Genomic DNA, 71314 nt, shown 5'->3' with positions numbered 1-71314 from the left:
GATGAGGCTAAAAGGTTTCTTTGTTGGATGACTCCTCAGAGCCTTCATGGCCAATATGTATTGCAAATCTCTGACAGGGGAACAAATTATTCAGCATTTCTCAAATTCACTTGACCCCAAAACTCATGTTTTACAAAGCTCGTCTCTCTATTTATGGAAGTCACAGAAACACCGTGGATGAAAGATGCAATGGATGATACAGATGAAGTACACAATGTAATTCCTGTCTTTCCTTCAAGGGGAAGCAAAGCTTATAAAATAAATGTGCACAAAACAATGATTGGCATGTTACATAGCACAGTAGGATTTTAGGTGACATAAGCAGTCAGGGAAGGGAAGATCAATGTGGTTTGAGATGCCTGGAGCTGAGATGGTAGGAAGGGTATAACTCAGGCTGGGCCTTGAAAAAACAGGGCACAGGAAAGGGGTGGGGGTGGGAAACAAAAGCAGAGGAATGAGCGAGCAAGGAAACGGGTGGGCAGCTTTGCCTAAATCTGACATTTCATTTGTTCAGATAGACCAACCGAAGGGGTTTTACTGGACAACCCATATACGCTAGAAATTATAATCTATGTTTTCATTGTCTTCTTTTTAAGCTCAGATGGTTACTAGTAATTCATTTTGGACTAGCTTTTCTTAGAAGACTATAAAGTCAATAACAAACATTTCAAATGCGTATCAAGAGAGGCTTTGGTGGACCTCAGGGAGCCTGAAGGTGCTCTGTTCTTCCACATTTCTACAACTCCTCACCCGCATCTCCCAAACCCCAGAAGTTCTGAAAGCTTAAAGTCCTTTCTCCGAACTCATTCTGTGGCAATACCTTTCCTAAACTGATAAGGGGGCTACTTATAGTCTTTATCCAGCCCATTTTGTGTGACTATCCATTCATTTTGGGGTGCTACCCTAGACCTATTGGAGTGTTCTACAAATTGCAGTATACATGTCATGTCATCTCTAATAAGAGACTGTGGACCTCTAATTCTTACTTATTCCCTAGATTTATGCTGTGTGTGAAAAAAAAACATTTGCTATGTATCAGAGCCTATGGGTGACTCTGATTTAAAGAAGGAAAAATGGGTGCTCTGTTAAAATTTGCTTATTTTCTCCATTCTCCATTCAATAAATAGTTATCAAGGGCCCTTTATGTATTGGCTCCTTTTCTAGTCTCCAGGGATACAGCAGAGAGGGAAACAGGTAAAGCCTCTGCCTCCCTGCAATTGTTTTTAGTAGGAGTAACAAGAAACAAAGATAAGCTAATGTCAGGAGTTGGCCCATGCTATGGAGGAAAATTCAGAGTTAAGGAGTAAAAGGTGCTGGAGCACTGCTATTTGTAAAAGGAGGGTCTGGGAAGGTGTCTCCGAGAAGGTGACATCTGAGCAAGGAGTTGCAGGAAGAGAGTGAGCTCTGGGGATATCAGGAAGAAGAGTGTCCCAGGCAGAAGGAACGGCATAGGCGATGGCTCTGAGGCAGGGCTGTGCATGACTGAGGCAGTCAGTGCTCTATAGGGAGGATCCCATCTAATCCCTGTAACCCTTACTAAGTCCACTTCACAGACGAGGAAACTGATCTCTGAGAGGGGAACACAAGACCACACAGCTGTGAGTGACAAAGCTGGGACTTGCTTCCGAATCTGGCGCCACAGTTAGCTTCCCCTCCAAAGTCCCTAACAACAGGCCAGGCCTCTGGGAGGCAACAAAAGACTGAAGCCTCCCCAAGCCTAGAGGTCCTGGCTGGGACTCGCCTCCTCAAAGGCCCAGACACGTGGCTTCGGAGTGACCTCGGCTCTCCTGGCGGTTGACGGCTGCTCAGGCCTTCGGAGCGGGCCAGGTCCAGTAAGGTGGCTTGAGGAGCTAGGACGGGGCCACTCCTCTGCGTATCCTTCCAGATGGCTGGCCTCTGCTAACCCTCTCAAAGCCCTAGGAGCCTGCATTTTCAAGGCCTCATCAACGGGAAGCGAACAGTGAGGCTCACAGGGGCAAAAGGACTTACCTGAGGCCGCACTGGTGGCCATCGAGTCTTCCAAGGAACCCATTATCTTCAGACCAGATTTCTCTTTGGACTTGGCCAAGGACCCAAAAAGAGAGTGTTTCTTTAACTCTTGTGCTCTGGGCACTTCACTTGATTCACCTTAACCTGGGCCCTGTAAAGGAAAGAAACAGAATGAAAGCCACCCCTACTCACCATCTGTTCGCCCACACCCACCGCGCTGGGCTCCAGGGGACCAAGAGAGCACCCCACTTGGGCTGCGCTGTCCCACTGAGAAAGAAGAGCAGAGGAAAAGGGCGGCGGGGGCGGGGGGAGCGGTGAATGGGGGGGCGCTTGTCAAAGGCTTTCTTTCAGCCTTCAGGTGGCGCCCTAGAGCCACGGAGCCTCTCGAGTCTGCGAAGACAGTCAGGACCTAAAGACCTGGGACCTACCTGAGGGCCCTGTGTGTTGGGCGAGACGAGAGAGGGTTGGGGCGGGACGGAGACGTCAGAGCTTGGCGCAGTCGGGGGTCTCCAGCGGTGGAGACGAGCAAGCAGCGGGGGAGGGGTCGTCTTCAGCACACACCCCCACACCTCGCCCTCGCGCCCGGGCAACTTGTGCTCGAAGCTTCAGTTCCCTTAGCCTGCACATAAGCCCTAACGGGAGGGGGAGAAGGACGGAGCTGTGTCCCCCCCACCCTTACCCCAGTCTGTTATCCGCCTCCCAGTCCCTCCCCACGCTAACTCTCCGGGCGCCCTCGCCGGCTGCGGGCGGAGCTCGATCCTCTGCGCTCGGCGATCCCCGGCTCCCGCCCCTTCCCTTGTCCCTCCTCCCCGGAGCCCCCGGCGGCCGCGGCCGACGCCGTGCAGCCCCGCGCGGCACGAGCAGGTACGTGCGCCTCGGCGGCGGCTCCGCGCGGAGCCGGGAAGAGGGCGGGAGCTGGGGGGGGGAGAGGCGGTGGCAGCCGGGCCCGCGCCCTCCCGAGCTGCGCCGCAGCGGAGACACCGGCGGGCGGGCGCCGGCTGCGGGGCGGCGGGTGGGAGCCGGCGAGGACGCGCCCTCGCCCCCGCCCGCCGGCCTCCCGGCGAGGAGCTGCCCGCGTGGGGACGCCGGGAGGGAGGCCCGGCACAGGTACACACGAGAGACAACTGCGGGGGTGGCGGGAGGCGGAGGCCCGAGGCGGGGAGGGGCTAGGATGGAGAGCTAGCCTGACCTCGCGGCCCGGCCGAAGGACACGCGGCGAGGGAACCCGGGCGCATGCCGGTCCTCGCGGAGCCTGGCCTCTCAGAGCCGCCTGACCACCCTGCTACCAGCGTCGCCCGGCCCGGTGCAGCCTGGCCCGGCCCGGTCGCGGTTGTGGTCAAGGGCAGAACCAGGGGGTGTGAGCTGCGGGCAGGCTGGCGCGCGGGTGCAGCGGGCAGTCGGGTAGTTGGCGCTTCCTGTGCGGAACTTTGGGTATAACAGCGTGGACCTGCGTGTGCGTGTGTGCGCGTCCCAAGGCTTTGTGTACAACTCGTGCGTGTTATCTGCCGGTGGGGTTTTGTGAAGCTTCACCCACGCCTGCTGTGCGTCTATCTTCCCGCGTGTTAATGCGCGTGGGTGAGTGAGGTGCTGGGACCGGGGGCGGGGCGGGGGGCAGTCGTGGTTAGTCTGGCTTAGATCTTCGCAGTCCTGAGGGTAGTTTACTGTGTGTTGTGTAAACCCAGCTCTATCCCTTCTGGGTGTGGATACCAGTGTAGCCCGCTAATCTGAGGGTCACACCGCGTGGCTTCCTATGTCTGTGAGTGCTGCATGTGGAAAACAGCCCCTGGGTGTGAGAATGTAGAACTAGGGTGTGCCTTTCAGGTCCTGTCGAACTGCAGGTGAAATTGGAGTGTCACAGGTACACGTGTGAGCAGTGGACTCCAGCATCTTTGTCACTGTGTTTCACCTTGTGTTTTGGGTAATTGACTGGGCATGGCTTGTGTAACTGTGGGTATCTCTGAACCTGTGTGTGAGACATGGTAACCCTGGATGAGAGGGACTCTCCTTTTTCTCTGCCCTCTTCCTTACTCTGGCGTCCTAAGGAAAAAGTTTTGGGTTCCTGGTGGTGAAAGAGAGTCCCTCTCTTTCAGAATTTGGGTGCCCTAGTGCCCTTCGGAATACCGAGGTTCAGTGCACGAACTGGGAAGGTGGTTCCTGGGACACTCCAGGAGCCGAGTCCTCCGGACGGTGCTGAAAACCTGGCGGGGGTGGGGGAGTAGGGAGTGGGCGCATCTGGACGCCCACTGGGCAGGAGCTGTCACTGCCAGTCCCTATTCGTGGCTGGGCACTCAGGAGAATGCTTTTGGTGCCAAGAGTAGAAAAGTCAAACAACACACCTCTCTTTTTGGTTTACTGGGAGTGGGAGCAGTCTTGCGCAGGGCCTGGCCTTGAGTCAGCCTCCCCCGCCCGTTGTGTGGGAGTGATTGGCTGCGCAGGCAAGTTGCCAAGCCATTGCTGGGGGCTGCCTGTGTTCTAAGCCCCGGGCACGGGGCTGGGGACCCAGATGGAATTCACACATATCCCTGCCCTCAAGCTGCTCATAGTGGCTGCTAAACAGTGGGATAAAGTAGAGTCTTGGGCGAGGGCTGGGAGAGCCGGGCAGGGAGGGTGGAGTGATGCCACTGGTGCAGGCGTGTGTGGGTTTGCAGGCTTATAGGTAACAACAGTCCTTAGGGAGGCTGCGTGCACCTTCGTGTGCCCATATGGACGCCATGGGATCTTGGCCCCTTCTGTCGAATGGAGATCGGAATTCCTGTTCTCTGGGCTGGCGAGGGCATGAGATACTCCCAAGGAAGTGTCTGCTGTAGGGCGCAACAGGGAGTGTAGGTGCTCAGTAAACATATGTTAAATTGGAACTCGGGAAAGAAGGATGTGGTGATAGAAAAGGGTTGTAAGTGGAAACAGGCTTTGTACTCAGATGAAAGACCCAGTGTGTGCTCAGAGGAGGTGTCCAGTGCAAGTCCACGTTGGGAAAAAGATCAGAAAAATCGAAATACGTGCCTTCCTGCACTGAGGCTCTTTGAATTTCATTCATTCATTCCACTCATTTTTCACTTCATTAATTTACTCATATTCTCTCTCTCTCTCTGTCTCTCACACACACACACACACACACACACACACACACACACACAGTCTGCACGGAACCACAATGCACTAGAAAATAAACTCAGGTATGAGAATGTAAAGAAATATCTAGAATCGTGTGTGTGTGTGTGTGTGTGTAGACACACCAGAGCGTGTGAGCCACTCCGCAGCTGGGGAGTCTCTGTACAGAGTGGTGACTTGAATCTGTGTGCCTGGGGCCCTGGGTGTGTGTATTCCCAGGACATCGGTGTGTATGGGGAACAGAGGAGTTCTGCTGTGGGACTAGGAATTTTGCCTGCCAGGTAGGGAAGGGGGCTGTGGGGGGGCCTGTGGGGGACAGCACTGGATCTGCCCACGGCGGGACTCCATCGTCAAGGCGAGCTGAGTGCTGTTGTGAGGGAGTGGGGGCCTGGGTGGCGAGAGTCCTCCATTTTGTAAGAGAAGCCAGGAATATAAAGCTTAAAATGTAAAACATTTGCCATATATATATGATTACATATACATATATACATATATATGATTTTATATATACACACACATATATATAATCACACACACATATATATCACCAAAAACAAACGAAAAGAGCAGAAACAAACAAAATTCGTGTGAGCTCAGGGTGGCCCATGGGCTATAAATTGGTATCCTCTGGCAGGAGTGCACATGCGCTGCCTGCCTGCCTGCCTGCGCCGATGTGCGCTCAGGTGCTGGGCGGGCTACCTCCTCTTTGAGCGGAGTGCCCCTCTTCCCCCTCCCCTCCCATCTCCCCTTCTGTAGCCCTCATCCAGGTCCACCTTCCCTCCCCGCCCCACCCACCCCGTCTTCTACTTACATGAAGGCATTTGACTTGGACCTCAGTCTGGCTCTCAAATGCACTCCTTCCTCTCAGTCTCCACCCATGTCGCCCCGACCACATCAGATTCCTCCCTGGACGCCTGGCCTGCACAGAGCAGCCAGACAGAGCTTTCTGAGACTAGGCAAATGCCCACACTCCCGGCCCCAATACTCGCCTCCCGGGCCCCTTGGCCTGGCTTTCAAGTCCTTTGAGAGTTGGTCCTAGGTGACCTGAGGTACCCTGTCCCCCTGTCCAGAATGCCCGCATCCGCTCCTACTGCTGGGGTCCCACTCATCCTCTCAGGTCTGGTTCAGATGCCACCAACTTCCAGAATCTTCCCTGACCTTCTCCTCTTTGTTCCCACACCACCTCCATCATCTCGGCCCCTCCCCCGCTCCCAGTCATCCTTACGTCATCCCAACAGTGTGCTTTAATTGAACTGGCTAGGGCCTTACATGCAGTATTTTATGAAATCCTCACATCATCCTGATGAGGAAGGCATTTTGCCTATTCCCAGTGAACAGATAAGAAAATGGAGCGTGGAGAGGTCATGTCACTTGCCCAAGCTCAAGTGGTGAGGCTGGGATTTGAACCTGACAGCTACTGTGTTTAAGTTCCCTCCATCAGAATAGTAAGTCATCGCCAATACTGAACCCTTACTGTTATGAGTGCTTTCTATGGTTTATCTCAATCTCTACATCAGCCCATTATGTAGGGAGGAGTAGTAGTAATGCCATTTAATAGATGGGGAAAGTGAGGCCCAGAGAGGATATGTGAATTGCCCCAAGCCACATGCCAGCCAGTGGTGGGGCAGGATCCTAGCGTGGATTGGATCACTGCAGCCTTTGTCTTATCCCCCACCTGCTGCTCTGCCTGGCAGGGTCCTGCAGGTGGGAACAGTGCCTAACTCATTTGCACATCACCTGGGGCCCAGTGTGCTGTCCAATACCAGCAGGATCTCGGGAGAGGTTCACTGAATTTGACTGACTTTCTGTTTTCTCTTCCAGCTGCCAAGGGGCAAGGGATGAACTGGGGCCCTCCTTCCCAATGGCATCTCCCCCTGGGCTCGAACTGAAGACACTGAGCAACGGGCCGCACACCCCAAGGAGACCAGCTCCTCTGGGCCTTGTGGCCCCATCCAGGGAGGGTGTGGAGAATGCCTGCTTCTCCTCAGAGGAGTATGAGACCCATTTCCAGAACCCTGGGGACATCAGACTGGGCAGCTCCCCCAGCCCCCCTGGGGGTGTCCCCCAAAGGTCCCGATCCCAGCGGGACGATCTGTCCCTGCACTCAGAAGAGGGGCCAGGCCTGGAGCCCGTGAGCCGCCCGGTGGATTATGGCTTTGTTTCTGCCCTGGTTTTCCTGGTGAGTGGGATCCTCCTGGTGGTGACAGCCTACGCCATTCCCCGGGAGGCCCGCATCAACCCCGACTCAGTGACAGCGCGGGAGATGGAACGACTAGAGATGTACTACGCCCGCCTGGGATCCCACCTGGACAAGTGCATCATCGCAGGCCTGGGGCTGCTCACAGTGGGCGGCATGCTCTTGTCGGTGCTGTTGATGATCTCCCTGTGCAAGGGCGAGCTCTACCGCCGGCCCACCTTCGTCCCCGGCAGGGGCTCCAGGAAGACCTATGGCTCCATTAACCTGCGCATGAGACAGCTCAATGGGGACGGGGGCCAGGGCCTGGTGGAGAATGAAGTTGTCCAGGTCTCAGAGACTGGCCATACCCTGCAGGTGTCTTAAGTAAGAGCCCGCCTGATCTGGCTGCTTCAGCTCCAGGGCCGCAAGCCTCCCCCAGGGCCCTGGGTTATAGACTGAGCTCCACAGAGGGCCCTGGGGAAAGAGTCTTGGGTGCTGGAAGGGGCGTCGGGGGCCTGGCTCAGGCTCCACTGTGGAGGGCAGCCCCACCCCCGATCTGTTTTGTAGCTTGAGGTTTTGCATAAGGTTTTGTTTGGGGGCGGGGGGGTGGCTTCTGCTGCTAAAAATACAGAAGTTTGGAACCTGCTGCCCTTGGAGGATGAGGTTTCTTGGCATTTCTGACAACTGAGAACAATTTGAAAGGCCGCCCATCCTCTCCTTCATGCCTTGGGGAATCCGGGATCTCTGTAGTCCTCATCAGCAAAGGGTGTGAGGGGCCTTCAGAGGGACACCTTTCAGCCCTGACCAAGGCGGGAGGTAGCTTCACAATGAGGGGAGAAGCCAGCGCTGGGACAACCCCCCCTCTCCAGGCCAGTCCCCTGACTGTACAAGAGGGTCGGACTGGACGATCCCTCGGGCCTCTCCAGGTCTGCCCTAGGACTGGGTGCCCAGGATCTGCCTCTGGCCAGTCCTTCAAGGGGACAAGGGTGTTGAGCGGGAGCTGAGCATTCTCCGTGCCATCATCTGGCCCGGCCTAGGTGGCCACCGCTGTCAGTCGGCCAGCAGCCCGGGCTCCTGCTGGGGTTCCCTAAGCCTCCTGGTGATTCTGGGTTAAATCCAAAACTCACTATAGTCTGGTTGTGGTCTTGGGGTTAAATTTCCTGCAGCGACTAAACCTTAGCACACATTTCACAAAGTCAAGTGCACAGTTCTCACCAACTCCCTAAACAAGAGGGGCCTTTTATACAAGAAAGGGTGGAGGGCTTTGTTGTGTTTCTATGGACACAATGTGGGCCTGCATCACCTCCCCCTCCTCCATGGTGTGTCTCCTGTGCCTGACTTTATTCTGACAGCAAAAAAAGAATTTTTTTTTTTTTTTTTTTAGTTTTGAATTTGTAATCTCCCCCTCTCCCCTCTTCTGAGCAGCGAAGTGCAGTTCCAAAATATTTGGGGAGAAATCAGCCATATTCGGGTGGCCAGGGAAGTCCAGCCGCACTGATCACGGTTTGCTCTGTTTCTGTTGTGGAGTGTTTCCAGGCTGCATCCAGACTCTTTGTAAACTACTGACAAGGAAAGGAAGTGGGTTCTAGGTGCAGGGAGATACAGGTGTTTGAGGATGGGAGGAGACATTGTCTACTCTGAATGGCTCTAGAAGGCTTTGAGAGTATGTGCCTTCTAGGCCCTAAAGGGGTCATTTCAGTGAACCCCCTGACTCCTTGCAGGTCCCACTTACTCTGTCTCAATTGGCCACATGGGCCATGGACCCGGTCTGTCTCTTGGGGTTGGGAGGGCCGGGGTGGGCACGGGGTCCGTAGGCCAGAACAGCCCTGATTCAGCTGTAACCTGAGCCTTCAGTCTGGTGAGTGGAACATCTGGGCAGTGTAACACCACAGCTTCTATGACAGATCAAATATCTGCTCCTGCTGGCAGGTTTTGCCAGAAGCAGAGGGCTGGGGGAGGGCTGCAGGGGATAAGAGCTGTTGGAGTAGGCCCACCAGGTGTTGTTTTTGGTGTTAAAAGGGATGTGGTTTGAAAAGAGCAAAGCTTCAAGATGGTGAAGAGTGACAAGTGAGGGCTTCCACTGCGGTGTCCGGTGTCCGTTTCTCCCGGCTCCAGGCAAGGAGTGGATGCAGAAAGTGGCAGGAGCTGTTCTAGGTAAACTGCAGTGGAATGGAACATCCCAAATGAGCTGAGGCCCTTCGAATTCATAATGATAATAAAAATACCAATCCAAACCGTCTAGATTACTGTGATGGTGGAGGACTCATTTGGAAACTGAACTTGTTGAGCGGATGCTTCTGGGACCATCGATTCCTATAGTTTGAATGCAATGGATTGTATTTAAGGGCTAAATCAGAAGATCAAGTCCCAGGAATCTCAGGTTTTCTCTAAGTCAGAGAAGCCTACTTTGCATCCTAATGCAGAATCTCCTTTAGAAAATGTGTATAATGGATCGAGGCAGTCATTACCTTGTCAGTGAATTAAGAAAACGAGAGTTGCTGAAAGCATTTTCCCAAGATTGCAGCTGAAATCTCCCAGTCAATGGATGAGAAATGTGGTTAGGAAGGAGTTAGGGAGGAGAGTGGCATAGGGTGCTGAGAACTTTCTTTGCATGTTTTTATGGGGGTAGGTGTGAAGTGGTCCCATAGGACCCTGTGGTCACTGGAATGTGCCTCACCTCCAAGAGCTGGCTTTTCCACCAGACATGCTATTAAGAACCCGCAATTTTCCTTTTCCTGGTATATTAGAACAAATAGCAATTTGGGAGTCGAGAGAACTTGGGTTTGAATCCAGGCCTGCTGTTTACTGGCTGTGTGACATCAGGCAAGTTACTCTGCCTCTCTGGGTATATCATTTTCTTTGTGGAGTGAGAGGAATGGAAGCCCGGGCTCAGATCAGCAGTCAGAGGTAAGATAGAGACCGGCATGGAATGAGGCCCAGTCAGCTGGAAGGAAGGCTCGCCTTCCCCACCTCAGCTGGACATCACTGGGTGAGGCCTAAAGCCTCAGGGTCGACTCTCCGCCTCTCTTCTCTCACACCTGTCATCCTACCCACCTTGGTTCTGCCTTGAAATCTGACCGCTGCCTACCCTCTGCCCCCCAGTTCAGCCTCCACTCTGCAGCCACATGAATCCTGTTAAAAGGTTAATGGGGGCAGGTCACGCCTCTGCTCAGTGCCCTCCAATGGCTCCCTCTCATTCCAGGCAAAAGCCAAAATTCTCGCCCTGGCCGGCGGAGGTTTTCCCATGCAGGGCCCTCGCTTGCGGAGGCCCCTTCCAAGGCCCCGAATCAAGCTTTTATTTGTAATTTTGATTTTTAAAGAATGGATGGCGCCCTACATTGCACGAGTTTCAGGCTCCCCCACACCTGGGTCCACCCCTCACGGCAGTCTATAAAACCCTAAGCAATATGGCCCCCGGGCCTCTCTGACCTTATTTCCCACCCCTGGCCTCTTGACTCATTCCACACTAACCACATTAGCATCCTTGCCTTCCTCCTTGAAGGCCTTGGTGCCACTTTATGTGGGAAAGGTAGAGGGGTCTCCATGTGGCAGAAGAGCCCCATCCAACCTTGTCAAGACATAGCCAGGTTCCAGCTGGTCTTGGGGACCATTTACTGGGTGTTCAGGAGCCTATGAGATGCACAAACCTGATTCTCCCTCACTCGAGGCCCTTAAGTGCCCAGGCCCAGACCTTAGCACCCCAGGACCCAACCTCACATCTGCTCACCTCAGGCAGCCTATGCGTCTCCCAGCTGCCTAAGATTCCCCCACCATTGCTCTCTTCCTTGGGAACAAGCATTACCTTCTCAGAGGTTCCCTTTAAAATGTTCTCTTCCCTGCATGTATGTACCTATACACACGCATGCATGCAGGAGCACTCAACATGCACATACCTTGTGCCTGCACACACACAGCACTCTGACCTAGCTCAGAGGCCAAGGACCCATACCCTTGAGGCAGCTCCAGGTCAGGGCAGCCTCTGTGTTATTGATAATGTTTTCTCTTTCTCTAGAAGCCACAGGTCTTGCAGTTGCCAGGATGCTAACCTCACAACGGCAGTTTCCCCATTCAATGCTGAGCTGTTATCTCTGTATCTGCTCCCTCACTTGGGTGGAGGGGGAGAGATGTCCAGGGAACATTTTCCACCTGGAATTCTGTGTGGTTCTGGGCTGGGAACTAAGTGAACGAGGTCCTGCAGGTCACCCCTTCCCTGTGGGCCTTTGGGCAAATCATTCCGTCTCTCTGCTCCTTCCCACTCTGCCTTCTCTGGGGACGGAGGGGATCGGGAAATGCAAGCAAAGGGCTTTTCAAAGTTAAGAGCATGTAAATCTGTGTCTGGAGAGCTCTGGAGGGGCACGGGGTGGGGGAGGAAGGGAGGCGCTACGAAGCAGCCACAGGAGGTGGGCTACTGTCTATGGGTCTGTCTGGGAGGCAAGTGGGGTGTCTGTGCTACTGACAAAGTCAAGGAGATGACCTCCAGCTGAGCTTGCTGATTTCTCTGGGGTAAAGTGGATGCCTCCTTGGTGTCCCCAAGGAGGTACATTTCAGCTAAGGGGAGAAGCTTGCTGAGACCTTGCCTGGGTTGGAGTGGGAGGGAGCCCCTTGTCAGTAGAAGCATGTCAGCATTTACTGGTCAGGCGCTGGGTATCTTCAGGAATAGAGTGTAGTGGAATTGGGTAGGATTTAGTCAGCAGGCTCCCCAAGCTTCCCTTCCCCTCCTTTAAGAAACCCCAACACCCCAATGGCTAGAGCCTGGCTAGAGACTGTAGTGCCTTAGCACCCCTGGACATGCTGTATCTTTCTGTCTTTGGCCCAAATACCCTTTTCCCCACATCATTCTTCTTCCTGGGTCAGGCTGTCCGCCAGGAGAAGGGAGGGCCCAGGAGAGCTGAATGGGGCAGAGGGTGGAAGGACCATCACCTTCCTTCTCCTAGGAGGCCAGGCACCTCTGAGATTTCCCTCTCCTCAAATCTCGGCTGGGGGCAGGGCCCCTGATGGAAGGGGTCCACTGAGGATCTTCCATCAGGTAAGAGCACAAAGACATCAGCTCCGGAATATGATTTCCTGGATGCTTGGTGGATGCTGAACGCACTCGAGCCTTTGTTTCCTCATCTATAAATTGGGGGTGCTGATAACAGCACCTTCCTCAGAAGGAGTGGTGAGCAGTAAATTAGATGATACCTGTAAAGTACTTGGCACAGTGCCTGGCACTTCATAATCCCTCAGTCATGTTAGCTATTCGTGTTTATCGGTCCATTCATTCACACCTAATCTGCATTCTTCCTTGGGTGAGGCACTACGGGACCCATGGCCCCAGCCCATGAGTTGGTCACAGACCATCTTGGGAAACAGGACAGTGCTTGGTAGGCTGTGTGTGTGTCGGGAGGCACAGAGGAGGTACAGGATTGATTGAGTTGTGGTCAGAAGAGGCTTTCGTGGAAGGAAGGATGTCTAACCGGAATCTTAAGCAGTGAGGCGGTATCCGATGTGGGGAACTGGGGAGAAGGAAAGGTATTCCAAGAAGAGGAACAGCATAAGCAGAGGCTCAGGGGCATAAAACAGCCTGGTGTGTACTGGGGAGGAGCAGGCTGAGAGGGAGGCCTGCAGGTTTCATGCTGGATGTCAAAGTGAGCCATGCTAAAGACAGGGGCATCATCATGGGGGGTTGCGCTTCATCATCTATATAATGGGGACGACTGTCCTCAACTCATAGGGTTGTTATGAGGACTCGAGTTCATGCCAGTACAGCACATAGCACAGGGCCTGGTGCGTGCTGAGGTTCACTCTCAGTCATTCAAGGATGCTTGCGGATGTGTATGGCAGAAGAATCTTTGATGCCAAGTGTATTGTAGGGGTGACACTGGCACTGGGAAGACCAGTCCATGGGACTGTGGTCTCCAGCTGCAGCCAGAGAACTGACCCAAATTCCAGGACTCTGTCTCAGCAGCCTGTCCCTTCTCAGCCTCCGAGCTGCCAAGGTTGAGGTGGCAGCGGCTGCTCTCCTGGGCCTGGGGGAAGGTTAGTGAGTGGAAGGATCTTCTGGCAAGAAAGCTGGCCCCAGGGGAGCAGGGATGGCAGAGGGAGAAGGCAGCTGCCATGCCAGCCGCTTTCCAGGTGGTGGGGCACCTGAGCCAATACTGATGTAGGGTCAAGGGCATCCAGAGAAGGCCATCCTCTCCCTCTCCCAGTTCTCTTCTTCCTCCAATCGCTCCCTATCCTTCTGATTCCTCTATGTCCATATCTCCTCTAACTGAAGCCACTCCTAGGGGTTAGGCACCCACGGGTGAGTTGTTATTGCTGGCTCACCAACAGCCATCTGACTCTCATCCTGAGAGCCTCCTCCCTCCCCCATAAGAAATGAAAGCAGGCGCCCAAGTGCAAACACTTGTAAGTGACATTCACCTGTAGGTGACATTCACGAATGAAGCAGGTGGCTGTGGGCAGCAGTGGCAGAATTAAAGGGGCACCGGCTTCTGCTCGGGCTGGCTGTTGCCCTATGATGGATGGGCTCAGGGTTCCCAGAGCTCCTGATTTTTTTTAAAGCAGCTGGACATCTGGACCTTTGTGTGGGTAAAAGGATCGGGAAAGGTATTATGCCACTGCCTGAGAATTGACAGGCCAAAACTGAGGACAAGGGAGTGTCCAATGGGATGTTACCTGCTAGGCCCAGACATCCAGGACTTGCTCCCCCTGCCCAGGGCTTACTCAGTCACGCAGAGATGGGGGTGCCCCCAAAGAAGTGGACTAGCTGCTGCCTCCCAGCAGGCAGCTTGCTGAACTGGAAGGCTTGCAGACCACTTGGCTATTGTTCATCCAAGATCCTTCATTCATTCTTTGAACAAGGATTTGCGTGCCAGCTCCGTGCTGGTTTTGGAGGGATAGCCCTGAAGAGATGAAAGACATAAGGAATGTATTCTCAAGAGGACTTGAAAGGTGTTTTCTGGAGCTCAGGGGCAATTGTGAAGATGGTTATGAAGTCTGTTTCTGACCTGGAGGATTTCTGATGTGGGAGGTTAAATGACTTGCCCAAGGTCACAAGGTGAGAGCTGGTAAGTAGTGGAGTCATGACTCAATATGCCATCATGCATCTTATCAAGTTTAATAACATGCAGGCCAGTCAGAGCATGTCTGTGGACGGATCTGGACAACAGGCCGCCCCTTTGAGGCCCATGGTTTAATAGGAGTTGGAAAGTTCTGTTGGGGAGGGGAAGAGGGCAGGTGGGGGAGCACTGAACTTGGCCAGGTCCATGGCCCCCTTAGAATCATGGACTCTCAAAATCACAGATTCTGAGATTTCTTGGTGAGTCGAGCCCACCCTTATTCCCATTTTATGGCTGGGGAAAGCTAAAGGGAGGCGACAGGACTTGCCCAAAGTCCCCATGGCTCAGGGCCCCTGCATATCCCTGTCTACTTCACAAGCTTCTCAATTTATGTCCTAGGAACCAAGAAGTCTACAGTCTGAAACTGTGCTCCTGTGGTTCTAATCTGGAGGGGGGAGGACATCGAGGGCCAGGTGCCCTTCTCATAGGGATGCCTGTCTGTCCAGGGAGTGGGATGTCCTGGGTTAGGGAGCAATAGACTGACCTAACCTGGTCTGAAGTCTGGCAGCTGCAAGGAAGGTGGGCGCTGACCAGGGTGCTGAACCTGTATGGTGCCTCCCTCTTAGGGCTCAGACTAGCTGAGGGGAGAGGTGGTGGAACGGAACGTGACTCCTATTTTGGTTACTCGGAAACCATACTGTTTTAGGCAGCTTTTAGTGGGAAAGCTTTGGAGCTAGGAATTCTGTGGTCCGCACAGCCTTAGAAAGGTCACTTCACTGGTTCTGGGCCCACTTTTTCATCTGTTCAATGGGGAGAGTAGCTCCTATCCTACTCTCAGGAGGCAGAGGTGAGCAACATTTGGTGACGGAGCCCTGCACTGAGCCCAAGCCCACAGAGCCCAGTGAAGCCTCTCAGGAGCTCGCCCTCACAGAGGGGCTTTGTGGGCTTGTTTCCTCCTCTTGTGCAATGGGTCCTGGGTTGGATGGCTTCAGATGCCCCGAACTTGGGGGCCCTGGGCATAGGAAAGTGGAAGTGCTCAGATACATGAGGTACACTTCACAAACAGGACTGAGTTAGAGGAGTCTTAGACCATCCCGGGGTTATGTTCCTGTCTCACCCAAGACCTGGCTTGGTTTTCCGGCTTCAGGAATGGCTTTTGCCCAAGGACCCATGATCCTCACCTGCACAGGATACAGTAGTTCTTTAAGAAGAGAATGGCTTTACAGCCAGGCTGACCCAGGTTCCCATTACAGTTCTCCCACCCCTAGAGGGCAAGTCCAGCACCTCAACCAATGCCGCTAAGTGTTATGTCAGGAGTGGCTAAGATACTAAGACTAGGAAAAGCCTAGCACACTTGAGTGCCAGACAAATGCTTGTCTCCATCACTGGAGGGCAAGCCTATGGTTCCCTTCCTCTTGTCCGTGAGCCCCCAGGCATATCTACACGCGGCCTCAGTAACAATAGCTCGTAGCCACTGAGCTCCAACTGCCTGTTTATAAGACACATTACTTGGTCAGACCCAGCAACAATCCTGAAGGTAGAGGAGATGGTCATTTTGCAGACAAGGCCACACACTAGCAAAGGCAGGGCTGGGAGTCACACCCCTGCCTACCTGATCCTGAGATTTCTGCTTGGCTTTGAGCAAATTACTAGACCTTTCCAAAGTCGTTCTCTGGTCTAGAAAATGAGGATAGTATCTCATTATGGTTATTACTTGAAGATACAATGTATGCTACTTTAGAATATATGCATATTTAAAAACATATGAAACACATGTGAGTGACTCAGGGGCAGGGGAATGGAGCGGATACAGGGGATAGAAATAGAAACACTTCAAATGTGGGGGGGTTCTTGCATGCACTGATCATAGTGTGCCGTGAACCAAGACGACTCACTCAATTTTCTGCACCTGATATCCAGATGAAGAAAAAATATGTACCAATAGTTTGTACACTAAAGTGTCTTAAACTTTAATGTGCACACAAGCCACCTGAGGAACTTGTTAAAATGCAGAAATGTGAAGTCTCAGGTCACACATTTCTCCACATTTCTAACAAGTTCCTTGCTCTTGCCAATGGTTTGAGTAGCTAGAATGTAAGAAGTCTTCCCTTCCCTTCTCAGGAGTTCTCAAATTTGCCTGATAATATGAATTGCCTGAGGAACTCATAAAAAATGGATTTAAAGGCCCTTCCCTGAGGTCTGAATTTTGGCCAGAATGTACACTGTATTTTGACCAAGTGTCACAGGAGAGAGACTGGCTCGGCTAGCCGGGGAAGCATGGAAGGTGGTACTCATTTGTTCCTTGGCCTATGGTGCAGACACAGGAGGCTGGCTCACCAGGCCTCTGTCCCAAAGTGCCTTCCCAAAAGCAGAGGTGGGAAAATTTTCCCAGGCTCTCTAGCAGCTATAGTTAGAGGTGATGTAGGTTCTATCAGATGCATTCAATCGAGCCTTGATTTTTTTAAAAAAAGATTTTATTTATTTTTAAGAGAGAAGGGAAGGGAGAGAGGGAGAAACAATGATAGGCTGCCTCTTACACATGCCTCGACTGGGAATAGAACCTGCAACCGAGCATGTGCCCTGACTGGGAATCGAACTGGCAACCCCTCACTTTGTAGGATGATGCCCAGCAGAGTCACACTGGTCAGAGCTGAGCCTTGAACTGGAACTTAGCTGAGTGGGGGTCAAGGTGGCAGTATAAAGGGCATTCACTTTCTGTTGCAGGTCTAAGCAACTACTGTGTGGTGCTGGAGTTTCCTGATCCACAGATCATGACAGTGATGTAATCTTGCATCTTCATACTCAAAGCTTTTTTGTTTAAAAAAGCTAAAATCATTTCTGTGCACTGCAGCTGAGCCCCAGGGCTAACACTGCGGCAGGACCCTCTCCCCACTCTTCCCTCTGAACCCTCATCGCACTGCCAGTCTCACACCTACCTTTTACGTTATGCAGCTCGTACGGAACATGGCTTTCCACGTGGTCACCGATCTCCTTTATGAGACCGCCTCGTTAGCCTCAGCACAGACTGTGCCTTCCCCTCGGTGCCTCCTACCCAGCCCTGCCACTACTGGGATATTCAACCTCATTAGCATTGCTGCTCTGTGCATTCTACAGTCTGTCCTTAGTCACCTGGGTTTTGTCACCCATCATTGCTTACCATCCTCACTGCCTGCCACTCCTGCCTTCTGACCCACCCTCCAGGCCAGATTCAGGGACAAGCACGGCTGGAGTCACTCAGGTGTGCCTTGTGGTATTCCAAGGACACACAAGGGCTGGGGACTTGGCTGCCTGCCTACGAATCTCTCTCATGGTGCAAAAAGTTGGCCATGGCCCATGAGCACGCACATTTTATGACAAAGCTAAGGATATGTATGTGGGGGATCTTTTCTCTCCTTGGTGGTGGGACCTGTCTTATTGGAAATGCACGAAATTGGACAAGATTATAAGGTGACAGAAGACACTAACTGCCCCACAGACTCCAATTTTCCTTCTGTGAAGAGAGGCATGGGTCAGTAATAGAATGTCATGGTGACAGTACAAAGGGAGGCCATCAGGGAAGCTGAGTTCCAACAGGTGAGGTTGTGAGGAGCTTGCCACCCACTTTCTAACTATGCGTCAATAGGCGCTGAGCAGCCAGCACGGGAATGAAAAATCTCCATTCTGAGCACAATACATTTTTGGAGTTGGGGTCTCAAGAAACTCAAGACTTCATAATGGAGGTTGACAGAAGCTCATGACTGAGTCAATAAACATAAAGAGAAACACAGCCAGCTCAAAAATGGGGAAGGAGACAAGGCAAGAAAGAGGAAGTGGGGATGCGGGGTTGCCAGAGATGGTAGTATAAGTGGTCTATGGCACTGAACCAAAGGACAGGATTTGGAACCAGACCTTTATTTTACTTCTAAGCCAATGGATAAACAAAGGAGTTTCAAACCAAGTGAAAGTGATGCCATGAACGTCACTAGACCTGGAAAGGTCACGTGAACTTCTCTGCAGACAGGACCTGTGGATATCACATCCAGCCCAGAACCTTCCCCTGAAGTTCAGAGCAACTCCTCTGTGGTGCACCAGCCACGGGCATCCCAAAGTGGCAACTCCTGAAGCCACGGTCTGCCCGCAGGGGCGGCTGGCTCCGGTCTCTGCCTTGTTTGGCCTAGGCCAGAAATCTTTTTTTAAAAAAATAGAGGACAAAACCTCAATGAGATACCACTTCACACCGACTAGGAGGGCTACACGCAAGAAGGCTAACAAGTATTAGCAAGGATGTGGAGAAACTGGAATCCTCACACCCTGCTGTTGGGAATGTAAAATGGCACAGTCACTTTGGCAAACAGTCTGGCAGTTCCTCAAAAAGTTAGACATCAAGTTAGTTACCATATGATCTAGCAATTCCATCCCTAGGTCTATACCCACAAAAATTAAAAACATATGTCTACACAAAAATCTGTTCACAAACGTTCATAGCAACAGTATTCACAGTAGCCAAAAACTGAAAACTACTCAGCCGTCCACCAACTGATGAATGGATAAAGGAAATCTGGTCGACCCATACAATGGAGTATTATTCAGCCAGAAAAAAGAATGATGTACTGGTAGACACCACAACACGGGTGACCCTTAGAAACATTAAGTGAAATAAGCCAGATGCAAAAGCCCACATATTACATGATTCCACTTATGAGAACTGTCCAGAATAAGCAAATCTTCAGAGACAAAAGTAGACTAGTGGTTGCCTGGGGCTGGGAATGGAGAGTGGCTCTTCATGGATATGCGGTTTCATTTTGGGGTGGTGAAAATGCTCAGGAATTAAGTATAGTAATGGATGTACAACACTGTGGGTATACTAAAAACCACTTAAACACACACTTTTAAAAGGGTGACCTTTATGGGTAAGTGAATTATGTCTCAAAAAAGTTATTTAGAAAAGAGGACTAGGTTATTAAGTGCTGATATTTATTAAGGCTCCAACCCTTTGGGCTCCAAAAAGCACACCCCCAAACCATTCCCACTTGCTGCTTGGTCGTTACTCGTGGCTGAAAGGAGGGCCACAGCCCGACTGCAAGCACAGGCAGCCCGACTGGAAGTGACTAAAAGCCCCCCTGCAGCAACGAAGGTATCACCTGTGCCCCGAAGGTCCTTGATGCAAGGAGACCCCCACCCCAACAAAATGGCTGATTCTGCAGATGAATCACTGAAGTTTCTGTTTTCAGAAAACACAGTTATGTATAGGATTAGCCTTTCAACCTTTGCTACTAGAAAATCTAAGGGGCAAGTTAATTGTTTCAAACGGGACATTTCTTTGAATCAGGGTCCTAACAGTTATCTACCCCTTCCCTGCCTGCCTGACGGTCTCTGGTCTGATGGTCCTTTCAATGATTCCTTTTATAGTAAAAGATGCTTTTATGAGCAAATTGCCCCAAGTCCTTTTGATAGCAGGTATGATCCTATTTCAAAACAAAAACATTCCACCCATTTGCTGGCCCTTGAGCAAGAAAACTATGGTTGACGATTGCATTTGTAGCTCTGCCTGACCTCTGGGTCTTTCTCCAGAGGACATGTTCTGAGAGATACAAAGTGGCCTTTTGCTAGGTCGGTGCTTGAGACGGGGTCCGCCAGAAATGCCGAGCGAGCCCGCTCACGCTGGCCTCCCCACCCAGGCCCAGCCTCCATCTCAGGCTCACCCTGGGCCTATATCCCAGTCTACGTTACCCCGAAACCACTCTCAGGCAAGGCAGACAGGGTATAGCGCATTAGCAGATTACCTCAGGAAGGCTCTGGTAGCTCTTCCAGATAAGTAGTATGTCCTAATTTGGGAAAAGGAAGCCAAGGAGTTAAGAAGTGAAAGGACCCAAACATGGCTGAAATGCTAGCTGTGAAGCCAAGTGGCTAGCGCTTTGATCTCTTGCCTCTGGGCCTGACGCTCTATGGTGCTCTTTCCACTGCAGCACAAGGTTCGTCACTGACCACGTCTGTCAGGGCTCGGGCTGAAAAGGATCCGGAGAACACCAAAGGTCAGGCGGGGCTGGACAGAGGGCACAGGCTTCCAGAGGTGGGGCTCCCTGGGGTGAAATGCCTTCCTAGGTTGTTTAATGCTTGGCTAGCTCTTCCATCCACCCCAGCCACTGGCTTCGAGGCTGGCCTCCAGTTCAAGACCACGCTGTGAGGGAGCCCACGCTCCCGTGCTCGCCTGGGCCCCGTGGAGCGTGAGAGGCAGAGGGAGTGACTCTGTAGGTGAGCGCCACACAAAGGCTTGACCTTTCCTTTTCCTCTTGCCCCAGCTCCCAAGGGCTCGCCATACACAGAAGCAGGTATCACAGTATTTTAGAGTAGGAAGGGCACCTCGGAATTCATAGGTGGGGCACAAAGGCCCTGGGAGGAGAAAGGACTTGGGGTCACTTAGTAAGTTAGTGTAACCATGAGATCAGCCCTCGGGTCTGTCCTGTTTATTCCTCTGTTTATAGGCTGCCATTGCCCCAGCACAGACGGACTCAGAGGACTGGGCCAGACAGACAGAACTGGAGGACTCTGCCCTTCACTGAAGGAGGCAGTCTTTCTGCAATGTGCCTGCCCATGTGAGAGCCATCCTTGTGGCCTGTGGGGTTTCCAGACACTCATTTTCATCCGCGCAGCCATACTGGGCCCCATCTTAGTGATGTCGGGAGCAAAGAGCAGTTTATGAAGGGAAGGTGGCTGAGAATTAAGAATGGACCATGGGTAGGAAAAGAGTCATGTAGCCCCACAAGGATTCAAACTCTAAAGTCTCATAATTGAAAGGATCTGTGCAGTAAAAGAAGTGAGAGACGGCAACATGACTTCTGTATTGACATTTGGTTCTTAATAATAACATCCAAAATGCGTTCTGTTCTTATAGCGCTGCATTGGGCCGAGGATATATGTTGCCGGAGTCTCCCTTGGAAAGCGGGGAGGAGCTGGTGGTGAGAGAGACACTGACTTCTCTTTGGGACCTATATGCAGCCAGGCGGAGAGCTGCAACAGGCGCCCTGGCTCTGACTGGGGGGGAGGGAGGCAATCCCAGCCAGCCTGCAAACACATGGGCAGAATCCCTTGCCCCCAGCGTGCAAGAACACGGCTGCTGATGGGGCCAGAGATGGCAGCTCCAGGAGAGTGGAGAGAAGGCTGGGATGTTACATTCTTGAGGCCTTCACAGGTACATGTCATCGAAGCCCGGCGGGGGGAGATGGTCTGGGTTAGGTCTGGAATGGAAAGAGGGGCAGGTGAGTTGGCGCGGTGGAGGGCCAGGGGCACACAGGCAGACAGGGCACTGGGCAGAGAGAGCCTGCCCTCCAGCATGACATGGTAGTCCGAGGAATTTAGGAGCACGAGCTCTAGAGCCAGACAGGCTGGGACTGAGTCCTGATTTTTCCACTTTGGGTAAGTTTCTTCATCTTTCAGGAACTCGATTTCTGTATCTACAAAAGGTGGACAGTAGTATCCACCCATGAGTGTTGATTAAGGATCCAGTGAGTTCCTGGTACATATTAAGGTTCCAGGAAATGAGTAGCTCCTCCTCCTCTGGGTCTTCCCTGAGAAGGGCTGGGGGGAAGGACGGCTCTCAGGAGTGGGGAGCTCCTGGAAGCTCCAGGGGGGGCGTCCGGCAGGGCCTGGAGGAGCCTCCACTCTTGGCAGTGGGGGATGGAGCTACTGGCAGCTCTGTGCCTGGCGTCAAGCGCCTTCGTTCCTGCAGCACGGAGCTGTCCTGTCCTGTCACCAGGTCCTATTGCTCAGCATACCTGAGTGAATACCTACCCGGGTGGGCTGGTCCCAATGGGTCCAAAGGGGTCAAAGCGCGCTCCTGGGGGCACAGCGCCTGGAGGAAGCCGGTTTGGGAGGCCTGAGGACGGGTCAATCAGTACTCTTGGAAAGCCGGATCTCAGGGGGTCCACAATCATGCCACCTCTCCGACACCTGAGGCCAGAAGGGAACATGGGTGTGCATGTGGCAGGGAGCTGCTCTTAGTCCACGCCTGATAAGCACAGGTGGCACCCTGCCACCCGAGGGAGGGTCGCTGCCCTCCACAGGGCGCAAGGGGCACAGCAAGCGAGAGGCTGCCGCCGGCCCGCTGAGCGCCCCCGCCGGACCGGCACCGCTCCAGGCCAGGCAGAGCAGGGCAAGTGGCGGCGACTCCTCAGCTGCTCGGCAACAACCTGTCTCCTTCACCCCAAAGGCAGACTGACGAAAAACTCTAAAATTAGAAGCTGAGCCGGGGCTGGAAGCCACGGGAGCAAGTTGTGTTGCTGCCACCTCCCCAGCAGTACTCACCCAAAGGGGTCTAGGTCCTCTCCTCCGACAGCAAATGGGCCCAAGGGATCACGCCTGAAACAAACAAGGGACAATTACCACATGTCCCATAGCAGATGGGCACCTGGGCTCCCAGGGGCCTGAACCTGACACCAGAGGGGTCACAAATGCACTCCCAGGCTTGCGGCGAAGGGGAAACCCCTGCATGAGACCAGAACGCAAGGGATATTTCGAAATGGTCTTTGGCACAGACTAACCATGGCTGAACATGAAGTTACAAAACATGGAGGAACCCAATTCCATGGAAAGAAAACATATTAACAGTAGTAACCTCCACATAAATTTCATTTTATTCACACCTTTCTCAAACTCCTAAACTTTGGATGATGAACCAAGATCTTTTAGATCAGAAAATAATTCTAAAACCAAAACCGAAAGCTCACATTTAAAAACTCCAAAGGCTCGTGGGAGATGGGTGCTCTCCCAGCTCGCACAGCGCCCCTCCGCCATCTCTTCATTATGGGCTCTGCATGACATTTTCATACCGCGAGTACTGCATCTCTGTTTCTGCACCGCGGCCCAGTGGGGGGCCGCAAACCATTAGAACCTTCCCCTGCCCCCCAACAATGCATGAGCTAGGAGCATAGATGGAGATTCTACATTATATAATATACACATACAAAATATATCTATCTTTCAAAAGCCTTATGCATCCTTTATAGTCTTTGATCCAACCATTTTACATTTAGGTATCAATTTTAAAGAAAAAACACATTATTCAAATTAAAATATTACCATAAAAACCTGAATCGAGAGAACTGGGTTGGCCTAATCGGGGACCAGTCAGGTACATTATGGCATATCCCTGAATGCAACCAAGGAAACAGTGTTTTTAGAATGTTTTAAAAAGATGTCGAAAAACATTCATGCTCTAGTGTTAACTGTGGGAGAAGGGGGTTATCAATTGTCTAGGAAATCAACTGTGAAAAGTGTGGGTGTGTGTGGGTAAATTAAACTAGAAAGAAGCAGACTGAAAATATAAACAGTGGGGAGTTGCTTCTATTTCCTTTTTTTTTCTATTAAGGATGTGAATATAATAAAAACGATTTAGTATTTGAAAAAGTGGGGCCTGGAACCTGCTTGGAGCCCCCGTGAGCAACCCAAACGTGACAGTTCTGGGGCACAGCAGGTTCTGGCCAGACCTCAGGAGAGCCTCGTAAACACTCCCTAATCTAAGCTTATACCTGAGAAGCCATTAAATAAAGAATCTGGGGAAAAAATCCAAAAGTAGCTGCTTCTCCAATCAGTTCTACCAAATGGGCTGGAAAAGATAATTATGACTTAGGTGGACTAGGTTCCAAGGGAAGGTTATTATGCCCAAGGCATGGCTCACAGAGCTGGCAGTCAGAGATTCCGGTGGCCTCCCAACGTCCTGCCTCGGTGGACAGACCAGGGGGTGCTAAGGGCGGCAAGGCAGGGACCGCAAGCAGCAGCAGCTGTCTCCGCAAACTACCCCCTGAGAGCAGCGCACAGAGGGGCCCCCAGTGGCTACCCAAATGCCTGGGAGACCAGAGCTTTGACGGCTGCTGAAGAAGGCAGCCATCTCTAGTCTTCTCTCCTGGGCCACCATGTGGGGAGGGAAGGAATGAAGAACAATGGGGGCTAGAAAGGCAGCTGCAAGGTCAAACCCAACACTCGAAACTGTCAGAACAGATCCTTTAGGCTCACACTCAACACATTCTCACTGTGACACATGCACATGTGACACATGTACGTGAGCTCATCGTGTACGTGTGCAGAACCCGTTTTAAAATAGCCTCTGTCTTGACTGGCAATCTAGAGATTAAAAAAAGAAGGTAATTTTTGCATACGGTCTCTAAAATAGAGCTCCTACCACTTTATCTGGTAACCAACTGAGGGACAGAGTGTTGTACATGAACCCACAGGCACAACTTCTTGGCTGGCCCACTGGACAGTATGTCCCAGCTCCAAAAGGGGCCCCTCTAAGGGATCTGAGGTGAGCCTGACCCACAGATTCCTTCTTATATACTCCCCCCAACCCCGGGTGAAGACACCACTCCTCTCTGGGACACACAACTCCAGCCGAAGCCATTCTAGTGCTGGATGTGCTCAGGTGAACTGGAATGGCCTCAGGGCTGGGATTAAGAGGTGGGCTCTAGACTCTGGGTGGGGAATTATCTAGCTGGATGGCAGGGGTCTGCAACAAAACCTCTGCATCTCAGTCTTCTGAGACGTAATCTAAGCAGCAACATTCGCAGGGGCTGCTGTAATGGTGGAACATAGCGCTGGCCCTGAACAGGCTCACTGACAGCTCAGGAAGGCCTGGGAGGGCAGAGCAACAGATGCCCCCGCTACTTACCCTGAGCTTGCTTTGTGTCAGGCACTGTGCTAAATTTAGCTTTTTAAAAGATTAAATTTTTAAATTTAATTTTCTGAATAGGTAACGCATTCACCAGTTTCAAAATTCAAGACTGATAAGGGATACACAGATCCATAATCTTAAGCTAGCTGTGTTTTGGAATTCAGCATTGTTCGTATTTTAGAAAGCTCGGGTGAATACATCTAATATGTACTGTGTAACACTCCCAAGCAGCAGGCTATACCCAATACCCTAATATTTCTGCAGAACAAATGAGTAGTCACAAGTGGGACAGATGAAAATATAAGGTGCTTCATGCCATTTTAGGTCAGGTTTTACTACCAAATAAGGTTTGGGACCAACCTTATTTTTCTGGGGGGAAAAAACACCCTGGTTTTCAGATCTCTGTTGATTTCAGAATTATAGTTAGGAGATTGTGGACTCATAAAAGTAAAACATCTTCCGCCACCAGCCTCCCAGGTCTTCAGTGTCTTGCATGTCCTTCCAAAGATACTCTGTCTATATGTATCTCCCCTGCCTTTCAGACTGATAAATGTGCCTGGCTCCTTATGCACATTATCTTATTTCACATTGGCAGCAGCCCTCTGAGTACATGAAGTTGTTAGTTTGGGAAAAACAGGTGATAGTATATGTTGCCAATGATAAGACTCAAGCTTTCAAGTGAAAATTAGCAACAAACCAACCAACCAACCAGCTTGATGGCTTCCCAATAGTTATGCTGACCAGGATCAGTAATATTAACGAATGTGATTTTTTGATATTGTATAATAAAATGGATCAATGTTTAGCAGATCTACACATCTTAGTGAATCTGTATTTTCTAAACAACTGATACATGATCTTTTAATATCATACATGGGTAAAAGATCCATTCAAAAGGCATGACAGACCACTGGGTTTTAATGTAATAATGTATAAAGAGTTCACTGATATGTATTCAGATTCCATGTTATAACTAACTTTTAAAGAAACTATCACATGCCAAGTTTTGGAGTAATGCAAAGAATATCTACAATTATTTTAAAAAGTTATTAAACTATTCCTTCTCTTTTCCAACAATCTATCTATGTTAAGGCTTTAATAAAAATAACATTATCACTTAAGACTAAATGCAGAAGCAGAATGAGAATCTAGTTGTCTTCTATGCTAAATATTAAAGCAATTTGCAACAATGTAAAATAATGTTACTCTTCTATTTTTCTGTTTTGTAAAATACGGTTATTTTCATAACATTTCTTATTTATGTTAACATATAATGGATTTACTGTATTTTTTAAATTCATGAATACATGTGTATTTAAAAATTTTTGGCTGTAATTTCTAATATGGTAAACACTGACAGATATAACTCAAACAAGAGCTCCTTGGGATCCTCAGTAATTTTTGAGAGTGCAAGAGGATTCTCAAGACCAAAAAGTTTGAGATCTGCCAGCATAGGAAATAGAGCTCAAAGAAGTAAAAATATATATATATTTATGTGTATATGTATATATATGTGTGTGTGCATATTTGTACAGGTGTTCATAGTATGCCACTTAAAATGAAAAATTGAACATGTTTGAAATTATCCCATCATACAATAAAATATCAGATACAAAAAAGCACATAGGTAGCACTTTAGTCAATGGATTATGAAATTTTACAAAGAAAATGTAGAATACATAATATTGGGAACATTCAAAAAACATGTAAAGATGCAGACTGGGATTAAAAATGAATTTTGAATGATATAAGAGCTTTGTATCTAAGGATTTATTTTGAGCAAAGCTGTTTAAGCATAGGAAAAATTGTTTTTTCACAATGGGGGACAGGATTTGGGGCAGAGTCTCCTGACTGACTGAGGACAGATGGAGCAAAGAGAAACGGGTTAGAATTATAACAACAACAAAAAAAGCTAGGCTTATATTTTTTAAAAAAAACACCAAAAAACAAAAACAATTTCTCTTACAGATGGGCTGTGTTCACTAATTCTTTCTTAGAGAGCTCAGGAATAGGACAGACCTACTTTTCACTCTCAATTCTCCATCACAATAGAATGTCCTCTCCATCTAGCGTGGCATCCAAACCAGCAGACCCAGCATCCTTTGACAAGCTCTGGACACACCTCACCGCGCACTTAGCGAAGCAACTCTCTTTATGCATTAGGGCAGACATCCCCACAAGGGTTTGCATTTGGAGGTCTCTGGGTGTGGGGTAGGCAAGGTGAGGGTGTGGAAGATGTGGGGCGAGACACAGGACTGTCCTGTGGGAAGGGGCAGAGGCTGCTGTTTCCTACTCAGAGCACCTGTCATGCTGTTCAGGGATGGGGTGATTAACACCCTGCAGGACCAGATGGGCCTGCTGCTGTGTTGCTCTTTCCCTTCTCTCGCCCTAAAGCCCCACCCCCAAATCAGGCGTTTGAGGGAAAAACAAAAAGGTAAAAGTGTAAGTGCCTGGTTGCCCAGCAACACAGTGGTTGTGGCGGTGGTGAGGGGCTATAATAAAAGAATCAATGTCATTACAGACATCTGTGCTACAGAGAAAGGGGGCTGGCAAAGAGTGGGGACGGAGGGAGAAGGGGGCTACAGAAGGAAGACCTGACGGGCTGTCAACTCCCTGGTGTCTGACAAAAAGCCTCCTAAACACCCCGCCTCCTCTTCCAACCATCTCATGCAGTTCTGCGTGCTAGTCTTGGGAGACAAGCTTGCTTGAGAAAACCTAATGGGGGAGTGGGGAGGAAGAGGATAGATTTTCCTCCATAATCAGTGTATGCTCACTACACAGAACTTGTACACAGATTGATTACATGAGCTAAAACTGAGGAGCGCAGTGGGGAATAAGCTCCTGAGTCGGACTCACACCAGGGTAAACCCCAGGCGTCAACCTCCCTGATAGGTAATTCTGGGAAGTCACGCTACCTCCCTGTCCACTGTCTCCTCCCCTTGTAAGGCAGGGTTGCCACCGATTTTCTTGTAGGGCTGCCTGGAAGATGAGCAGCCAGAATGAAAGCACTTGGCTCCGTGGGCAACACTTGGACAGCCAAGAAATGGCAGTTACTCCTATCCCTGATAAATGACTGCAACACTGAGGATAACAAAACAATGTCCATAAAGGGCCTGGGTCCAAACGCAGTCGTCCAACACACCCTCTGGGTCAATACTCACACCATGGTGGCTCCAGTGCGTCGAATCCTTTCCTGGGGGGAGGACACTATGTATTTAAAAACATAAAACAAGGTTCTCTCTGGGGAGACCCTCTACTCATTAGACCTGCAGTCTTGTTCTCATCTCTGCTGCCACCTGCATGGGATCCACGCAGTATTCATTGAACATTCGCTATGTTCTGAGCAATGAGCTCAACATGTGACATCCATCATCAAATTCAATCCTAAGGCAGGATAAGTGATCCCAAAGTGCAGATGAGAAAACCAAAGCTCCAAGAGGCTAACTGTGCTGACAGGTAAAGCTACAAGGTCAGGGTGTGAACCCAGTCGACAAACCTCCAAAGCCTGTGTTCCTAACTGCCATATAATACTGCCTCCTTGACATGGGGGTTGGGTGGGTGGCAGAAAGAAGGGGGACAAGCCCTGCCTGCTAAGAGTGGCATGCAGGAGTGGCGAGGCTCAGCCTCGGCCTTCCCCTCCAGCCCCCCAGGCTCTTTAGCCGAAGGCACCACTGCCACCATCGGAACCCTCGAGGGGTGTCCGACTGCCTGTGGGAAGATTCACGTCTGCATCAGGAGTCTTTCAAAATCTAGTCCTACCCTCCACAGCTGTTCTATCCTAGGACTCCAGACACGAATTCTTTTTCTATCGCCAAACTTCAGGGACAGTCCCACGCATCTGCCCTACTGTCCCTCAGCCTGGAAAACCCACCCCCTGAAAGAAATGCTCTGAAATAATTCAGACACATAAAAAGGAAAAACGAAAGAAGCTTAAAATACTTCTCTTCCTCGAGAAGACACAGCTCAGGCAGCGCCTCCTCCAAGAAGCCTTTCCCAGCGTACCCGTGAAGGATCTCTGCGCTAATGTCTGTTAATGGCAGCGATCACTTTAATTTACTCAGCTGTTTCCCAAGCCAGAAGGAGAGCGTGTGCCTCAAGAGCAGGGATCCAGCCCTGGGGACCCCTAATCCACAGGAAAACATTTGTGAAAGAGAAAACTCATCAAAATGTGCAAGGCATAGGTCCAGGTGATGGCGATACAAAGAGGTGAAGAAGTGGAACAAAGGAAGTAGGCACTTGAAAAAAGCCAATAATCTTGGGATTAGACAAAAATGATAAGTGTTGTCATGGAAAGAGTGAACCCCAGGGCTAGGAGGCCAGGGGTTTTGGCGAAGGAAACACACACAATGGGCAGAAGGGCGCAGAGCTGGCTGTGCCTGCAGCAGGCCTGCGACGGGCGGGCACCATTCCAGCCTCTCCCCCATCTTCTGGGCCTAGAACAATACCCACATTTCCTCTACAGCCTTTCTTAGCCCAAGACCTGGAGACTTCACTTAGTAAAGCTTCCTAAACGGAGGCCCACACCACTCACTTGGTAATTCTCCATCTTGACAGGGAGGATTGTATCCTGCCCCCTCCCTGAGCGGGGAAGCCTGCCCCGGGCTTTGCAACCCACTCACCACCACCACCACCTGACTCTACCTACTAGGCTCTAACCACGTGGCCTGCCCTTCCAGGGCTCTGCAGAGAACAGGTCTTCAGGTTGGAGCACGCTTTCTATCCCTCTCTTTGCCTGGCTAATGTCTCCTGTTTAGATACCAGTTCCGTCTTGGGGAAGCCTTCCCTGGACACCAAGTGTGTGCCAAGTACCCTGCTGTTCATCCCTTAGGAGGGAAATGAGAGCAGAAGCCCAGATGCTGCCACTGGCCTTGGTGACGCACCCAGGGGTAGAGCTAGTGTCCCACACATACTGAGCTCAAGAAATACCATAGACTTAAGAACCTAAGCGGCAACTCAGCATCTGAATTTTTAAGTACTTTTTATTTTAAAATAATTACCCATGAATATATGAATTATTTCTGGATTCTCAAGTGTATTCCTTTGCTTCATATGTCTATCCCAATGCCAATTCCACACAGTCTTCATTCCTGCAGCTTTGTAGTAAGTTTTGAAATTGAGAAGTATGAGTTCTCCAATTTTTTTCTTTTTTAAAACTGTTTTAGCTATTCTGGTTCCTTCGCATTTCCATAGGAATTTTAGAATCAGCTTGCCGATTTCTGAAACAAATCAAAACCCTACCAACAAAAAAGGCTCTCGGATTTTGACTGGTATGACACTGACTACGCAGATCACTTAGGGGCGTACTGACAATCTCAAGTCCTGACCATGACCTGTGAACACAGTATGTCTTTCAGTGGTTTAGATCCTCCTTAATTTCTTTCAATAATCTTTTGTGGTTCTCAGTATACAAATCCTACACTTCCTTTGTTAAATTTATTTTTAAATATTTTATTCTTTGAGGTTACTGTAAATGTGGTCATTTATTTCATTTCCAGATTGATCACTGCTAATATACAGAATTACAAGTGATTTTTATTGATCTTGTAGCCCGTCACATTGCTGAATTTGTATATTAGTTTTACAAAGTTAAAAAAATATTTTCCTTAGGATATTCTCCGTATAAGATCCCATATCATTGACAAACAGATTGTTTTAATTCTTACTTTCTAATCGGAATACCTTTTATTTCTTGAGTGATTGCCCAGTACTCGTTATACAGTAAGTACCATGTTCTAGGAAAGTAGCAAGAGCAGATACCCTTGCTTGTTACTGATCTTAGGGCGAAAGCATTCCGTCCTTCTCCATTAGGTTGGGTGTTAGCTGTGGCCTTTCTGCAGATTCTCTTTGTTGGACTGAGAAAGTTTCCTTCTATTGCTGAATGCTTTTTACCATGAATGGGTGTTGAATTTTGCAAATGCTTTTTCTCTAATTGAGGTGGAAAAGTGGTTTTTGTCCTTTGTTCTATTAACATGGTGTATTACACTCATTTATTTTTAGATGTTAAGTTAACCAATCCTGGAATTTTATTTGGTCATGGTGTGTATATTTTATATGTAGCTGGATTTGTTTCCCAGTATTTCGTTGACAATTTTTGCATCTATATTCATAAAAGATACTGGTTTATAGTCTTCTTGTGATATCTTTGGTTTTGTATCAGGGCATTACGGGCCTCATAGAATGAGTTGGGAAGTACCCCTTCTTCTTCTATTTTTTTTGAAGGAGTTTGTGAGGGACTGGTATTAATAAAAAAAAAATCATTATTAAGGAAATTTTCAAATGGACCAAAATAGTACAAATAGTGTAATTTATGAAACCCTTGCCTTTTTCAACTCAGTTTCAATAATTATCAATATTCCACCATTCTTATTTCACCTATACTTGCGTCCAAATGTGATTCTTTTGGGTTAAGTTACTTTAAAGTACATCCCAGACATACCATTTTACCCTTAAAGACTTTGTTATATATATGTAAATACGTATCTCTAACAGATAAAGGCTTCTTTTGTTTTTTCCAACATAATCAAAAATTAATTTGCTTTACTTAAAATTAGCAGTAATTCCTAACGTTATCTAATACCTGGTCCACATGCAAGTTTCTCCAAACGTTTCAAAAATGATTTTTAGAATCAGTATGAATCAAGATCCAAACAAAGTCCAACACTGTATCTAGATGATATAACTTTTATTAACAGTCCCCTCTCTCCCTTTTCTCCCCATGCCATTCATTTATTTGATTGGAAAAAACAAGATCAATTTATTGTGTAAAAAATTTTCATGTTCTATTTTTGACTGGAACACATGTATCCTCGTGTGTCTGATTAACTTGTTCTTCCAGCCCTCATACTTCTTTTAAACTGGGAGTTTGATCTGGATTCAGGACTCAATGCCTGGCTGTCCTCATTTCGGTGTAAAGACTGACCTATGGTTTCCGGCGCTATCAGTCTGACCTACCTGTTACAAAGTTCCCCACTGACCTTTCACCCAAGAGTGCAGCAGCCACTGACAATTTGTGCCCAGGTATGTGATTTCAGTACAAGTTTGCAATGTGGTGCTTTTCTAATTCTGTCACTTCCCCTAAGGCCAGGCTTTTTTGGGGTTTTTTCCTTCACAATTCTAAACTCTAGGTCTATAATTCCAAAATTAGGATGGCACAGCTTCCAGGTGCCCCTGCGGCAGCTCTGGTGGTGTATCTGCTTGTCACGGAGTCTGGAGAGTCCTCTTGGCATTAATAAGCAGAAGCTGCCTACTCTACAACTCAGAGCGGAATCCGACGTAATGAAGAATGCCCTGAACCCCACACGGCTTTCAGAAGTCTTGTTAGACATTAATGGAAATGCAAGCCTACATAAATTATCTGAGTCCAAACCTGTTTTATATATGAACACAGTATTTCTATATGGTTCTAATATAAATTTATCCAGGAATATAACTGATGTAATTAAGAAACACTGTCCATCCACTCTTTTGTTTGCCATTCTAAGCGCTGTTCACTATTTCAGAAAAGTCATGCTAGTAACACCAACATGGAATGTATACTTGAGTTGCCAATACAACAACATCTGCACGTGGCCAGCTTTTGTTGCTGTCAAATTCAAGACAATTCCCCATACAACTGAAATATCTGACGACGACTATGTTTTCCATTGAAATCTTGGTCAGGTATCTACACAACGAAATACACATTATCTTATTATTAATTACTGTTTTTATTTCTCATTTATATTACAGTTAGGACATTATACCAATTCCTTCTGAAACTGTATATTCAGTAAGTGAAAGTATCTATAAATTCCATTTTGGGAAAGTAAGGGAGATTTCACAGAATACTTATTTTGAACTGGGCAGTGAGTCTGAGAAAGCTGAGAACTATTATCTACTTAAGGTCTAAAAATCTCCTCCGATTGGACTGCTGTCCAGACCTTATTCTTCAATCCTGCCACTCGTATTCTGATTACATCACAGAAAGAGCACTGTGCCGGGTGAGAGAACACCTGGACCCCAGCCCTGGCTCTGTCTCTTTGTTGGCGGCTCCTGACTTTAGGAAGGTCATTTTACCTTTGTTGCTGTCTGCAAAATAAGAATGTCAGACCAGACAAGGTGTTCCAGCCTTTCAACCACTTTTTATTATTCTCTACTCATAGGACCCGTATTTCTAAAGACTACCAAAGAGATCGCCAATTATTATTTACTGTAATAATTCAATCAATTTCCCTTTTACAAACTAACCAAAGGTATATCATTGCCAAGTAGAATACAATAACAATGGCAGTTGACACTTACTGAGTGCGCATTACGGCCGCAAAGTGAACCGGCCCCTCCACCCGGCCAGTCCCACCATCAGGACCACACTGGAGCCCAGACTGGGGAGCGCCGTCTCAGCAGAGGCTGAAGTCTCCCCCGTCCTCCTCTCCTCCCTTGGAGCATTACTCTCCAGCCCTAAATGCTACTATCCTCATCTGCAAAGATCTTGGGCATGTTTTGTTCATCTCCAGTGCTGTTTTGGAAAAGTTCTTAAGTTGTCAAGAGGTCAGGGGACTACAATAAAATGAAACGGGCAAGACCCTGGGACTACTACATCCTCTCTGCGAAAGGACTTCGGCATCTTTGCATTTTCCCAAAAAGCCTGTCCAGGGCCCTGCACACACAGAGCTCTGGAATAAATAATTGAATCACCTGGGCGGCCACCTAGGCGTAGTGCACAGTCCCCGTGGGCACTGACCCTTGGACTGACTCAGAGGCTCCTTGTGAACTCTAGGAAGGGGACCAGCAGCCCTCAGATGCTGGGCAGTGAGGGTGACTAGTAGCAGTGGAAGAACTCACTGCTCTACTTGTGTCTCCACTTTCTATCTCCATACACTAAGACTGACAATTCTGCTGAAGACACATAGGGGCCAGCGAGGGGGCCAAGCGGCAGGATGGACATGGCTGGAATCCTTCGGCAGAAGCGTGGGCTGCCCGCCAGGGGCTCTGTACTCACCAGGAAGGCTGCCGGCTAGTTTGTGGGTACTGTGGGCGCTGTGGGTAAATGCGGAGTGGGTCCACCTCTTCAGCAGTGGCAGGGGGAAGCTCTCGATGGGGACTGCTTACATTAGCCTTGTCCCAGCGCTCATGGATAGGTGTGATGATTCCAGACACAATACGAGACCGAAGCTCCTCACTGTTCTTGTAGGCCCTGCAGGAAGTAGATGAGGTGTCAACTGCTTGCCGCTGGCTGGCAACCCTGCATACAGTATTCCCGTGGCTGCGGCGGCCTTGGCAGTTCTTGGCATTACGCTTAGACCGTCTGGAAGGGTGGGAACGGGCCGTCCAGCGGGCCTGCGTGAGGGGGGCAACAGCCCGGTGTTGTCTCCGAGATTTGGGCCTGAGCTTCCTAGGCATCTGAGTTGCCCCTCCTCATTTACCACCCCATTAGAAGGAGGTGAGAGTGTAGGGACACAGGGCCTGGACTGGCTACTCCTCTGTACCCACCCTATCCCACCCCACCCCTGATTGTGTGTTCATCATGCGTCATGGGAAGGGTCATGGGAAGGCAAAGCCTCTGCAGGAAGAATGAACTAGGTCCCTGGCCCAGGTAGGCAGAGCTCTGGGGGCGCCAGGAGTAGTTCTGTCACTAAGTCGGGGGCCCTTGGAAGGCTGCTAGGGGTCTCTGTTCTCTGCCGGCGAAAGACAAGCGATGTGAGCTTTAGGTGAGGTACGGAGGCAGCCTGAGGAAACAGAAAATGGGCAGCAGCACTCTAGAGTTCGAAAAGTCAGGTGTTTTAACATGCGCCACATCCTGGGTCAAAAAGCAAACCTCATAGACGTAAAAACTGAAATCATTATGTCCTCTGACCACATGGAATCATACTAAACATGAATACAGAAAGGAAGTCTCTAAATGTGTGGAAATTAAGCAACGTAAGTCTAGATAATACATGAATCAAAGAGAAATCTTGGGAAAAATATAAAACATTGAATAAAAATAAAAATATAACAAATTAAAATATATGGAATATAGCTAAAGCAGTGTTGAGAGGAAACTTCATAGCATTAAATGTTTACACTGGGAAAGAGGGAAAAATAATAATCAAATTTCTGACTGAAGAGCCTAGAATAAGAACAAATTAAACCCCAAACAGGCAGAAGAGATTATAGAGAATAGAAATAAAACAGAAAAATAGAAAAATAATTAAAAAGCTGGTTCTTCCAAAAAAGGGATAAAATTGATAAACTTATGGGAGGATCAGCAAACATAAAGAGAGCGAGGATACACATGTGGAGAATGAAACAGGGTGCTACCACAGCAGCGCTGCTGCCAATGAAAGGGCACTAACAGGCTACTAAGCACGACTTGATTCAGCAACTTATACCGATTCGTCAATAACCACAAACTGTGACAGTTCAGCCAAAATGAAATAGATAATCTGCATAGTTCTACTATAGTAATTAAACTCATACTTAAGCACTCCAAAAAAGAAATCTCCAGGTCCGGATTATTTCCATGGGGAATTTTACCAAACATTTTTAAAAAATTAACATAAAAAATAACATCAATTTATAGTCACTTCGAGAAAATACTAGAGGAGGAAACATTTTCCAACTAATCTTATGAGAATAGTATTACCCTGGTATCAGAACTGGATAATGAGTACAAAGGAAAGAAAACTACAGTGTTTCCTATGCACTTGGGTGCAAAAATGCTCAACAAAATCTAACAAATTGAATTAAAAATACATAAAACGAATTATACACCACAGGATGTATTGTGAGTATGCAAGGCTGGTTCAATATTCACAAATGCTTACCATATCAATAAGCAAAGAAAACTCAAACAATTATACCAAATGATGTAAAAATAGAATTTGATAAAATCCTCCATAATAAGTCCATTCATGATTTTTAAAAAAAGTCTCAATAAACTAGGAATAGAGGGGAACTTCCTCAATTTGATAAAGAACATCTACAAAACACCTATAGCAAACAACACATTTAGTAATGAAAGATGGAATACGATGACTGGGAACAAAGCAAGAATATGCTCTCTCACTTCTCTTATTTAGCATAATACTGAAAGTTCAAGCCACTTCAATTAAGAAAGAAAGAGCAGCCCTGGCTGGTGAGGCTCAGTGGATATTGAGCACCAGACTGCAAAGCAAAGGGTTGTCAGTTCGATTCCCAGTCAGCACATAGGCCTGGGTTGTAGGCCAGGTCCCAAATGTGGGGAACCCGAGAGGCAAACACACATTGATGTTTCTCTTCCTCTCTTTCTTCCTCCCTCCCACCTCTCTAAAAATAAATAAATAAAATCTTTAAAAAAGAAAGAGCATATAGATTAGAAAACAAGGAATAAAACTGCCCCATTTGCAGATGACATGATAGTCTACCTTGAAATTCTCAAGGAATCTACAAAAAACTCCAACACTGAGTTCACTAAGTGTTCAATATACAAGACAAGATGCGAGATCAACACATAAAAATAAACAGCACTTCTATGTACTAACAATGAACATTTGAAAATCAAGGCTAAGAACACCATTTATAATCACCTCTGAAAGAAATAACGAAAACATGTTCAGATTCTATGTCTAAAATTACAAAATGATTAGAGAACCCAAAAATAGACCCACACAAGTACAAATAACTGATTTTTGACAAAGCTGCAAAAGTAGTTCAATAAAAGAACAAAAGGCGGTGAAGCAATTAGATATCCACAGGCAATAAAATGAACCTCTACACCTAAACCTCACATGTTATATAAAAATTAACTTAAAATATATCTTTTTATTTTTATTTTTATTTTTTTATCCTTACCCAAGGACACTCTTCCATTGCTTTTACAGAGAGGGGGTGAGAGGAAGAGAGAGAAGGAGAGAAACATTGATCGGCTGCCTACTTCCCGTACACGCCCCACCAGGGGAACTAGACCTGCCCAGGCCAGGAATCGAACTCGAGACCTTTTGGTTCATGAGACAATGTTCCAACTAACTGAGCCACACTAGCCAGGGCAAATCACAGATTTTAATGTACAACAAAACTACAAAATGTTTAGAAAAAACATGGGAGATATTTGGGAATTTAGGGCTAAGCAGAGTTCTGACAATTGAGACTAAAAGCAAAAATTGATTAAATATCTAAATTCAAAACTTTTGCTTTGCAAAAGACCATGTAAAGAGAAAGAAAAAACGACAGTCCAAAAGAAAGTACTTCTAAACCACCATCTATTAAAGGCCTTGCAACTGAAATATATCTAAGGAAGGCTCAAAATTACAACAGTAAAAAAAAAAAAAAAAAAAAAAAATTCCAATTAGAAAATGGGCAAAGACATGAAAAGATATTTTGCCAAAAAAGATATACAGATGGTAAATATACACATGATAAGACGCTCAACATCATTAACCATCAGGGATATGCAAATTAAAACCACAATGAATTATCACTATACAACTATCAGAATAACTAAATGAAAAATAGCGAAAACGCCAAGTGCTGGTGAAGATACAGAGATACCGCATCACTCACGTACTGGTGGTGGATGTGTAAAATGGTATGGGCACTCTGGAAAAGCATTTAGCAATTTCTTAACCTAAATGTGCAATTACCATTGTACTCTGGGTATTTATTGCAGAGAAGTGAAAATTGTGTCCACACAAAAGCCTGTACGTGAATGTTAACAGCAAAAAATTGGAAATAACCCAGATATCCTCTAAGTAATGAATGATTAAACAAATCAATACCATTAAATACTACTGAACAAAACAAAGGAACAAGATGCATGCGACAACTCAGATGGATCATAAGGGTATTATGCTGAGTGAGAAAAACCAATCCCAAAAGCTTACAGACCGTATAATCCCACGTATACATTTTTGAAATGACAGAATTTTAGAAATGAAGAATGAATAATGGTCGCCAGGTTAGGGATGGGAGGGAGAGTAAGTGTGGCTATAAAAAGGCATCAGAGGGACCCTGGTGATAGAAATGCTTAGTATCATTGTATCATTATATCAATGTCAAATCCTGTTTGCAAGAGCTAGTACAGTGTGTAGAATGCAGTATAGTTTGTAGAATGTAGAGTCTCCCTGTGTTATTTCTTACAACTGCATGTAAGTGTACAATTAAAAGTTTAATTAAAAACACATGTATTATATAACCATAAAATAAAGTGAGGTGAGAAGGGATCAGTGGTTTCAGATATTCTCTAGCCTAGAAGGAGGACCAGGAAGGCAAAAGAGAAGGCCAAGTGGATGGAGCTCAGGGACCTCCATTTCCTGGTCCCGGCTTGTCCACCAGAGCACCTCGACTTTAACTAGTTTAGCAACAATCCTGAGCATACTGTGCTTGAAGAAAGAGTACCATGGTTAGAAAGTGATAATACCTGCAATGGCTTGAAGGTGCTAAGGGCTTGTGGTCCATTCATTCTTACAAAGAAAAGCTTTCTACTTAGAACACAGAGCTATGGGGACTCTGCTGCTTTCCTGACCAAGTTTGTTGGAGGGGATAAATAAATCCAACTCCTCTTTCCTTTCCAATCAGATAAACTGCTGTGTGATGCACTAGGAAGACCTCTGATCTCCCTATGGAAGATGTTTACCTGTACAACTCGGGCCTGATTCAAAAACTACCAAGAGAAGTTCTCACCCAATTTCTAAATCTCAGCAGAACTGCAATTTTGATAGTAGCAAAAGACAGCTTGTCATCTTGTCTAACACAGAAAGGGCATGGCAGAAAGAAACAGGTTTGCACTCCTTGGCAAACTGCAGTTTGCTCACCAAGGGTCACAAATAACTACCTAAAACAGACAAGACATGCCATGACATTGTAACGGGGAGGGCCACATGAGGGAAGGGGACTAGAAGCTGGCAGCTCAGTGCTCCTAAGGCAGAAGAGCGAGGTGTGATCTGTACCCTGGCTTTCAAAGCCTCAGTTGCCATGGAGATGGTTCCTAGTGATCAGATTTTTCTCCCTTTGCGTATTTACTAAGAAGAGCTTGGGCCCAGCACTGAGCACTCTGTGCTGACATCTCATTTCATTCTCAGAACAACACTCTGAAATAGTACTATCCTGTCCCTCATTTCACAGTAATCAACAAAACACCTACATACAAAACCCCAGCAACAAATATATTTAAAAAATAAATAGATGGAAACATTATAATCTTTCTCAGTATTGCTGAGGCAACTAAATGCTTTAATGTGCATGAACAGCATAATAGAGGCCTGCGTTCTTCCATGAGTTTTGTCAATTTCTTTCCCAGTGGGGTTTCAGAATGAAGAAGTCAAGAGAGAGACCACACTCCAAATGCCCTTCCCTTATCTTCTTAAAGGGTATGGTGGGCTCCTGGTATGGGGAGCACCCACAAGAGCAGCTCTGCCTTGATTCCTTTGTCTACTGCATGCAAAACAGCCCCAGGGCCTGCCTTCCAGAAGATCACAGGCTACTAGGGGAGATCAGCTCTGAGAAGTTAATCATAAAATATCCATTTACTAAACTCTTGAAAGGTTGTTTCAAAACACCATACATGGAGGGCAGGCCAGGAAGGCTTCTCTGTGGAGCTGCCATTTAAATGGAAACTGAAGGAGGCACAGGAGCTGGCTGTGAGGCAGCTGGGAGGGCCGTGCCTGGCAGAGGGAAGAACCCTGAAGAGGGGAGTGCGCCGCGGCTGCGACACAGGGAAGTGGCCGGGACACAGGGAAGTGGCCCAGAGGAGGTGCGAGGGCTGGGGCACCAGGCTTTAGGCCTCATCAGGGTTTCTGTTCTTTATCTTCAGAGAAATGAAAATTCACTGAAGGGGTTTTTTTGCTTGTTTGTAATTAAAAAGATGTTTCAAACTGTATCAATGTAAGATTTTAAGTGCACACCCACATGACTGTGCAGTCACCGCTGCCACGCATCTTCAGAACTCTGTGCCCACCGAGCACCGACCCATTCTCCCCTCTCCCAGGCCCCTGGAAATGATTATTTCACTCTCTGTCTCTATGACTCTGACTAGTCTAGGTACCTCGTGGGAGTGGAATCACACAATATTTGTTTGCGTGTGACTGGCTTACTTAGCATAATGTCCTCAAGATTCATGCTTAAACTTTCCTTCCTTTCTAAGCTGAATAATATCCCACGGTATGTATGTACCACATCTTGTTTATCCATTCATCTGTCCTGGCTATTCATGGATACCTGTGTGGCTTCCGCCTCTTGGCTATTGTGAATAATGCTTCTATGAATGTGGATGTACAAATATCTCTTCAACATCCTGCTTTCAAGTCCGGGTATATGCTCAGAAGTTCAATTGCTGGATCATATGGTAATTTTTTTGAGGAACCACTTTCTATAGTGGCTGCATCATTTTACATTTCCACCAACAGTGTACAAGGGTTCCAAATTCTCCAAAGTTTCACTAATACTCATTCTCTAAAAAAAGAAACTTTTTCTGATAGTAGCCATCCTAACATGTGGAGGTTTTCACCAAAAGATTTTCAAGCAGGGGTTTTTAACCATGATCTGATCTATGTTTCAAACAAGTTGGTCTATTGCTGTGTGGGAAATCGACAGGAGGGTGGTAAGCAGGAGTGGAAGCTGGGATCTCCTCCCACAGAGGTTGCACAGAAGAGGGGAGGAGGCAAAGAGGGGTAGCCAGGCTGTAGGGAGGTAGGGGCTTTGGAAGTCTGAGAACAGGGGAGAAGGTTCAAAATGGTTATTGCTTGATTCTGTACAACTAAACGTATCAGGGTTTCTAGGCACTTCTGATGCCTGTGAATTTATAGTGAGGCCAGGCTTCCTCCAAACTCTGAGGAGGTCAAAAAGGATGGGGAAAAAGTCCCTAGAAGGGAGTGAAGTGGAAATAAATGGGACAAACTATGTATCAAACAGAGAATTTTATTACACTGGAAAAACAAGCATTAATCTAAGTACCTTTTGAACATAATACTCTTGACTGTATATATCCTCAGTGGGACACAAAGGACAAAAAGACCTGGGAAGAAATAGTACTTGAAACTTTACTTAGATTTGTTCTTGGGAGCAAGAAGCAGCAGTTCAGAAACTACTTATGTGTATTTTAGAATCAAACAAATAAGTAAATATATTGATGCCACTGGACATCAGAGTTCTCACCGCAGAAGGGAGGTACAAGGATGGAGTAAGAGATTAAGAATCCCGTGGGGTTAGATTTAAAAAAAAAAAAAAAGTATCAGTTTGAAATCTGAAACTTTCCTTAAAGTTTGATTTTCTTAACAACCTTCCTAGCTCTATTCCCTGACAAGGCCTGGAACCAGGGACATCCTTAGTCTTAATGAACACATTCAGGGGGCAGGTTTTAGTTTTGAAATAATATCCCCTAAGAACCATGAGGTGCCTTACAAAAATGGCTAATTTCAAAGCAGGGGCTAGGAAAGGGCAAGGTGAGGCTAGAGTATCTTTTTGTGCCAGAAAGTATGAAAACACCCAGAGGATGAGGACATACTGAAAGGACAAAGTGGGCAGCCTGAAGGGGCTCCTACGGGCCGACTCTGGAACAACCTCACCATTCAAAGAATGACAGAAACGGACTATCCTGCTGAACAAAAGAGGAATCCATGAGTCTATACTGATATTTTAAAAATTAAAAATAAAGGGGACAAGGAAATATTTCTTAAAAAATGCTCATAAAAGCAGAAAGAATACTAAGCATAGCCAATTATTATTTTATAATCATCACAATAATAATTGATTCAGGCAAGAAGCATCAATAGCTGTTAAAACCACTGGCTGAAAGACCATTAGGAAGCAGATTACTCAGTCTGTCTATAATCCCACACAACACTTACTAAACACAAAGGAAAACAAACGCTTCCCCTATAGAGAAGGCTGGCAGATAACTGTCATAACCGAGTGCTTAAACTGAACAAAATCCACTGTGAGAGACATCACAAGCCTGATGTGAAACACTGAGAACGTGGCCTCAACTATGTAGTGTTCTTGTCGAAGTGTTCAACCTACATCAAATATGAAGAAACAATATGATAAATCCAACAGGAAAAAAAATATGAACATTCTACACAACAACTGACCTCAAGTCTTCAAAAACACCAATGCCACTAAAAAAAAAAGTCTATGAAACTGTTCCAGGTTAAAGGTAATTAAAGAGACATGAAAATAAATGCAATGTGTGGTCTTGGTTGGATAAGAAAAAACATCAAACCAAAACTCAAAGACTAGCTGGCTAAAAAGGGCACCGCTGTGACAAGGGCAGAAATCTGACCACGGGCCGTGAATTAGGTGGTACCAAGGTATCAGTGGTACATTTCTGAGTGTGATAACTGTACTAAGATTATATAGGAGAATGCCCTTGTAGAGAGATAAATGCTAAAATATTTAGGGGTTAAGGTTCGTAAGGTCTGGAAATAATTCTCAGACGGTTTGAGAACAAAAGAGCATATAAAAAAATTAAGCAAATACGGCAAAATGTTTAAAAAATTGGTCGATCTAGGTGATGGGTATAGGGCTGTTCATTGTAATGGTTTTGCAAACCATTTTTTCCGTAGGGCTGCAAGGTTCAAAATAAAAAGTCTAGAGAATGGAAAGACAAGCACGACTAGGAAAATATATTTAAAAACACATACATGAAAAAGGACTTACTAAAAATATACAAAGAACTCCTAAAACCCAACAATAAGAAAACAATTAAAAAATGGGCCGAAGGCCAGAACAATCGCCTCAGGTACAGATGGCAAATAAGCATATGAAAAGATGCCCAACATCACATGTCATTAGGGAACTGCAATTAAAATAACAGTAAGATATCAATACACACCTATTAAAATGGCCAAAATCTGAACCGCTAATGCCAACAAATGCTGACGGGAACGTTAAATCATACAGCCACTTTGGAAGACAGTTTGGCAGCTCCTTACAAACCTAAACATACGCCACCACCACCAAGAGTGAACCCTAAAGTGAACTAGGGAGCCTGGGTGATAATGTGCATCAGTATAGGTTCCTCCATTTTTACCAGTGCACGATTTTAGCAGGGATGCTGACAGTGAAGAAAGCTCTGTGTGTGTGTCCTGGGCTGGGGGTGGGCGGCAGGAGCTACGTGGGAATTCTGCGCTTTCTGCTCAATTTTTCTGTGGAGGTAAAACTGCTCTAAAAAGTAGTCTATTAAAAAAAAAGCTGGGGGTGGAGTGGAGACCTGACTGGGGACACGGTTTTCCCAGGAGCCGACTCTGACTGACTCCATCGGCCCAGCCCCATCTCTGCTCCATAACCACGACAGCACTTGCGGACTCCTGGCTGCATGGCTTTATTCCACGTGGCATTTCCCACACAAGTCTTCTCTTCAAGTAAATTAAAAATAGGAAAAGAGAAGTGAGAAGTGACTGTGCCCAGGAGTGAAAGATCCCTCTTCTAACCTTCCTTAATGCCCTAGCTACCTCTACTCTGTCCCTTATATCTGGCCACTGGTTCTCGCTTTTTTCCCCAGGGAAAACTACCAGGTAGAGAAGTACCTGTGGAAGTCAGTCAGGTGTTCTGAATCGATATAATCATCCAAGTTGAGGGTCAAGTCTGACACTTGCTCTGAGCCATATTCCTAGAAAAATAAAAATAAAAATTGAGAGACTGGGAATATTTCTGGGCCAAAGAAATACATATGTGCATACAGAGAGAAATACAAGGACTATCTGCAATGTAGGAAATACCCTGCTAATGCTTGGGGACTTCTTTGACTCAGGAATATTGTTTTCCTGAGACAGAGCCCAGAAAACCTACTTCCTAGGCCCAGTTACAGGTATGTAACTGAGGTTCCAAATGGATGCATGAGTTCACCTCAGAGGTGGGTGACATGGGGAAGCAGGCTGAGCAGGAGACAGACACCTTGATAACGAGGGCTCGGAGCATCAGTGGCTCCTGAGAAGCAGCAGCCCCGGGGCTGGCCAGCACCCAGGGCAGTGGCGCCAGCAGCGGTTTCCATGGCGCGGTCTGGGGCATTATGCTGGAGGCCCGCTATGAACCTGTTTTCCAGCCCTTCCAGCAACTCGATGAGCTACTCCAATGCTTTAATAAACCAGTCTGTTTAAACTAACCTGAGGAGATGTTGTTGTTTGTAATTAAGGAACTTGTCTGATTCAAGATCTAAGTGTTCATCAAAGAGGAAAGGGATAAGTAAGTCACAGTATCACGGAATACTGCATAGCAAATTAGTAAGGTACATCTTTATGCGTTCCCATGGAAAGACTTCCAAAACATACCGAGTGAAAAGAGCCAGGAGCAGTACAATACAGACTGTATGATACTTTCATAGCAACACACACAGGCAAGCGGATTACAACGTAATGAAAAGAAAATCCCTGCCCTCCTGGTGCTGATTGTCCAGTGACAGAATACAAACACTAACCCAAAGCATAAACAAGTACCTAATTATACACTGTGGTACCAGGCAGGAAAATAAAATGATGAAGGAGAGAGGAACAATTTAGATTTTTCTGATAGGTGAGAGTAGGTAGTCAAGACTGAGCTTTTTGAGGAAGTAAAAAATGAGGTAGCAGTCCTGGCTAAAGAAAGGATGAAGGGGGCGGGGGAGGGTAGTGTGTGGGGGTGTGTGTGTATGTGACCCACAAGAGAGGGAAAGAGCTTTCCAGCACAGGAAACAAGAAATGTGACTGCTCCAAGCCAAGGCAGCAGATAGCAAAAGAACTAAAGAACTAAAAGTAGCCCTGGCCGGTGTGGCTCACTTGGTTGGAGCATCATCTGATAAACCTAAAGGTTGAGGGTTCGATTCCTGGTCAGGGCATATGCCTAGGATGCAGGTTCAGTTCCTGGTCAGGGTGCATATGAGAGGCAACTGGATCAATGTTTCTCTTCCTCCCTTTCTCCCTCCCTCCCTCCTGCTCTCTAAAATCATTCAGCATGTCCTTGGGTAAGGATAAAAAAATAAAATAAAATAGAAGAACTAAAAGTAGCCCTCTGGAGCTATGGCGAGTTTCTGCCTCCCACAGCTGTCAGTGAATGGATTTATCTTAATTTACTTAATGATTCCCCTGTGATGCAAAGTCCCCCCTTTACAATACCAGGTGGTGAAAATATTTGAGCACAAGCTTTTCTATGTTTAGAGAAAGTGCGAGAAGTAGGATCATTGGGTAAAGGCCTCACTCACAAATATTTAGGGCTCTGCATCCACACAGTTAAATGGGTTTAACAACACGATCCCAGCATCCACTCCCATCAGCAGGCCCCGCCTTGTCTCAGAGACTCACCAGCACATTGATGATCATGCTGTTCTCCACAGTGACAGCCTTCACAAGGAGCTTTCTGGACCCATCCTTAGACTCATACCGGAGAACGTACAGGTCTTTGTTGCTGTTCCATTCAGCAGGCAGCAGCTCTGATTTCTTGTCATTGGGACCTGGCTGAGAAGACACCAGGGTTGAAAGGTCACAACCTAAGAACACAGAGCTGTAAAGGACTTTCCAGACAATCGAATCCCATCCCTCACTTCAGGGATGAGGTCATGGAGGTCAGGAGACATAAACTGTCCAAGGCCCTACAGAAAGGTAGGGGTCTGGGACCCAGGTCTCCTGCCTCCCGCTCTTGCTCCTCTCTCATCCCTGACTGCCTCTGTCACACAGACCTGGGACCTGTCAGGAATCGGCAGCCTTGCTGCAATAATCATCTCCTCACCGTCCTCCTACCCACAAGAAGGCCAATCATCTCCAGGGATACTGTGAAATTCTAAGGTAGTGTTTTTTTAAAGTTTGGACCTTGGGCCGTCTACAATAGGATCACTAAAGTGCCAACTAAAAATACAGATTCTGATGCATCACCCCCTCCAGGCTATTGTACTGGTTTAAAAAACTTATGAACAATCTCGCACACATATGAAATGTAGCAGACATACAAGATAAAAAAGATTTATAAAACGGACACCTACGTATCCACCACCAGCTAAAGAAATAAGAGTACTGCCAGCACCGCGGGCTCCTTGAGTAGAGCCTCAAAGAAGCTCCCTCCCCCCTCCTGATGGGTAGTTACTACTCTGTATTTCTAAACATCTTTACTTTTCCTTACCTAAAAATATATTGTTTCAAATGTTTTTGAATTTTATATAAGTTGTATTACTTTTATCACTTGCCTTTTTCATCTGGCAGTTTTTTGAGATTCATCCATGTCAATGCATTGAGCTAGAGCTGCTTCACTCTACAGCTTCTCATTGCTCTGTAGCTCAGAGCTATATAGGATGCCATTGTATGAAGACGCTGCAAGTTACACCTTCACTTGTTGGTAGGTATTTGGAGTGTGTACAGTTTACCTGTTTAGCTATTATAAAGATGACTATGAACATTATTGTACATATCTCCTAGTACACGTGGATAAATTTCTACACAGTATGTCTGGGGGAAGAAATTTTAATTTTTAAGATAAAGTGAAATTGTTTTCCAAAAAGGCACTGAATTACACTCCCGTAAGCAATATATAAGAGTTCCTGTTGTTCCACGTAGTTGGCAAAGCTGCTACTGTACACTTTAAAAATTTTTGCCAACCTGGTGGGTATAAAAATGCATCACTGAGTTGTGATGTCTTCCTTTCTCTTCTTTTTCAGTAATGCTATGACTTTCCTTTTTATACACTAAAGTTTGAAAAATAGTTCTCAAACTATTTTTATAGTAAGAACTAACATAGTGATTTCCAGGTGGGGAGAAATTTCTTAAACAAGACTGACAAAAGAATTAAGGTTTTACCTTTGAGACTCTTTGTGACTTAAAGTTTCTCTTCAACATCAGACACTACAAAGTTAACACTAGGAGGAGATATTTGCCACGGCTACAAATGAAAAGGATTAATACTTAGCACATAAAGGGGATGCTTGGAAAACAGATGTGAACCCACTTGGAAAACTGGCCAAAGATATGAGCAAGCAAAAGTAAGAGCAGCTGACAGAGTACAGAGAGCTGTTCAACTTTACCAGCACTCAGAGAAGCACAGGCTGAAATAATGAGATACCAGGTTATACCCATCAGATGACTGGTTATTATGCAGATTTCTGGGGTTTTGCCAGGTATTGGTGTAGGTGTGGGAAGAATGAGGACCTCTAGACACTGCTTGCTGGGGCCGCTTAAACTCTTACAACCCTGTTGGAGGGCAACCTGGCAGTATTTCATGCCATGAGGTGAGCTGATGCGCCTCGACCCAAAACCTCCACTCCTGGAAGAAACCTGTGGACAGAGGCACAGGGGACATGACTAGGAATCTCCATCACCTAAGTGGAGGTGAAATGAAGAGTGTGCTCACAGAGGAAAATCACACTGCAGTGAGAAAGAACAAACTAGATGCAACTGGGGCATTAAAAAGTTTAAAAAACATATGACAAAGAAAAGTCAAGAAAACAAAGAAATTTATAACTGGGTGACATTTATGCAAAAATTTTAAAAATGCACAAAAAATCTTTTTATAATGGATGCGTATTTATATCGCTAGACATGGACAAAGCGGACTGGGAAGCTCTGCATTCATGAGAATATAGTGGGAGAAGGTGGGACCAAAGATGAAGAACAAGGACAAAAGACAAAGGTCCAGCAATGCAGGCCTTAAACACCCCAAGGAGAGCCGGATGCCAAGAGCGGAGAATTTGGGGGCTCTCCTCCTCGGTCATCCCTGGCACTCAGGAATCCAGTGGGGAAAGAGGACCTAAATAAAATCCTGGATGTTGCAACTGGCATGGTTTGAAAGCTGGCTGCCTGACAAGGAAGCTCACAGGCCTGAAGCAGAGAAACGAGAGTGACAAAAAACAAAAGTGAAACTAACTGAACCACTCTGCTGAGAAAGAGAAGCTCCTTCATCCCAACTGGGCAAACTTCCTGTAACATGTTCAGTGCTATGGATTTAAGCTTTACTTTGGAAGCTAAGAATTTGATAATATGCCTTTTTTGGTTCTGTCAAGGGCGCTTGAATATAAAGCCTCCATCTACAGCAACCGATCAGAATTTTTTCTCGAATACAGATAATTCAGTGTGCTCAGTATCCCACAACCTCTGGCTTCCAGAGCAAGGCAGAATCCTGGGGCCGGGTGAGGCTGACGCCTCTCACTGCAGTGTTCCCCAGCCCACGGGCTGCCCTGATATGGGGAAAACGGGAGGTAGGGGGGTGCGGGGGGTGGGGGGGCGCGGGGGGCGGGGCGCAGAGTGACTGGCCCTGGCGATAGCAGTCCGCCATGGCTTCACACTGCCCTCTAGGCCTCAACATCAAATATCAGGCCTTCCAGAAAGCTACACCTGGAAAGCAGCCAAAATGCAGTAGTGTAGTTTAACTCCCTCGGATGAAAAATCTAAGTAAGGGGGCTGACGGAGGCTGAGAGCTCCCCAAAGTCACCAGAAGTCAGGCACAGAACTAGGTTTGGCATTCAGAGCTTCTGGCTGCCCGGGCTGTGGCTGGAGAAGATTGTTCCCAGCCAGGTCCACCAGACTGGCCCCAAGAAAGTAAATAGAGTTGTCCAGTCAGGCAAACACCTGGGCCTGGAAGGATTCTTCAGTGATCTTGAGTACATCCCAGTGCCTCTGGGCTAAAATGCATACAAAGAAACTCCAACAGATCATTCCGGACATTTTCTTTCATCATAATTCTAAGATTCCCAACAAAAGAAAACAAAATTCTCTAACTTAAGTCTATGGCCATCTCTGGCCCCCCGCCACCTAAACCACTTGACACAGCTGTAAAGCTCTTATGAGGCGTGGTGCTGACTTCAAGAAAGAAATCCAAATTCAAACATTGGCTTTTTATTGAAGCCAATGAATGCACTTCTTTCCTAATCAAGTTTTACGTACACAATTCCCCAGTACCAAAGACGACAAAACCAACAAGGAGACAATTTAGCTTTTTATTTAACTGCCAATATATTATGTAATCAAGTGCATGCACACTTTTGGGACCTTCCTCTCTCTTTTATCACCCCAGAAGGGTGCGGCATAGGAGGTGGCTGGAGAGGCAACATACACATCCTCTGAGCTTGGCAGACACCACTGGTCTCCAGAGTCTTCTGGTCCCAGGCCAGAAAATTAAACCCTCTCTTAAATAAATTAATAGGAAAGATGCTTCTCTAAAGGGCTTGGACTCTGAATACAAGTAGACTCAGCAGAAGTGAGAGGAGGACAAGTGCAACCTGAGCTCCAATAGCACTTAAAAGAAAAGGGCAAAGAGCAACAAAAATACACTCTCGTGTGCGATGCCAACACCCGTTCCCGAAGAGGGCATGCAGGATTTAGCACGGGGTGGCCGTGCCAGCAGCGGGCAAAACCTTTCAAAACCCTCATTCCCAGTCTCCCTGGCCTCCCCTATGATGTGTGGAGACAGCACCATTTTCTGCAAGAACTCAGCACATGGCACCATGGACAGAGTGGAACTAGATGGACCTTTGGGAATTAGTTAAGGATCTTTTATTATTATTTTTAACCAGTATTAAAATGAGATCGCATTCTTTCTGCACACTTCACCTGGAAATTTTGGGGCCCAGAGTGTATGGCAAGGGGATGATGCTGGCTGGAATGAGGCAGTAGCCTATGTGAACTAATGTCCCTAAGCCGTCAAAGTGACTGAGAGTTGCTGATGGGACGTGAGAGAGGATGAGTGGCAGACGCAGATCTGCAGTGTTGATACGTATTTTTGGGACGGAGGAGAGAGAACAAAAACGCATTCTGGGGAGAGAGGTTCTGACTGTGTATTGGAGCAGCATTAGTTGGCTGGAAGTAAATAAGGAGAGCGAGGTGCATGGGGCGGGAGAGAAGAGGGCAAACATGTTAGATCTGAAAGAAAAGACAAGGGCTGCAGGGAGCTGAGGGCCGATGGGGGTGCTCTAAGGCCAGGACCAAGTCTTAAGCCCCCTCCCCCATCCTACTGTCCCTCTGCACCAGCCTACACATCAGCTTCCTGAGAGAACTTCCACAGACAGACAGAAATGAAATGATTGGGGCGAGTGAAAGAGCTGTTAAAGATCAGAAAGCTGGAGTGGGACCGGTGAGGGACAGAAGGTTTCTGTGCGGGAGGCTATACACTGAAAGGGGAAGCCTGACACCTGGGAGTGGGGACCCTGTCTGTACCTCGTCCCAAGGTCTGAAATGATGAAGGTAAAGTAAGTGGAATGAAGTGCAGAGTGAACAGGCAGGCCAGAAAGTTGCATTTTGGAGGGAGAAATGGTTCCTGCTTCGGGTGTGTGAAAGGCTGGCCCCTTTTCTCCAGCCTTATCTCCAGTCCTGGAGGCCCCCGGAGGGATGAAGTATGTGAGAGCCTAGAGGTGGGGACAAAGGATACTAGGTGTGTATCAGGAGTCTCAATGAGAAACTTGAGGTCTGCGGGCGAGAAGACCCAGAAACCCATGACAGTTCTTGTGCTTCTGATTCCCATTGGTGGGAATAAAGTGAGAGAGGGCTGTGGTGGTCTTGGTCACTAGTTCTGAAAGATAGAGGAATGGGGCAGCCAGGGATGTGGGGCAGGGCCTGGATCTACGTGCTCGGATGTACAAACCACCTTTAAGGAAGGGTCCCTAAGCTTGGTGCAGAAGAGGCAAAGTTGAAGACTCTGGAGGTTTATCTGAGAAACTAAAAATGGATTAGCGGGCTTGAGAACTGACACAGTTAGAAATGAGAGTAAGGTTAAAAATTTCACTACTAGATGCCAGGGGTGAGGCGCCCAGTTCCCCTGAGCTGGTCTAGGTTCTGAGAGTGAGAAGAGAGCAACAGTGGGGGGCAGGCTTGCCGCTCTGAGTGTGTGTATGTGAAGAGCATGGCAGGGCAGGTATTTCCTCTGGTAGAGTAGAAGGCAAATAAAGGGGCAGCAAGGGGGCCAGGCCCAGTTCTCACAGGAAGCTGGTGTGTAGGATGAGAGCCACAGGCGAGCAGCAGGGAAGACCAAGGAAGGCTACAGCCAAGGGTTAGTGAGGCAGGCTGGGTCCGGAAGTTCTGGGGCTCTGCGGGGATGACAAGGGCCCCAGAGGCAGAGCCTGAGGATGGGAGAGCAAGAGGGGCTGGTCCTGTAGGGACAGCTGTGCCCAGCAAACCTTACCTGGCCCTTTCATCAAAGGTGTATGTGTGTACGTGTGTGAGGTGCTTGCTTTCCAGAGCCTGAGTTGGGGATGATAGCCCTGAGTGGTCTGAAAAGGATGAGGGGCGTTTGCGCTTTTTGGGCCATGCTGAGGAAATGAAGAAAGGGCCCTTGACTGGGGCTGAGTTGGTCAAGGCTCACCCCTTCACCCGTGCTTGGATCCAGTTATCTGGCGGAGGCTCCAGGACAGTATGCGGGCAGTACTGTGTGGGAAGGGGTTTACTGGACACTTCAGGCGGGTGAGGAGTGCGGAGGGGAGCTACGCCCGTCTCAGTGCCAGGTCCACACAATCCTGACCTCGGAGGCTGCCAGGCTCTGCTGAAAGCAAGTTTCAGACCGTGGGTTTTCAATTACGTGCCAGCTCTGTTGTCGTAAGGGGCTTTGAGCTCAGCTGGGACAGTAAAGCACCTCCCCAATCCTCAGACTGTACCAATGGTGCCATGAACCCCCATGTCCGAGAGTTGGGAGAGTCGATGGTTAAGTACTCTTGACCAGGCCTTCGGTCCAATGGGTTTGGGCAGAAGACGCCTTAGCCCCTCCACCCTAGCTCCGAGTTGGCTCCGTGGCGTACCTGATCGCCGGCACCCAAGCTGTAGTAGCCGTGCGTCACCACCTCCCAATGCAGGAAGCAGACCAGCGCGTCCTGCGCACAGGTGATCGCCGGCGCCGCCGAAGCGAACAGTACCTCCAAGCCCGCCATGGGCGCCCCCGGCTTCTGCGGGGCAGAGGAAGGAAACGACAAAGTGCGTTGAACCGACTTGGCCCTCCGAGTACTGATGACCCCGCACGGAAAACCCGCTTGTCCTAGTCGCCTCTCCACCTACGGCCAAAATGGAGACGCCCGGGGTAAGGGGGCGCGGCCACCGGAAGTAGCTAGAAAGGGTGGTGCAGCTGTACGAACGCTCCGGGGCTGGAAACTAGAGCGCGCACTTCAAGGTTCCGGCAGGGAGCTCGCGGGCGGGGCGGAGTGGGGCGGGGCGGGGCCGGGCCGGGGCCGGGCCGGGCCGGGCAGGGAGGGGAAGGGAGAGGTTCCAGGGGGCGCGGCCGCTCGAAGCTGGAATCCCGAGCTTCTCCGGTAGCTCGGAGAACGACCCTCGGCAAGGAGTGTGTTGTGTCCTCGAAAAGAGGCCACCTTGTTTTCAACCACAGACTTCTCATCCCCAGAATGGGGTGGGTGTATGCCAGTGGGGGAAGATGTAATGAAATATGGTAAATATATATTCATAATAATTGGCTATTATTTAGTTCCTGCTACGTGCCACATTATTCGATATGCTTTTCTACTCGTATTCATTTATTTAATCCTCATGACCCGAGCTTGGAAGGTTGGTATTAATGATAGTCCCATTTTACAGATGGGTAGACAGAAGCACAGAATTTCAATTTGACCAAGATGACACAGCCAGACAGTGAATGGCAGAGATGGTATGGCAACTTAGCTATCTGGCTCCTAGGATAGCATATTAAATATTTATTGTGTGCTAGATCCTGTGCAAAAACTTTGACATCACCCTAACCACAATTCTATAAGGTACGTTTCATTATCATTTCATTTTGCAGATGACAAAACCAGCTCAGAAAATTGAGGCCGTGTCTCCAGAGAAGACACAGCTGCGAGCTGCTGAGCTCGAGTTCCTGCTCCACTACCACATTTCAATAGTTTTCTTGCCTGTCTCCGTCATGATTTTTACCACCTATTATTCCTTCAACAGATTTCTTGAAATCAGTTTCTCATCCCAGTCAGCACTCCGCTGCCATCCGTCATCATCTCTCGTTTCAACGCCTGCACCTCTGAACTCTGAACTGCCCTAGTCTATCTCTGCTTCCCTAAAGTTTGTTCTACATTCTGCAACTACAGGTTCTTTTAGAACGTACACCTGACCACATCCATTCTCTGCTCAAACCCTCCCAATGCTCCCATCACACTCGAAGGAAATGTAAAGTCCTTCCCACGGTCTGAAGGAACCTGCATGTGGTCTGCAAGCCCCCACCCCTACCTCCCTCTGACATCATCTCTAACTCTCTCCTAATCATCTGTATTCTTGCCTGCAATAGCCTTGACTCCCATCTTCTCTCACACCCACATCTGATCCAACAGCAAAGCTACGCACCTTTACCCTCCAAATATATTCTGAGTCTGACTGCCTCCACCCTGGTCTGATCTAGCATCTCATACTTGGACTACTGCAGCAGCTTCCTACGCAGTCTCTCTCCTTCACATGTTCTGTTCTCCTGGATTTTGCATGTACTGCTGTTACTGCCTGGAGTAGTCTTTCCCCAAACATCTGCATGGTTCATTCCCACCTTTTATTTATTTATTTTTAATTGTTGTTCAGTTACAGTTGTTCCCATTTTTCCCCTATTACTCTCTCCTGCCATGCGCACCCCCTCCCACATTCAGTCCTCCCCCTCTCCATTGTCTTTGTCCATGGGTCCTTTATACATGTTCCTTGACTTGACCCTTCCCCTTCTTGCTCCTCTTATCCCCCTTCCCCCGCCCCTCTGGTCACTGTCAGTTTGTTCTTTATTTCCATGTCTCTTGGTGCAAACTGTCCCACCTGGTATCGGGGATTGTAGCCTCGCTGACAGGTGAGAAAGCCCCAAGGCTGGAGCTGAGCAAGGAGACCTTGAGAAAATAGGTCACCGAGGAGACAAAACCTGTCCACCTGGCAGGGGAGCAGCCTCTGCCTCCCTCACATCACCCTGTTTGGCCCCAGAGGATGGCTGGTTAATCAGTGATGGGTGATACCCCTCGATGGCAGGGGCAACCTGAGACAGGCACAGTCACATGGGGGCCAGCAGGGAAGGACTTGGCGAAACGAAGGGGCAAAAGACCCCTACCCCTCGGCTTTGTCATAGCTGGAGTCCTCATTCTATCTGAAAGAAGTCTCCTTATCTCTTTGCTGCTCTGCCCGCTGCCTGACCAGGTCAGTGAAACAATTCTACAGGCAGGTATAGCCCTAAACTGGATTGGGCAGTTCCCAGGGACAATTAGACCTGGAAAAGGAATGCATTAGATCCTATGAAACTTACTTTGCTAAGAATGCCCCCGAGTTAACGAGTACTGATGTTTGGGGTCAAGCATAGAATGTGATCAGTTTCCCATGTTTCAGGGCTGAATGGGTGCCACCCTGTCTACCAGACCCTGACCTGAGGCAAATCTCTGTGTTCCTTCAATCATAGCCTTTGGACATTGATCGATGAGCATTGCATGCATGCTCTATACCCCCTGCGTATATCGTTCTCAATAAAAGCCACTTCAAGAGAAGGGCTCGAGGCATTCTTCACTAGATAGAATTGCCACCTTCTTTTCCTAACAGACCAAGAAGTGTCTGGAATGACTTATTTTATTTTCCTCTATCCACAGTGACCCACGGGGGACTCTGCGTGGGACGCGGCACACTCCATCAGTCTCTGGTTCTATTTTGCTTGCTTGTTTGTTTTGTTGATTAGGTTCCACTTACAGCTGAGATCATATGGTATTTGTCTTTCATTCCTTCCTCTTAAGTGACTCCTCCCCTCACCTCATACTGGCCTCAGCAAAGGGTTTCCCTGACACCCATCCAAAACAACTTCTTCCACTCTTTAACTCCTTACTCTGCTTGCTGTCTTGCAAAGCATTAATCATAGCCTGATGCTATATTAGGTATTTGTTTGCTTATTTATTTAATGGCTCTCTTCTCACTAGACTGTGAAAGGGAGCAGGGATCATGTTTGTCTTGTGTACGGGTATGCCTGACTACCTTCCCAGCTCAATATATACCTATCGAATGCATGCATGCGTGAATTTTTGGCCTGGGCTCAACCGAATCCAGCTAGTCTCACTCAGCCCTTTGCAGTCCACCACTCACTTTGGTAGCTAGACCTGTATCTCTCCAAATTTTGTGTTCCTGAGGTTCCCTTGGGATGCCCAGATTCTTGCACCCTGCCTGTAGAGATTCTAGATGAGCAGGTCTGAGATGGAATGCAGGTATGTTGAGCACACTATAGGTGATGCTACAGCTGGGGCTGTGGAAATCCTGAGATTTACTGCCTGTGGCATAAAACTCTCTGCTCTTTCCACCAAGAAGCTCTGCACTTTCAGGCACCCTTGATTTTGCTTGCTCCATCTCTTTTGCTTGCACTGTCCTTCCCCAGTTGTGTAACATTCCACTGATTCATTCATTCAATCATTTCCTAAACCTCCATGGTCTGGGTTGCCTTAGATGATGATGCAGGCTGTACACTGCACAAAGGTGCCCACCCCGGGACAGCCCCATCCCTAAGTGCCTACACTGTGATCCAGGTCTAGATGAATGAGCCATAGTTCCTGCCCCCGTGGAGCCCACTGTGGGACATGAGTTGTCCCAATCGAGAGCAAAGGAACTGGGGTGTTTTTTCACTCACTCCCTGTCTGCCATATGTTGAGGGCTGCTTCTGGGGACATGAAAAACCCTCAGGCAGAGAATTGCAGGGTTTAGAGAATGCAGCCTTTGGTGCTTAGCAGTGAGTGTTGAAAAGTGAGTGGAGCCCTGTGGCATCCCTCCCCCGACCCCCGCATTAAGGATGAGCCTCATCTTTGAAAGCCTCTGACTCAGCAGCCATCATGAAGTAGGCACTAGCATCTGCCTAGTGAAAAGATACGGTAGCTCTGCCTATTGCACTAGGCTGTGAGTCCCCTGAGGGCTGGGACTATATTCTGTCTACCCTGGATCTCAGGGTCTCTAGGGTTCTCCTTGGATGGTAACAAATGGGAGGTTCCTATGGGGCTGGAGGCTGTCCATGTCTGCCCCAATCCATCCAGCACTTTCTATGGACTTACCTCCATTAATAGGAGTCTCAGTCGTCCCTGTGAAGCCTGTGTGTGGCTGAGAAGGGCAATAGGTGGAAGGTGCCTACCTGGCAGGGCTCCTACTGCCTGGGCAGTGCGGAGCCCATGGGCCCAGGATGATGGAAAGAAGGTGGCAGGTGGTTAGCCACTAGTTTCAGGTTGTCAAGTGAAAGCAATGTGAATATTCCAAGCTCCCTGGAAACTGTCTCCCTGGAAACTGTAGAGGTGAGCTAAGAGGCAGGGCCCATATGGACACTGAGGTAGTATCATTCACCACTGGAATTCTTCTGCTCCTCTTGCCTAGCATCAGTTCACCGTTTCACCTCTTCCAGGCAGCCCCTCATGGCTAATACTGTTCAATGCTAATGGGAACCCAAGACTTCTCATTCCCCTTGTCATTGGGGTGCCCAGTATATTTGACACCTGGAGAAGAGAACTCTATATTTTAAAAATATAACTTTACTATCACTCTACTAGTTTTTTAAAATTTGTTATTGGTGTAAAATACACATAATTTAAAATTTAACTGTCTTAACGATTTAAAAGTATACAGTTTAGTAGTATTAAGTGCATTTGCAGTGCTGTGCAGCCATTACCACCATCTCAGAACTCTTTTCATCTTGCAAAGCCGAATCTCTGTACCCATTAAACAATAACTCCCCCTTTCTCCCTTCTCCCAGTCCCTGGCAACAATCATTCTACTCTCTGTCTCTAAGGATTTGACTGCTCCAGGTACCTTCTATAAGTGGAATCACACTGGATATTTTTGTGTGTGACTGGCTTATTTCATGTACAATAATGTCTTCAAGGTTCATCTATGTTGTAGCATGTGTCAGAATTTCTTCCTTTCTAAGCCTTTCTAAGCCTAGACAATAATATTTCATTGTCTACATTTATTCACGTCAACATATACACAATGGAATGAATATATGTGACATATATATGTCACATTTTGCTTATCCACTCATCTGTTGATGGACAGTTGGGTTGCTTCCCCTTTTTGCCTATTTATGAATAATGCTGCTATGCACATGGGTGTACAAATATCTGAGAAAGACCCCAATTTCAATTCTCTTGGGTATGTACTCAGAAGTAGAATAACCAAACCAATTGGAATTCTATTTTTTATTTCTTGAGGACCCTCCACACGGTTTTCCATAGCGGCCGCTCCACTTACATCCCCACCAGCAGTGCACAGGTGTTCCATTTTCTCCACTTCCTCGCCAGCACTTGCTATTTTCTGGTTTTTTGATAGTGGCCATCCTAATGGGTATGAGGTGGTATCTCATTGCCATTTTAATTTGTATTTCCTAATGATTAGTGATTTTGGGTATCTATTCATGTGCTTGTTGGCCTTTTTGAAGAAATTTCTGTTTAAGTCCTTTGTCCATTTTTTAATTAGGTTGTTTTTAGAATAGACATTATTTTTCTATTTTTTTTATTGTTCAAATACACTTTTCTCCATTTTCCCACCACCACTTTTCTCTGCCTTTTTCTTTTCTTTAAATTTATTTTTTTTAATTGTTCAGATACATTTGTCTCCTCCATTTTCTTGCCACCACTTTCCCCTGCCTCACCCACCCCCACCTCCCACCCTCAATCCTTCCCCACTTTGGCTTTGTCCATGGGTCCTTTATACATGTCCCTTGATTAGACCCTTCCCCTTCTTTTCTCTGTTACCCCCCTCCCTCTTTCTCTTTTGTTACTGTCGGTTTGTTTTTTCTTTCAATGTCACTGGTTATATTTTTCTTGCTTGTTTGTTTTGATGATTAGGTTCCACTTATAGGTGAGATCAAATGGTATTTGTCTATCACCCCCTGGCTTATTTCGCTTACCATAATGCTCTCTAGTTCCATCCATGCTGTCGCGAAGGGTAGTAGCTCTTTCTTTCTGCTGCGTAGTATTCCATTGTCTAAACGTACCATAGTTTTTTGATCCACTCATTCATGGATGGGCACTTAGGTTGATTTCAGCACTTGGCTATTGTAAATTGTGCTGCTATGAATACTGGATGCATAGATTCTTTTGAATTGGGAATATAAATTAATTTTTAGAGCAGTTTCAGATTTACAGCAAAATTGTATGGAAGATACAGAGATTTCCTGTATGCTCCCTGTCTTCACACATGAATAGCTTCTCCTTTTTATCAACATTCCGCCACAGAGTGGTACGTTTGTTATAGTTGGCAACTTTACATCAATGCATCATTATCACCACAGTTTGTAGTTTACATTAGGGTTCACTCATGTGTTGTACATTTTATGGATTTGGAAAAATGTCTAATATCATATTTCTACCATTACCGTTTCCTATTATAGGGTGATTTCACTGCCCTAAAATCCGCTGTGCTCTGCCTAATCATCTCTCCCTCTTCCTAACCCCTAACAACCACTGATCTCTTTACTGTCTCCATAGTTTTGTCTTTTCCAAAATATCATATGGTTGGACTCATACAGTATGTAGTCTTTTCAAACTGTCTTCTTTTACTTAGTAATATGCATGTAGGATTCTCCCACGTGTTTTCATGGCGGTTTTTTTTTTTAGTGCTGAATAACATTCCATTGTCTAGATGTACCACAGTTTACTTAATTTTTTCACCTGCTAAAGGACATCTTGGTTGCTTCTAAGTTTTGACAATTATAAATAAAGCTGCTATAAACATACACATGCAAGGTTTTGTGTGGACATAAGTTTTCAACTCCTTTGGATAAATACCAAGGAGTGTGATTGCTAGATTGTATGATAAGAGCATGTTTAGTTTAGTAAGAAACTGCCAAACTGTCTTCCAAAATGTCTGTACCATTTTGTATTTCCATCAACAATGAATGAGAGTTACTGTTGCTCCACATCCCCATCAGCAGTTCATGTCCTTAGTGTTCTGGATTTTGGCCATTCTCATAAGGTGTGTAGTGGTATCTCATTGTTTAATTTGCATTTCTCTGATTCCATATGGTGTGGAGCATCTTTTCAAGTGCTTATTTGCCATTTGTATATTTTCTTTGATCTTTGGTCCAATATTTAATTGGGTTGTTTGTCTTTTTATTGCTGAATAACTCTTGTTAAGAATTCTGCGTATATTTTGGATTAATGCCCTTTATCAAATATGTGTTTTGCAAATATTTTCTCCCAGACTTTGGTCTGGTAATTTACTCTCTTGATAATGTCTCTTGCAGAGTAGAATTTTTAATTTTAATGAAGTCTAGCTCATTGATTCTTTCTTTCATGAATTGTGCCTTTGATGTTGCATCTAAAAAGTCATCACCAAACCCTAGGTCCTCTACATTTTCTCCTATGTTATTCTTTAGGAGTTTTATAGTTTTAAATTTTATCTTTAGGTCTGTGATTCATTTTGAGTTCATTTTTGTGAAAGATGTAATTTCTGTGTCTAGATTATTATTATTATTTTTGCATGTGGATGTCCATCTGTTCCAGCACCATTTTTTGAAAAAAACCCACAATTTTTCCATTATATTACCTTTGCTCCTCTGTGAAAGGTTAGTTAACTATATTTATGTGGGTGTATTTCTAACATCTCTAGTCTGTTCCACTGATTTATTTGTCTGTGCCTTCACCAGTAGCACACTGTCTTGATTACTGTGGCTGTAGAGTAAATTTTAAGTTCACTAATGTCAGCCCTTCACCTTTGTTCTTCTCCTTCAGTACAGTGTTCGCTCTTCTGGGTCCTTTGCCTTTCCACATAAACTTTAGAGTAAGTTTGTCAATTTCCATAACATAATTTGTTGAGATTTGGATTGGGATTACATTGAATTTATAGATCAAGTTTGGAAGATCGGACATCTGAACAGCATTGAGTCTTACTACTCATGAACATGGGATATTTCTCCTTTTAGTTAATTCTTCTTTGATTTATTTCATCAGAGTTTTATAGTGTTCCTCAAATAGATCTTGAATTTTTTGGTGGAATTTTAAGTTCTCTATATATTCTGCATATTAACCCTTTATCAGAATATGATTTGCAAATTTATCAGATAAGGGATTAATATTTGCCTCTTTACTCTGTTGATTGTGTCTTTGGATATACAGAAGTTTTTAATTTTCATGAAGTTCAATTTGTGTATTTTTTCTTCTGTTGCCTGTGCTTTTGATATTGGAGTCAGGAAACCATTGTCAAATCCAATGCCATGAAGCTTTTATCCTATGTTTTCTTCTGATATTTCTATAGTTTCAGGTCTTATGTTTAGAACTTTGGCCAATTTTGAGTTAACATTTATGTGTAGTATGAGGCAGCGGTTCATCTATTCTTTTGCATGTGGATATCCAGCTTCGCTAGTACCACTTGTAATAAAGACTGTCCTTTCCCCAAGGGTGAATGGTCTTGGCATCCTTGTTAAAAATCATTTGATCATATGTAAAAGGACTTACTTCTGAGTTCTTCATTCTGTTTCATTGGTCTACAAATCTATCTTTATTTTAGTACCCTATTCTTTTAAATACTGTAGCTTTATAGTAAGTTCTGAAATCAGGATCACTCCCCAATCTATATGAAAAATTCTTTAAAATAATAATCACATATTAAGCAACAAAAATTATTTCCCTGATTTATTCTTTTTTCATGAAAGTATAACTTATATATAGTACAAACCCCCCTTTTTAGTGTACAAGTCTAGTTTGATAAGTATACAGTCCTCTGACCACCAGACACTCTAGATATTTCCAGAAAATAGAAAATTTCTAAAAATCATCTTTATTGAAGTATAATTTGCATACTATAAAAACCCATTTAATTGTACATTCAATGAGTTTTGACAAATGTATAAACCAGTGTAACCACCATGACAATCAAGGTGGAGAACGTGACATCGCTCCCAAAGTGTCCTCTCGCCTCTCTGCGGTCAGTCTCTCCAACCTCTGATGCAGGCAACTACTAATCTGCTTTCTATTTCTTTTTTTAAAAAAATACTTTATTTATTTGTTTTTGGACAAAGGGGGAGGAGAGGGAGAGAAGTAAGAGTGCGGTTGCCTCTTGCACGCCCCCTACTGGGGACCTGGCCCGCAAGTGCCTTGACTGGGAATTGTACCGATGACCCTTTTGTTCACAGGCTGGCGCTCAATCCACTGTGCCACACCAGCCCGGACTGCTTTCTATTTCTATAGATCAATTTGACCTCTTGAAATTTCACAAAAATAAAATACATATGTTGGTTTGGAGCCCCGGGAAGCAGATGTCAGAATGGAGTTAGTAGTGCTAGAGATTTACAACAGATAAGGTTTATAAAAATGCGGGGGCCGCACATGAGTAGGTGGGGAGGACTTTCACACCATGATGCAGGTCTAACAGGTGTGAAAAGGAGGGAACTGAATGAGAAAGGGACACGTGGAGCCTCAGGCTTCACTGTAGTTCTGAGGAGTTCAGCCAGCCCAACAAGGAGTCCTACACACAGATCCCATAGGCTCCCACGTTGGGCAGAAGCGGCCAAGGGTCCCTCTTGGGTGGGCTGCTGTGAAGAGCGTGGCCTCAGCGTTATCCCGAAGGTGCTACTGCTGGAGGCTGTTGGTCAACTTCACTCCTCATAATTGGTTGGCAGTTTCTTTCTTTCTTGTTTTTTATCCCCACCAGAGGACATGCTTATTGATTTTAGAAAGAGGGAAAGGGAGGGAAAGAGAGGGGGAAGAAACATTGATGCGAGAAAGAAACACCAATCAGATGCCTCTCGTGTGCATCCTGCCTGAGGACCGAGTCCTCCACCCAGGCTTGTGCCCTGACCGGGAATCGAACACGTGCCCTTTTTGAGTACAGGAAGACGTTCCAACCAACTGAGCTGCACCAGCAAGGGTCACAGTTTCTTTATTGAAGAGAGATTATAATCCCTCCATGGCTAACACTTACAATACTCTTTGTGCCTGCATTTTTTCACTCATCATTATATCTGAGTTCATCTATGTTGTTGTATCACTTCCTTCCTTTTTGTTCCCAAGTAATATTGCATTGCATGAATGTACCAGTTTTTCATTCCCTTCTTCATAGATATTTGGGTTATTTTAAGTTTGGCGTGACTATGAATAATGCTGCTGTAACCATTCATGTACAAGTCTTGGTGTGGACATACGTTTTCGTTAGTCTTACGTAAATTCTTACAGTGGGACTGCTGATAGTGTGTGTTCATTAGAAATTGCCAAGTGGATTTCCAAAGTGTTTGTACCATTTTATACTCCTGTAAGCAATGAATGAGAGCCCTGGCTCTTCCACACCCAGCAGGACGGGATTTAATATAAAACATTTGGTGCGTACAAAAGCATTGGGTGGGTTGGAATGTAAAGATCAGACTGGAAGCAGCTTTCAGAGGGTCTGGAAGTTGTGGAACTGCAGGAAAGCACCAGCAATGATCACAGCTGCCCCCTGCCTGGCGGCAGGTTCAAACCCTGCAGAGGTGGCTGCGAAACTGAACCCTGAAACTCTGGACTCTGCCACTGCTGTTGGAGAAGCAATAATGTGCCTCTGCTGCCTCTTGTTGGCTGAATTTAACCCAGAACCCTGTGGACAAGCCATCCTGGAAAATGTCAGGCTCCAGGCCCCTGCAATACAGGGGAGAGGCATAGAAAGTGTGTGTGTGAGCAGGCAGAGGACAGGGACTGTTTTGAGGTTTTAACAGACAAATTGGACAGTGAGGTATTATCCCATTTAATTGCCACAACCCTGTAAGGTAGAAACTATTATAAAGTTTCACCAAACCACGTTACTCTTTAAAGTGGGTACTTGTATAACACATAACATAAAAGCAAATTATTTTTTTAAAAAAACCATTTTGTGTACTATTTTCACTGTTTCTTCAAAGTTAAAAATATTTAATATCTACATTAGATTCCATGTTTAAAACAGACTTTGAGTATGCATCGTAGTCTGGGATTTAAGGTAGGACAGAAGGTCAATATAAACTGCAAATCATAGTTCATCAGCAAATAATTTAGGAAATGGATATACAACCAGCTTGCACAAAGCCCTGCTCTTTCAGCTTGGCAGTATGTTTCCTTAAAGATTTGAAATAAAAATAAATTAAGAACCTCATTTTTTAAATAAAGAAAAAAAAGCAAGGCACGGCAAAGTTGCCCAGTTGCTCCTAAGGGATGCAGTCAGCCTCTGCCCAGACGGTATGCCTATGTGCTGCACCACTGAGCCTGTGGTGGCATCGCGAGGTCATGCAGCGCCCAAGCTTCGTGTTCCAAGGTCTACACAGAAAAGGTGAGAGAGCTGCCACTTAGTTTTTTGGCCCTGGGCTAGAGGCAAGAAAGGCTGGGAATAGGGACAGGGGTCCAGGCTGGAGAGAGAGAAATGACCTAAGCAAGGGAAGCCCCTCCAACCACAAGGATACGTGGCGGGTCCGTGGAGACAAGGGGAGCCACAAGAGGGCGCTCGGGCCCACCCAAATGCCCACCAAGGGCAGGCGTGCTGGGTGAGGTGCCTTGTCCCTTTCATCCCGACTTCCTACCAGGAGGTTCAGGAGCCCTGGATTGGGGGCCCCGCAGCAGGCTCCGTCTTTAGTGCGGTCGCAGTCTTCATGCATGGAAATACCTGCTTTTAGCTCTGGACGTTGTTGACCTCAAGGAGAGTTAGTCCTCAGGGACCTGAAGTCCTGGGGGCACAGATGATCAGCTCTGCTCGCTTCTCTTTCCCACCTTCTTCACGTCCCTCAGCAGACATTTTTGAATCCATCCTTTCAGAAACTTGTTTCTGATCCCTTCCCCTGCTCCCAACACCAGCAGTGTCTGGCTCCAGCCCAAAGCCCCATCAGGCGTTTGCCCCATCTTCCCCAGGTCAAGCAGGCGGGATGTGAGACCAGTCTTACCTCAAAGGCTAGAAGCTTTGCCTGATGCTTCCCTAACCAGAACGTGAGCTTCGTGAGCGCAGACTTCTCTGTTTGATCCACCGCTGTACCTCTAGCTCCTAGAGTGCCTGGCATACACAGTAGGTGCCCAATAAGTTATTGTTGAATTAATGAAAAATTTAGTGAAGGTACAAAGTGAAAAAGTTCTAGGTCTTGGAGTCAAGCAACCTGGGTTTACATCTTAGCCTCATTGCTTACATTCTGTGCAACTTTGGGCAAATCACTTAAATTGTCAAATAGGGATTATAATGGTATTTCCCCAGGGGTTGTTGGGAGGATTCCTGGAGATGATGCCACTGTCTCCCACAGTGCCTGACACATGCCAGGGGCTCCTAAGTGGTGGTTCATTATCTGAGATAATGAGAACTTAGAAAGCAGCTGCGATTTATTAAGGATTTACCATGTGTCTGGCACTTGGCTTTCATTATCTACTTCAATAAGAGATTAAGCAGCTTAGAGAGGTTAAGTAACTTGGCCAGGGTCACACAGTGGAGAAGAACAAATGTGGGTTGAAGTCCAGGTCCTGCAGAATGAAGCACGTAAGGTCAGACTTTCTGGGTTCAAGCTCTGACGCCATCACTTACAGATAGTATGACCTTGTGAGTAGGGATATCTAGGAAGGAAAAAAGTGAGCCACCACATAGGCCTGGACTGTTTCTCAGGATTTGGAGGAATTCAGGACACCAAGAACTGTAATACCGCAGCCTCGTTCCCTTGAGGTAGAGTGACTTGCCAAGGCCTCTGGAACCGGCTCTTTAACCACAGCATCACCTGACTTCCCCATCACACACCAGACATTTCCAAATGCATTCTTCGGACTCCACCTGAAACTGGATGCACAATCTGATCAAGGAGGCAGAACATAAACACACACACACCCCTCCAGAAAGAGAAAAGGTTGGCTTTAGCTGTATAACATTGGCTAAATTGTTTTGCCTCACTGGGCCCTAACTTCCTATCTGTATGAGGATTATCTAGAAAATACACAGAGAAGGGCTGAGTCCTGAGCCCCAGAGGTGAACAAGAAGCCATGGAAGAGTTGATTTTCAGGCCTATTGACACAAGAATCAGGTGTTGATTTCAAAGGCCCTGTTAAAAGATAACTTTCATTAAAAGGTAAAATGACTTTTTTATCAATCTAAAAATAACCATCTTTTAAAGATTTCATTTTAGTTGTTAAACAGTGAGAGAAACTGACAGATGGTTCAGAGGAAAAGTCAAAAAAGTACAAATATATACATAGACTAAGAGAATTGAATATAAACGGAGGCAGTTAGTTTTTCCACAAGGGAAAGGAAGTCAATTGTATGAGACAAGACAAGACATATCTCTATCAGTTACCTACAGTCTCCAAAGAGACACAGTCAGTTTGGGCCTTCTAAGCCCAAACTGGGAGCCAGAAAGGGGACTAATGGCCCAGGCTCCAGGGCACAGGTGATAAGGGACTCTGTCATCAGTGGTATTCCCAGAAGGCAAAAGCTCCCTCTGAAGTCACCTAAAGCCCCCAGGCAACTGGGCTGGGCCAGAGGAGTCTGTAACAGCCTCTGCCCACCAAGGATGAGCTCTGGGTGCAAAGGGGACTCTCGTGGCAGCAGGAGCACTCAGGCCTGGGCCCCATTCAGGGGTCATAGCTTCAAGGAAGACTGTCAGGTGGGTACTCTAGACTCTGGGGAAACCTAACATCTTGGGAGAGAATAGGAGAGGGCCAACTGTTCCACTTTACATAAGGGAAAACTGAGGCAGAAGAACTGGAGCACCTGGGGTTACACAGTGGGACGGCAGCAAAGCTGGGACTTGACTTAGACCTCCTCACTCCGAAGCTGGTTCTCCTTTCTCAATCCTGGGGATACAGCAGAGCCCAGGGGACATGCACGACCTAGAGTTAAACTCTCCACCAGTTGATGGCTGTGTGACCTGGGTAAGTCACTTCATCTCCCTCTGCTTCAGATTCCTCATCTGTAAGATGGTGGGAATGATAATAACAATACCTGTCTCATGGGATTGTGACAAAAATTAAATAAGGTGATAGCTGCTAAGTGTTTAGAAAAGTAAAAGCGGTGAAGTAGAACTTCCAAAAATTCTTTCTTCCTTAAAAACTATGACAAAAAGGGCAAAAATTGTCAGAATATAAGCTTTTCAGAATTCTTGAAATTAAAAGTTGCAGCAATCAAGGGAACATTTATTTAAGGAAAAGGGCTAATCTTGATAAGAAGAATAACCCTTGTGGCAATTCAACTTGTCCTATTCCCATTGTCCCTCCCACAGCTCTATTGTAGCCTTGACATCCAGCAGCCCAACAGCCACCAGAGAAGACAGAACAGAGTTAAATCTCCTTCAAAGTCTCATTCCCAGAGAACTGTCATTTTTGGTCTGTTTGGTGGTTTCCTAGAGGACCCCACTTGCAAGGCTGTCTTTATTAGACCTGGCTAAGAGCTCACCCAGGGCAAAAAAACTTTATTCCTGGAGGCATTTGTTAACAACATTTAGAGGCAATTGTTTAACTTTGGGGTTGCCGGAGGTGGTAGATAGCATTTGAGGAAAACAATAGACTAATCAAAAAGCTTAAAAGGAAAAGCTGGACAATGAAATGTCCAGAGCGGTTTTGGAGGGGAATCTAAAAGGCTACGTGCTTGTGTGTGGCTGTGTTCAGGGCTGAGCTGTGCAAGTGCACAGGAAAGAGCTGAGAAGGTCCTAAGTTCTCACCGTTGACTAACCTTAAGGCTCTGCACAAGCAGGAAGTGAAGGCTAAGACAGAGTTATCAGGTGCTTGGCTGAGAGTTCAGAGTGTTCCCCAGCCTACATAGAGAACCCCTCAGTAAATACTGGGAAACTTAGAAACTTCAAGCATTAAGGTAATATCTTTCCAACAATTAGCTGACCGTTAAAGTAACAGAAGGGAGATTTCACTGGAGAAAATCACTGGAATGGAACTGAGAGTCCAGAAATCCATATATTTATGGATAACTGGTTTCTGACAGAGGTGCCAAGATAACTCAGTGGTGGAAAGAATAGTCTTTTCAGCTGATGGTATTGGGACAGCTGAATATTTATATGCAAAAGAATTAACATGGACTTCTATCTCAATCCACGTACATATATCACTAAAAAATGGATCAAAGACTTAAATACAAGAGTTTGCATAGCACTATACAACTCTTAGAATGAAACTCAGGAATAAGTTGAGTTATGCAAAAATTTCATAGATAATAGCACCTAAAGCACAAACAAGCACAAAAAAAATTTAACAGCTTTGCAATTCAAAGAACACTATCAACAAAATGAAAAGACAGCTCACAAAGTGGGAGAAAATATTTGTAAATCACAGTATCCAGAACATATATAGGACTTTTACAACTAACTAATAATGATGATAAAACAAATAGTCCAACTTAAAAATAAGCAAAGTATTTTTTTCCAAAGAAAATACACAAATTCTCAAAAAGTACATGAAAATATGCTGAACATCATTAGCCATTAGGGTAGTGCAAATCAAAATCACAGTGAGACAGTGCTTCACACTCACTAGGATGGATACAATTTTTTTTTAAAAGGTGAACAATAACAAGTGTTGGCAAGTATGTGAAGAAATTGGAACTCTCATATGATGCTTGTTGAAATGTAGAATGATACAGCCCTGTGGGAACATGATTTGGCAATTCTTCAAAAAATTAAATGTAAAAAATATAAATGTAGAGTTACCATATAACGCATCAATTTCCATCCTAGGTGTATACTAAAAAAACCCGAAAACATATTCACACAAAACTTTGTACATGAATGTATATAGCAACCTTATTCATAATAAACAAAAGTGGGAACAACCCAAATGTCTATCAATTGATAAACGGATAAGCAAAATGTGTTATACCACATAATAGAATATGATTCAGCCATTGAAAGGAATGACATGCTGTTGGATGCTACAACACGGATGAACCTTGGAAATATGATGCTACGTAAAAGAAGCCATACTGAAAAGGGTCATATATTACATTATTCTATTTATATGAAATGTCCCAGAATAGTCAAATCCTTAGACACATAAAGTAGAGAAGCGGTTGCCAGGAGCTGGGAAGAGGGGGAACGCAGAGTGACTGCTAATGGATACGGGGTTCTTTCCTTTTTTTCTTTTTCTTTTCCCATCTACCTAGAAAGGAAGATCAAAGAAGAGAGATAAGTCAGAGGAAAAGAGGTAGAGTGAGGAAGCAAGACCTCCAGGAGCTTCTTACACACACACACACACACACACACACACACACACACACACACACCCACGTTGTACTATAAGGGGGTCTGATATTAAATATCCAGATAGGCAAGGAGAACAGTTGGAGAAAGCAAAGACCCTGCCTTGTTTGTGTACCAGGATACATTGCAAACTCATGCACATAAGCTCTTTCTTATTCCATCCTCGGAAGAAGCTTATTAGGTAGGCACTATTATCATCCTCATTTTTCACCTGTGGAAACTGAGATAGCGTGATATGCCTGCCTGAGGTCATAATTTGACTGTAGAACGTTGCTCTTATCTGTGAAGCTGCCCTCTTTGTAAAGCACTGAATGTAGCACCCTGTAGTTTACAAGGTATTATTATTATTGTCTTCTCAGTCCTTCCTCCCAAATAAATTATAGAGGATGCTACAATTAGAAATCAGGGGATTCTTGAATTCTAGAAAGGCTTAATTCTGCCACCAATGAAATGGAAGCCCTTGAGCAACAGTGACAGTAGCCTTGCTGATCACCAGGCTCTTCCTGCCACTATCCTACCTGCTCCTTGCAGGGGGTCCTCGGAAGAGACTGGCTGAGAGGGTTGTCAGCACTGTCCTGCCTTGTGGGTAAGGAAGCTGAGGGACTCACGCTGCTTGCCACAGGTTACTTAGCGGGTCAGTTAGAAGATTTGTGATATCATCACTGCTCCTCCCTGGGCCTGGGGTGAAGTTTCTGGAGAGGGAGAGAGAGAGAGAGGAAGAGAGAGGGAGAAGGGGGAAAGAAAGGGAAAGGAAGAAAAGATATAGACCGTTAAAGGGGTGGCTTAGATTTCAGCGTTTCTTTTTTTTAGATCATAATGAGAAAAGATTCAAACCAGATGTTGTCCTGGTGACTCACAGCAGCAGAGAGTGGAACTGTGGTGTGATAATACCACGTTAGCTGAAAGCAATATACCTAGTGACTGCCCCAGTCATCAGCGTAGAGCAGTTGGCATTTGCAGGAACTGTGTCCCCCACACTCAATTTCGGCGTTTGAAAGCCTCAGATTCCAACTGGGTTTCCAAATTCCTCCAGGAAAGGCCCATTCTTCCGATGGTGTCCAGCTCCCATCTCCCACTCACACCTCTAGGGAGCGCCTCACTCACGGGGCAAGGCCGGGACCCCAGGCACTCAGCTGGCGACACATTTGAGGCAGGATGAGGAGGCAGCAGCCAGAAGAGCCAGGCTCAGGAGGGGCCGATGGAGCGTGGCCCAAACAGCCCTCAGGATCACAGGCCACATTGTTATTACTTTTTAATTAAAATGGCGTCTTTCCCCCTTATTACAAAAGCCCTGTCTGTTTATTTTAGCAAAACTAGACAGGCGAGACCAGAAAACATTAAAAATGACCCATGACCCAGAGAGAGCTACTATTAATGCCTGGTATATTCAGGAGTCATAAACTAAATGCACAGGGGCCAGGCAGTTATTTTAAATATGAATTGGACTGTATTAAAAATTAATAGAAATGTGTGAGAAGGGTGAATTAGCTTATATGAGAATGTAAATATGTGAGTTGTGACATTAAAAAATATCAGAAATGTTTGAATCTATGGAGTAACAGCCAGTATAGACATTTAAAAGTCAAAGAGACTTTAAATAATGACTCAGGCTCTAAGGGCCACCAGTTTGAAACCCTCGCTGTGTCCCTTCCTAGATCTATCTTTGTATATACTTATCTATGTATCTAAAGTATATGTATATGTGCATCTATAAATATGTATATATGTTAAAATGTACAAATGTATATATATACATGTATTCCGGTAAACACACATATATACACATACATCAAGTGGAATTTTACATGGATATTCAATGTGATATTCAGGTAAATGTGGAAGTGCTTGAGTTGAAGTAGCTTGGGGGCTGGTACCTCCACCCCTTCTTGCCACCTTCTCACCCAACAGCAGCCTCTACGGAACTCTGGGTAATACAGGAATCTGGTTTGAAACAAGTCATCTATTCCGCTGGTTCCTAGTCTTTAGCATTTTGTGGACCAGTAAATTCTACCTTCCAAAAATTAGAGGCCACTGATCTAGGGTCGCCAACTTTCTTTTCATCAAGTGTGGCAGGCTGCCCTCTCAATACCCATTTCCTACCGCTCTACCCCTTTCTTTCTTGGTTTTATTTGAGGGCCCATGTAGTCTATCCCAGGCAATTAATCATCATTAATAAACCCAACATGGTAATCCCATTTCCTTTTGCCAGATCGTTGTTTCCCTAGATTCCCTTGCAGCCAAGAGTGGCCTTGTGACCTAATTCAGCTAAGATGACATAGAGGACGTCTGCTGGAGACTTCCGAGAAAGCTTTTGCTTTCCTGTAAAAGGAAAAATGCCAGTGGTGTCATCTTATCCTCTCTCTTCCGACCTTGAACATGAATATAATTCCAATAGCAGGGACAACCTTCATGGGATCATGAGGGAAAAGGCAAAAGAATCACAAACACCCCTTCCTGCCTAGCCTTGGTGAGCACTGAAACTTCCCCAATGCTCACTATCTCCACAGCTATTTTAATGCAAAGAAATAAGCCCCTATTTGGTTATGCCACTGGTAATAATGTTTTGTTTTGTTAGGTGCAGCTTGGAAAGAAGTAAAAAACTAGCCATTATCATCATCAAGCCAACGAAATAAAATGGAGATAACGTTAGAGGGAAAAAAAGATTTATGAACACCTTGCTGTTATCTTTTTTTTTTTTATGATTTGGTCATTGACTAGTAAGAACTTTCCACTGAGCAGCCTTGGCCCATGGACCACATCTGGGAACTGTCAGCCTTTACCACAGCAGCAGGTTGAACGAGTGCAGAAGAGTCCATCATCAGCGCTGCAGTCGTTAGATAGACCAGACTCCTGTTGTGAGGCATTCAGATTGTTTCCAGCTATTTCCTATGTAGCATTGCAGTGAACATCCTTGAAGCTAAATCTCTGTGCTCACCTTTGCTGATTTACTTTAGATAAATTCCTAGAAGTAGAAAGTGAAGGTTGAAGAATACTTATGTTTTAGGCTTTAGTTCATATTACCCAACTATCTTCTGGAAAGAAAGTATCAACTTATACAGTCACCTTCCCACAGACGTTTCACACAACTTGGGTTGATAACACAAGTTCCGAGATCCTTCCCAAAGTGTGCTTAGGGCCAAGGTGGTCTGAGTCAGTCAGCTTCTGCCCCCTACAACCAGGAGTCCTGATTTACACACCTGTGCCCCTTCCAGCCTCCCAAGATCAAAGCCACTTGCATATTTACAGGCGGTCACTACCCAAGTTACAATCTGCCCTTCCTGCTTCCCTGGAGCTAGGGGAATAACGTCAGGGCTCTGGTCAGCTTCAGGCACAGGCTGCCCCACCGGGGCCTGGGGACGTCCCCAGTCTCATCACCTACCTTTCTCTGGCACATCCAGCCACATCATGAGCTTTTGCGCTTCTGTG

At 46.4% G+C, this 71314-nt stretch overlaps 2 protein-coding genes across 3 annotated transcripts; one reads left to right on the top strand and one right to left on the bottom strand.

The window, feature by feature from the left end:
- Window positions 1–2796: 2796 nt before the first annotated feature.
- On the top strand, window positions 2797–7779 carry TMEM74B (transmembrane protein 74B). Its single transcript, XM_054573465.1, has 2 exons — window positions 2797–2853; window positions 6919–7779. The coding sequence occupies exon 2, from the start codon at window positions 6959–6961 to the stop codon at window positions 7655–7657; it is 699 nt and encodes a 232-aa protein (XP_054429440.1). The 5' UTR covers window positions 2797–2853; window positions 6919–6958; the 3' UTR covers window positions 7658–7779.
- Window positions 7780–16862: 9083 nt separating this feature from the next.
- On the bottom strand, window positions 16863–51848 carry PSMF1 (proteasome inhibitor subunit 1). Of its 2 annotated transcripts, none has more exons than XM_054573932.1 (7): window positions 51561–51848; window positions 45160–45312; window positions 43414–43496; window positions 33933–34127; window positions 22594–22647; window positions 22081–22239; window positions 16863–20297 (listed from the first exon to the last, which is right to left on the bottom strand). In XM_054573932.1, exons 1-7 carry the CDS (start codon window positions 51687–51689, stop codon window positions 20270–20272), a joined length of 801 nt encoding a protein of 266 aa, XP_054429907.1. In that variant the 5' UTR covers window positions 51690–51848; the 3' UTR covers window positions 16863–20269. The 2 variants fall into 2 exon arrangements, with proteins under 2 accessions (XP_054429907.1, XP_054429906.1); XM_054573931.1 differs by lacking the exon at window positions 16863–20297 and adding an exon at window positions 20306–21527.
- Window positions 51849–71314: the final 19466 nt, after the last annotated feature.

This window comes from Pteronotus mesoamericanus, unplaced genomic scaffold, assembly GCF_021234165.1.
Source record: "Pteronotus mesoamericanus isolate MK-2021 breed Mesoamerican mustached bat unplaced genomic scaffold, CSHL_Meso_final contig_25, whole genome shotgun sequence".
NCBI classification, from domain to species: Eukaryota; Metazoa; Chordata; class Mammalia; order Chiroptera; family Mormoopidae; genus Pteronotus; species Pteronotus mesoamericanus.
This window is presented reverse-complemented; position numbering and strand designations above follow the sequence as displayed.

What these genes read in the sequence shown, in the direction of transcription:
- TMEM74B (XM_054573465.1), top strand. Translation starts at nt 6,959, where the DNA reads ATGGCATCTCCCCCTGGGCTCGAACTGAAGACACTGAGCAACGGGCCG.
- PSMF1 (XM_054573931.1), bottom strand. Translation starts at nt 51,689, where the DNA reads ATGGCGGGCTTGGAGGTACTGTTCGCTTCGGCGGCGCCGGCGATCACC. An exon ending in GCTTGGGTGCCGGCGATCAG is followed by an intron (nt 45,313 to 51,560) that starts GTACGCCACGGA and finishes GTGTCTTCTCAG; the next exon opens with CCAGGTCCCAATGACAAGAA. An exon ending in GCATGATCATCAATGTGCTG is followed by an intron (nt 43,497 to 45,159) that starts GTGAGTCTCTGA and finishes TTATTTTTCTAG; the next exon opens with GAATATGGCTCAGAGCAAGT.